This window comes from Scomber scombrus, chromosome 7 (assembly GCF_963691925.1).
Source record: "Scomber scombrus chromosome 7, fScoSco1.1, whole genome shotgun sequence".
NCBI lineage: Eukaryota > Metazoa > Chordata > Actinopteri > Scombriformes > Scombridae > Scomber > Scomber scombrus.
The window spans coordinates 9755978-9828066 of record NC_084976.1 but is presented as its reverse complement, the minus strand read 5'-3'; the positions used below and the strand labels follow the sequence as shown (position 1 = coordinate 9828066).

At 39.3% G+C, this 72089-nt stretch overlaps 2 protein-coding genes across 4 annotated transcripts in view; one reads left to right on the top strand and one right to left on the bottom strand.

Moving 5' to 3' along the window:
- Positions 1-20823, bottom strand: part of ulk4 (unc-51 like kinase 4) — a 75089-nt gene extending 54266 nt beyond the window's left edge. The window contains exons 1-18 of the mRNA XM_062422430.1: positions 20686-20823; positions 20268-20367; positions 19777-19916; positions 19523-19685; positions 19022-19123; positions 18635-18718; positions 18347-18422; positions 17568-17717; positions 16376-16701; positions 14828-14897; positions 14485-14551; positions 13843-13935; positions 13526-13586; positions 13176-13387; positions 12489-12535; positions 11857-11935; positions 6532-6639; positions 933-1016 (exon numbers count right to left, since the gene is read on the bottom strand). Of these exons, the coding sequence (XP_062278414.1) occupies positions 933-1016; positions 6532-6639; positions 11857-11935; positions 12489-12535; positions 13176-13387; positions 13526-13586; positions 13843-13935; positions 14485-14551; positions 14828-14897; positions 16376-16701; positions 17568-17717; positions 18347-18422; positions 18635-18718; positions 19022-19123; positions 19523-19685; positions 19777-19916; positions 20268-20367; positions 20686-20823 (2100 nt within the window). The remainder of the gene's footprint in view (positions 1-932; positions 1017-6531; positions 6640-11856; positions 11936-12488; positions 12536-13175; positions 13388-13525; positions 13587-13842; positions 13936-14484; positions 14552-14827; positions 14898-16375; positions 16702-17567; positions 17718-18346; positions 18423-18634; positions 18719-19021; positions 19124-19522; positions 19686-19776; positions 19917-20267; positions 20368-20685) is intronic.
- A 13026-nt stretch (positions 20824-33849) lies between these two features.
- On the top strand, positions 33850-70237 carry trak1a (trafficking protein, kinesin binding 1a). Of its 3 annotated transcripts, none has more exons than XM_062421983.1 (16): positions 33850-34039; positions 42580-42774; positions 55114-55190; positions 55954-56070; positions 56618-56718; positions 56989-57097; positions 57520-57598; positions 57815-57945; positions 58067-58141; positions 58584-58721; positions 58878-58954; positions 59056-59295; positions 59598-59926; positions 62472-62945; positions 64521-64623; positions 66259-70237. In XM_062421983.1, the coding sequence occupies exons 3-16, from the start codon at positions 55140-55142 to the stop codon at positions 67319-67321; spliced, it is 3087 nt and encodes a 1028-aa protein (XP_062277967.1). In that variant the 5' UTR covers positions 33850-34039; positions 42580-42774; positions 55114-55139; the 3' UTR covers positions 67322-70237. The 3 variants fall into 3 exon arrangements, with proteins under 3 accessions (XP_062277967.1, XP_062277968.1, XP_062277969.1); XM_062421984.1 differs by lacking the exon at positions 33850-34039 and adding an exon at positions 39186-39366; XM_062421985.1 differs by lacking the exon at positions 33850-34039 and adding an exon at positions 40208-40267.
- Positions 70238-72089: the final 1852 nt, after the last annotated feature.

Here is a 72089-nt window from a genome sequence, read left to right as displayed (position 1 = left end):
CCTATAATATCTTATTATGTGATAGCACATAGTCAAAAGTAAAACATAAAAAGGCATCTCTAATTGTCAGTAGCATGGTGTCAACTTAAATAAATTACTTGTATATTTTACATAACATACTTAAGGACATGGCTTTATCATTGGAGACATGTGTGCTTTTGTTACACTATTAAATCAACCAAAGTCATAATTCATCTTGTCTCCTTTTTTTGTGGAAGACGAAAATATAAGGGGAAGCATAATAATAGAAAAGTAGATTAGACAGAGCAGATAAAAATTAAGTAAAAAAGAAAACAAGAATGCTAGCCAAAAAAAGCAAAGATCTACCTATATTTCTGCCTGTGCCATCTACTGTACGTGTGTGTCTGGAGGGTCCTAATTGCTGCTGAGGTCAGGCTGCTGAGAAGTAAAGGGTTGTGTTTGATGCAGGTAAGAGTGTGTGCGTGTGAGTGTGTGTGTGTGCGTGACTGCTATGCATGCCCTTGACTTGCAGCTGGCAAACAACGCTTTAGGCCCCCACAGCTGCCTCATCATTACTGTTCACAGGGATCCCCTGCCTCTCTCTCTCTCTCTCTCTCTCTCTCTCTCTCTCTCTCTCTCTCTCTCTCTCTCTCTCTCTCTCTCTCTCTCTCTCTCTCTCTCTCTCTCTCTCTCTCTCTCTCTCTCTCTCTCTCTCTCTCTCTCTCTCTCTCTCTCTCTCTCTCTCTCTCTCTCTCTCTCTCTCTCTCTCTCTCTCTCTCACACACACACACACACACACACACACACACACACACACACACACACACACACACACACACACACACACACACACACACACACACACACACACACACACACACACACACACACACAGTGAGAGAGACTTAGTCACAGCTACACAGGCACAGACACAAAAACAGACACACGCAGACATACACAGAGACACTCACCCCTTCCCGCAGGCTCCTCATTAAGCCAGTGTAGGCGGCAGCGGGAACGAACCACAGTCCCTCTGGGGAGCCTCTCTTCTCCTCCTGATAGAGAGGCATAGAAAGACAGGGAGAAAGGGTGAGAGGAGAGAGGAGAGATGAGGAAGGGGTACGGATGGGGGCGGGGGCAGTGGAGGAGTAGAGTGGGAGTCAGAGAAAGGCAAAGAGATAATGTGGAGAAGATAAAAGTAGTGAGGAGTGAGGAAAAGGGCAAGAAAGGGCCAAGTCAGGGAGGGGAGAGGGGAGCATAGGAGCCATGACATCTTGATTATTTAGATACCACGTCTTTAAATGAACATGCCTCAATAACGATTATAATCCAGCTTCGAAATATTGATTTTACAGAGAAATATAGTATGTTCACTTGCTCATGTATGTTTTCTTTGATTTTGCTCATTTGTGTAGTCACAATCACTTTTTACACAATAAAAAAGTAGGAATGTATACCTTACTTATGAAATAAAAACACATCATATTCTAATATCGACCTCTTTTACATTACAGGTTGTTGTCTCATCATAGCAGGAAAACACAGGTGTAAATAATACAGTAGCATTAATGATGGCTTCGTCCAATAAGGTGTAATGGTTTAACAGCAACTAATGAGCATTTTCACCAATAACTCCTGACTACAATCAATCAATCAATCAATCAATCAATCAATCAATCAATCTTTTAGTCAATGAAATGTCAGAAAATACTGAAACCTGCACATCAAAATTTCATACTTAAAAGATGAAATGGTTTAATACCCAAAAACATGCAATTTACCATCATATGAAACAGAGAAAAGCAGCAAAATAACCACATATGTAGAAACTGGAACCACAGAAAGCTTGGCATTAAGTATATGTACTATAAACTATACACACTATATACATGTGTTGTCACCATTTTGCTTCTACCATTATTGTTTGACATTCAACAAAATTATGATTATTTTGACCAATATTTCTGTCTTTCATGCAACAATGCACTGTTCATTGCTACTGTGCTAGGCTCTAGGCTATACCTAACCTTGAGGAAAAAGACAGCACTGGAGGCTATAGCTAATCGTTGTCATTGACTGTTGTTGCAGAAGAAAAGGGGAGCCAAGCAAATGATTTTACCTGGGGACACTTGAAGGGCCTTTCCCCATTACTTGAACTATTTTACCTGCCATTAAACAGGAAAACCGGGTGCACTGAGTTTACATCCTGTGTTTAGGATTTTCATTAGCAGTGGTTGTGATCAATTTATCAGCTCCTACAGCCGATGCAGGTTACAGAAATTAATTATTATTATATATTACTGTATTCAGTGGAGGGTGTAGACATCATATGGTGTAAATTATACATCAATCTGCTATTTTAGAAAACTTTTTTTACAGTCTGATAACTTTTTTATTTCTACCTCAAAATCATCAAAAAAACTACACCATCTATCAAAAAACAAGATCCAATAAAAGTTGAAGTTTGTGTAGTGTTTGTTAAGGTTTTAAGTTATCTCAATCTAACCTTGAGAATACAGGCAGAAATGCAGCTGATCATTGACACAGACCAGAAAACCCACCAGACAGCCAACCTGCCGGTCTACCAGGGGACTCTTAAAAGACTCAGCACAGATCAAATAACAACTGGGTTTTTAGTGCCATCAATAACTTGACTGGCCCTGCTAGAGAAACAGAAATTCTCAAGTCAAAACTGGAATAAAGGATAGGCTGGGCACAGAAGCCTACACAGCACTAAAAGTTGTGCCAATCATTGTCATTGACCGAAAAAAAAAAAAAAAACAGCTGGAGAGTTACTAACCTCTAACTAATCACTACCATCCTTAAGCATCAGACACCTCTCTCTTAACAACAAAGCTAGTACCAAAGATAAACATGAACTGACTAGATAGAAAATTGAACAAAACTGAAAACTAAGAGGGCACGAAAGGAAGACCAATGGTTAAAAAGTAAAAGCTGCCAATGTGTTTGGTGAACAGTGATGGTTTTGGAGTTCAAGTAAAACGAGTATAATCAACCAACTCCTACATACAGCACCAGTCAAAAGTTTGGTCAGACCTTCCCACTTGAATGAGAAAGTGTGTCCAACTTTTGACTGGTACTGTACATTCAAACCAACACTAAGGGAAAGTACAAAGATGAGAACAGAAAAAAGCTAAAACATCAAAAACACACAGGAACATAAAGAAACGGTAAAAGGAAAAAGGTACTGATGTACGTAGCTGACCTCAGATCCACAGGGAGTCTACTCCAGAGACTTTCAGACCATAAGTACAGATCAGCTTCAACTCACTTTAGATCTGTGCAGCAGAGAGTCTGTACAACCAAGGGGTCTTCTATAGACATACTTTGGCAGCATATCAACAGTCAGGGGCAAGTCCATAAAAATATTTATAAACAAGTACAATTATCTTTTACTATCAATGCTAAAACTAACAGGAGGCACAGATAAAATGAGTTAATTTAAAATTCAGGGAGCAACTTTCTGTACAAGTTATTATTTTACTAAAGACTTTTGGACAGACCTTGGAGCAAAACATTACAGTTGTTGAGTTATAAAAGCATGCAGTTGTTTCTCTTTATCAGGGAGAAAAAGGAAAGGCCAGCTTTCAGATGTTCTTCAAATGAAAAAAAACGCTTGTGTCCCTAATTTATATATGAGGTAATAATAACCTTCATTTTTTGTCTGCCTTGCAACATACCATGGCAATGTGGTCAACTGTGAGACCAATAGGAAGACATTATGTGAGTATATCCATCTATAGATCAACTGATATATCAATATATTGATAGATAGACATACATACACTCGATGGTCACTTTATCAGGTACACCAGTTCAACTGCTCATTAACACAAATATATAAACAGCCAATCACATGGCAGCAACTCGATGCATTTACGCATGTAGACATGGTCAAGATCAGGGGTGTCAAACTCAAATTCACAGTGGGCCAAAATTTTAAATTGAACAAAGCCGCGGGCCAAGGTTGAACAAATGAACCTTTTAATATGGAATCAAACAAGTTTTGATTTTACAATGAATATTGAACAAGCAAGGCTTATATAACTTAAAAGTGCAGGCGTGCAAAATCAAGTTGATAATAACACTAATAATACTAATAGTAACAATAATAGTAATAATAGTAATAATAATAATAATAAAACATATCAATGGCATATTAAATAAAATTTAAATAAAAATTGAATGCCTCCTTTCTGTTTGCAGCCTTCTGAGGTAAATGTCAAAAATTACCAGGTGATCTAAGTGACTTTGAACATGGGATGGTTGTTTGTTCCGGACTGCGGTTTGAGTATTTAAAAAACTGCTGATCTACTTGGATGTTCACACACAACCATCTCTAGGGTTTACAGAGAATGGTCCAAAAAAGAAAAAATATCCAGTGAGCTTCAGTTCTCTGGGTGGAAACTCCTAGTTGATGGCAAAGGTCAGAGGAGAATGGATAGATTGGTTTGAGATGTCAGAAAGGCAACAATAACTCAAATTAACACTTGTTACAACCAAAGTATTCAAAAGAGAATCTATGAAGGTGCAAAACATGGAACTTTAAAGCAGATGGGCTACAGTAGCATAAGACCACACTGAAGACTGGAAAAACTACGCCTGGTCTGATTAGTCTCAATTTCTGCTGCAATATGCAGATGGTAGGGACAGAATTTGGCATAAACAACATGAAAGCATGGACCCATCCTGCCTTGTTAAATGGTTCAGGCTGCTGGTGGTGGTGTAATGGTGTGGGGGATATTTTCTTGCCACAATTTGGGCATCTTAGTACCAACAGAGCATGGATTAAACACCACAGCCAACCTGAGTATTGTTGTTGACCATGTCCATCCCTTTATGACCACAATGTACCCATATTGTAATGGGCTCACCAAATCACAATCCAATAGTGCACCTTTCGGATCTGCATGATGCCATCATGTCAATATGAACCAAAATCTCTGAGAATTGTTTTAGCACCTTGTCAAATCTATGTCAGAAAGAAGACTTTACATATATACATATACACATATATAGGTGCTGGCAAATGTGATGTATGGCATGCAAGATTTTAAAACATGTCCAGCTAAATTTTAATGCCGCAAACAAGTTTTATTTTTACTATCTGACAAAGATTTTCTCTCTAAATTTGTCCTTGAGTGGGCAGCTTTGAGGTGCTGTTCAACACCTAACAATGACCTCTGTGGGAGGTGCAGGAATCAGTTAATCACTGCATTACTACTTGTTAAGAAAACAATGGCACCTATGGAAAAACACACACTCATCCAGGAGCTGAAAAGTCAGTTTATTAACGGTTTCTAAAGGACAGTGCTGAGATTCTCTATGGCTTGAAGAGTGTAATAAGTGTAATCAGGCGGGCTGATTGATTTTTGAAGGTTATCCATCAGCCATGTAAATAAAAACCTTACACTTAATCAACTTGCGTGACTAGACTGAGGTTAACCAGAAATAAATTAGAATCACCTTTTTGAATGAAGTCAAATAGGGCCTCCTTCACTCTTTCTCTTGTAATTTTCAGGGCTGGAGTCAATTTGCTTTCAATTCAGGTAGTTGGCAAGTAAATTTAAACTCACACTCATTACCTAATGACAGCACCCAGTTTCATTAATGTCACCCAAAGATTGGTCTTTTTCACTTAAGTAAAAAGAAAACGTCCTTTGATCTTTCTTATATCTAGCATTAGTATTATGCTCAATTTATGTTGACTCCTTAATTCAAAGGACAGCACTCATTCCACATTAATTACTTAAGAAATAGTTAAGAAAAGATTTGGGGGAAAAAGAAACTTTTCTCTGAAAGACAATATTTACTATCCAAATTTTAAAAGCCATCTGTTGGGGGCACCCTGATAGTCCTCCAGACTCATTATATGGAAATGTTTTGGGTCAGGCTATACAAATGTGGACAGGCATCTTTACCACACATTTCCAACCACTTTTCACATAAAAATTCAATCCAATGTTATAACATGAAATGGAATCAAAGACACAAATAAAAAACAAAATGTTTAAACCATGACCTCAAAAACATGTTAAAGGAGAACTCCAGTGATTTTGTATTGCAATTCCATAGTGTTGGAGAACTTGCAGGAAATAACATCACACCAATTCAACAGTGGCTAAGATATCCCACTTATGGTCTCTAATATGGTTCCAAAAGTCACTAAATTTTACACTTTCCATTATGGGACACATTAGCACCTTTCGTTGGACTCACGTCTTTAAAAACAATGCACCCCTACACTGTATCACAGGGTGCGTTTAAAAAATGTGTTGCCTCTAAGCCGAAGCTGAGATAACTGGGAGTTGTGTCAGAGTTGAACTACTTCTTGTTAGTTAAATGTAGTAATTGCAATAGGCTTAGTGGATTTCTTTGTTGTTTTAACATCCGTTTCCCTGAATCTTTCTTTCTCATTCCAGCTTCTGTCAGTCAGGTGGATGTTCACATGAGACAGTGCTCTAAGATGTGTATCATGTAACTCAAGTTATCTGCAGTATCTCCATCCTATCTGTCTCATGAATTTGGCTTCTGTCATGCAGACTCTACCTGAGAAGCAATAAGGTAGAGGAACTCCCCAAGTGGTGGCAGCAGGAACTGCTTTACTTTGCTGTTCCTCAGGTTATCTCTCAACAGGTCTGTTAGTGACGACACTGCCTAAAAAAGAAGAAAAAACAGAAAAAGGACAGAGATAGTTATATTAACATTTGTATTTGATTGGTGCAAAATAAAAACATATCTGATTACTGGATAGTTTCATTTAAATGTGCAAATAAACAACTTCTCAGATGCCCATTCTGATTTCTTGGTGATGCTCTGCCAGCCCTGATACTTCAGTCATCCTTCCTCTTTGCCTGGTTCTGAAAATGCTTAAATCTTGAATAACTACTGATGATTATAAACTGGTAAAGGATGTTCTGTCTACAGAAAATCTACTCTATTCTAGTTTGGTTGTATATGTACAAAAATGAGAGAAACTAAGGAGAGGTAAGGGTAAAAGCAGAAAGAATACAGAATGAGGAGGAATGGATAGAGCGAGAGAAAGAGAACTAATCAATATTGAGAAGGAACAGGAAGAGGGAACACACAATACAGTAACAGAGGAAGAATGAAGGAAAGAAAAATTAAGAGAAGAGAAATAGGGCAACAGAGGATGAGAAAGAGGGAGAAGAGGAGAGCAAGAAAGAAAGATATGAGCTGGGCAGCAACTGAAAACTATCAAACTACACACACACACACACACACGCACACACACACAAACACACTGTGTACACACATATGCATGTATACACATACACATGGATATATATATATAAATGCACACACATAACTAGGTACACAAATTCATGCAATCATACGTACTTGTAAGAAATGCACACAACACTTAACAACACAGAGTTAAGTATATGCAAAGACAGCCTTGCTGGCTGGCTGCTTCCTGGCATTAGCATTACTGCCAGCTTCCCCCTCTGTGATCTGATGCAAGTTCTGCCTCACTCCTCTATCGGTCTCTCTTCTCCCCTTTTTTTTTTAAATTTTTCTCCATTTTGTCTCTCCTCTTTCTATTGTTTTTCTCTACACTTCTTTTCTCTTTGTGTTGTACTTTGTGTTGCCCAAAACATATGTATCATATAATTTATCTCACTCTTTTTTTCCCCACACTCTCTTGCTTTCATTCTGTCACCTTGTGTCATGTTGGAGGGTGCGAAGTGGTAAAAATCTATTTGTCATGTTCTCACACCATATTTCCCCTTTCCCAAGAGAATTATTCTACCCTTTCATTTTTGCCCAAGTACCATGGTGTAATCTCATGCTGTGCATGATATGGAATCAGTCTGCCACTGAAATACTGAGTTTCGCCCGTATACATTGAGACAAGAACAAAAGCCCATATGTTTGGTTACTTACCTAGCAATCCTTTAGTTTACCAAAATCAAATTGAGTTATATATAAAGTACAAACTCACACCATGTTGTGTGAGTATTAACCAAGTACATTAATGGGACATGTGCAATGAAAAAAATGTTCTTGTTTTCAACTCCCTTCGGAGCTATACCCACTAATAACATGCTGTAAATGGCTGAGTGGGGAGTTGAGATTCTGGGGTGTGTTTGAAACTGGTCACGCAGCTGCTCTCAGGCAGAGGGTGCTGAAAGGCACTGCTGTGCAACAAGCCAGAGCGGAAAAGCAAACACAACACACACAATTTTCCCCCAGAACACATCATTATCTCAGCATCAACATTCCCTTAGATCAAATGACACACATGAATGCACACACAGAAAACATAAACATATGCACTAACTTAACATGCATAAACAGCACTCATAGTAGTAGGGACAAAAAAAAGACTCCACAACACAACATATAGAAGATTTGCACATACGCACACAAATAAGGGCAAATACAAATAGTGCACGTAAACAGTTACTGTGTCCACACTTGGGACAGCCAGATATGTAAAGAAAGAGTATAGAGAACTGATTGGTGGATTAGTGGTCCCATATAGAATGAACTGCACATGACTTTACAGCTAAGATTAGGCTTGTTTCTGCTGAGGTGAGAGAGGAGACTTATTAAGTAGTATATTAAGCAGTACTGTAGTCGGTTGAGGTACCCATCTTATCTTCAAAAGCCCAGCTTCCCACCCAAATTTGATAAACTTCCTAAATTTGCATGCTAAATCTTTACTGAGATAACCCTTGGACATTTTACAAAATCCTCTGAGGTGTCCAATGGTTGACATACTGTCACATGGCAAAATAAGACAACAAACGCAGTGATTTAGATAGACAAAGTAAATGTAGGAACCAAACAATTAATTTCAGAGATGTTCGACATAGATTAGTCCAGGCTCTGAAACATCTTCATCCATAGGGCAGGTAATCTGAGGGGAATTTTTTATTTTTAATCATCACTGAAATAATTAAAATCAAAGGATATATCCACGAATTAATACTACTATATTATTTATTTGTTTTCAGATATTTAAACAAACTGGTTCAAACTCTCTGGTTCAAAATCTCATCTTTTCCTTGCAAGACAAATTCACAAATCCTTAGACTAGTGTCTTCTTGGAGCCATTGCCCTCTGAGTGGGTCCCAGCACTTTATGTGCGTTCCTAAATATGTATGTGTTTATGTGTGCAGCTTTATGTGTGTTCCTGTGAGCTTTTAGAATGTATTAAGACTCCATATCCCCATGAAACACCCTGTATAGTGGAAGCTGTACCGGCTAAACTGCTGTAAAAGCCACAGAAAACTTTATAAGTGATGATAAGTGAAGGGGAAAATGATATCTTGTTGGGTTTGAAAGCACAGCTTTCCTAAGTTGAATAAGAAAAGCAGGAAGCTTGTGTTAGTAACATTAACCCAGACAATTTTATTCTCATTTAATTCTATTTGAGGAGAGACAGAGACAGACTGGAGAGAGAAAAGAGAAAGCAGCAGGACAGATAGAAAGGAGAGTTAGATAGAAAGAGAGAAACACACAAACAGGCATGTCTGTGTGTACGCATGTGCACGTGTGTGTTTGGAAGGGGGATCTAAGCATATAGCAGTTACCATAGTAACTAAAGCCCAGCCCTGTCACTACAATCAGCAGGACTGCAGCAGGAGAACCCCTGCTGAGACAACACACACACACACACACATATGAAAGTGCGTGCTGTTTTATTGGTCATCTGTTAACATCACTATAGCATAAGAACACACTGAAGCACAGAACAATTGCATGCACACACACAAATGATGGGGAAACAGAACATCACAAAAACTACATACACAGGAACCCTGCTGAGTGCACACAGAAACGTGTCTCAAAAATAGCCCATGCACACACATACACGTACACACACGGAACCCCTGCTGTGTCTGTAGATGGACACACACATGGTCATAGCCAGACAGACACACACACACAGACGCCTACATGCACATGCACATGCACGCGCGCGCGCGCACACACACACACACACACACACACACACACACACACACACACACACACACACACACACACACACACACACACACACACACACACACAGTCATACAGCTTTGTCCTTTTCTTAACAATTTGTCATCCTATGGTAGCTGCAGGGAGGTAAAAAGGGTAGCGGGAAAAAAATGTTCCGCCATTTGTCTTTAACAACAAGCGCACCAGAAAAAAAAAAACACTGCTATGCCACAGTCGGCCATTTTGTAATTTGCTGTGACGACTTAGCGGCAGTAAGTGGAAAAATAGAGAAGAAAAAGACAGACCAGGAGCGGATGTGGGATCAGAACTACTTTAACAGAAATTGAATTCATTCAGAAAACACGGATGTGATCGGTAAGACTAACAGACAAAGAAGACTAGAGACAAGGTAGAAAAGCAGAGAACAGAAAAAAAGGTTAAAGTGTTTAGTTCTGTTCAGGATGAAAGGATCGAATAAGGAAAAGAGGCTCCAGATCTCACCTCCATACAAAACTGCTTTTATGTTGAATTAGTTCAGCACCCCTCTGTTTTGACATTTGTGGGGTGTGTGTGTGTGTGTGTGTGTGTGTGTGTGTGTGTGTGTGTGTGTGTGTGTGTGTGTGTGTGTGTGTGTGGTGTGTGTGTGTGTGTGTGTTGAGTGGGGCACAGTAAGTATCTGTATTATCCATGCATGTATCTATCTCTGTGTATTTGTCCATAGCACAAGTGTGTCCTATTACTATACAGTACTTTCTTTACTATAATTGTGGCTATTACAGTGATGTACTGTAGCGAAGTACCATATTATAATTTGCATTATAACCACAACAATGAAAGTGATGATAATTCTATTTCTATCATATCGCAAACAATTATGTATAGTTATGTATAAAAGCAACAAATCTGTAAAAGATTTATAACTACCTACATGCTTACCAGTAGCATTACAATTACTTAGAGTTGTCATACTTGCATTATCAGTTAAAGTGGAACCCCCTAAATCATTTACTGTGCAATTTTTGGTAACAAACAGCATGCTGTGATAACCAATTTTACAAAACTTTGATATAAAATAAACACTTAGGAGACTGTATATGCAAGAAACAACTGAAAGCCAGTAAAATCTCTCTCTTTGCGTGCATGTGGTGAGTGATTGTGGGAGACAGAGAGAATGTATTTCTGAGGCTAATGAAATGAGTTGTAGTATTCTAGGTTTTTAATGCCACCTGCTGGTACACACTGGGGCTATAAAGTTTGTTCTTGAAAACAATTCCCATCCACATGTTGTTTTAGGACAGATTTTCCCCTTGTTGGACCTCAGTTTTAACTATTGGTGATGTTCCACTAAACAAAACAAACACAGACATAACCTCCAAACAGAAATGACACATCTATAAAAATGATTTTAAAAAAACATAAATGTGCACAGCAACATCAGGCATGACTTACTGTAAGTAAAGGCAACTATATAAACTGTATGCAGTGATGTGCTCATTGTACTTATGTTTTATGTATGTTTCTATAGGTAAAATGAGTATGTCTTCAAACCTTCTGTAATATACATACGGTGGGCTGGTATGTACTGCCACCCAACAGTGAAAACAGGTACTGCAGGCCTAAGGTCCTTACAATGTTTTGCAAAAGTTTGGGTCTTCATCTGTTTGATTGTTTGTTATTGAACATGTTGAACAAAAACAACAACAGATTTTAAGTGATTTCTGATTATGCTTTCTCTATAGTATCAGTGTTGCTCCTCGAACCATGGAAGGCTGAATGAACAGTGATATACTGTAACTACAGTCTAAATAAAATGTAACACTCTAGCTTGCAGAGGAGACAGTGTGGAACTGAAATTATATAACAGCACTGTTAGGGTTAGGGTTAGGGTGTCAGGGTGTGTCTGTGTGTGTTTTATACCTCAGAGACAGAGCTGTCCCCTCCGAGTTCAGTACAGTGCAGAGCCAGTAGACCCATCACTCGGACAGCCTTGCTTCGCCTGAAACATTATTTTTTATTTAATAAAAAGTGTTGATTTTCTGTTTACATATTAACACAGAACTATCAAAAAAAGGATTCAGTCACCATAATTTACAAATGCAAATACTCCTGATGGTGAGGAACAATGTAGTGTATACGTAGGAAAAGAAGAATATGAATTTCAAGTGTATGTCTGAAGTCCTTGACCTCCAAACAAAAACACCCACTTATAGCTTACACCGGTCATGCTATGTGTCAGTAACTTTGAAACGCAGATGTTGAAGAACAATAAAAGAAAAGTATAAGAGCAAGAAGGAAAGAGAGGAAAGAGAGTGAGCAAGGGCACATTCTTATACTATAAGTATAGATTCCTCCAAATCCTTGTCTTCCCCTGATGTGTGTTACTTTAGAACAACCAACTGCTACAATAACCTATAGTGACATCCACCAATGACTAATTTAGTTTCTATTATTTCTTCATGTTCAACATTAACATTTCTGCAACTTCCTTGACACTTTGAAGTCATACTCCCTGGTTTATGGGGGAAATTATATATACATAATTTACTTACACATCCCAGTTAGGAGCTTGCCGTAATTGCAGGGTCAATACTGAAAGCTGAGGGGAGATTAGAGAGATAGATACAGAGAAGAGAGGAAAACAACATTAGAGATCTAATCTGTAAGAAATGAGGACAAATGAAAGCATGGGTGTGAGTCCATATTTGAAATCAGCTTGACCAATGTTTGTAGACCAGTCAATGGCATTGTTTAGGTCTGGTGGATTAATAAAATATAGGCAGGTTATATGAACAAAGCTATGATCACACCACAATATCTGACTGTCTTAAAATATACTTCAGTACTGAAAATCAAAAAAATAGTGTCCATTTTTATGTGTTTTATTACAACTAAATAAAAAATATATATACCCATTATCAGGTATTTCATCAGATGACAGAGAAGTCGTTTTTATTATCCCTCGAATAATTCTATGGGACCATGTCCTTGTCACTGCACTATTGATTCCTACCTGACTAATGACTAGCTGGGAGCAATTGCAAGAACCTCCCGCATGTTACATCTTCCACTTTCACCTGTCAGCAAAGAGCTAGCAGAGAGCTCAAAGGGATCTAAATTATCCCCAGGACAACTGATGTATTAGCAGTGACAAACAATTTGGAAAATGGAAAAGCAAAAATGTCATAACTTGCAACAATATTACAACAGGAATGATAAGTAAATACAAGTTTTCCTACCAGTGCTGAGTTAATTAGCCTGTTAGCAATGTCTTTATGTCCAACAACACAGCAGAGGTAGCACAGCAGGTTGAGTCTGGAGCGAGTAGCTGTAGAGGGAACAATGGAGGATGAGGGAAGAGGAGCAGATGTGTTCTGTTCTTCAAGAGATGAACAGAGCTGCTGAAGGAAGACTCTCCACTCTTCATCACTCAAGGACTGCAGTTTCTCAGCTGAGGAAGAGGAGAGGAAGTCAGCCTCAAGATAGACTGAAACCAGTGCCCATACACTGAGGTCTTCTGTTATTTGTGTAAACACCATCAAAAAGTCCACACTTGATGCTAACTTGAAAAACAAATGAACCACAGTACCTGAATGTGCTGGTACACAAAGAGTTTTAGGATCAAATCGCACAGGAGGACTCTTAAGAATCTGGTAAATACAAAAAGAAGATCGCACTGTAAACCTTTGCATGAGCTGAGCTTCATATCACCATTATCATACAGCTGTTTTATCTTTCCCTGCTACTGTAGTCAGTAGTCTGTAACTGTATGAGGAAGATATATTAAACATTTTATAGACGCAAACAGGTAAACACTGAAAAGGAAGGCAAAGCTCCCCAAGGATAGCTATGAAAACACCTGGAAATCTGACTTAGCATGTGTCCAATAATATTGCATGTATGTACCTTGGGGTTGTCCATGACTGGAGAGACAGTCAGGTCAAAGTCAGTGTGGAGAAGAGCTTTCACACAGGATGTGATGTCAGTACCAATGCTGGCCTAGGAGGAGGGGGAAAAAAGAGAAAGGAGGAGAGCAGCTGAGTCCACTAACCAAGCACAAGCAAGTCACTGCTTTCAGAGGGGTGAAAAAGTATTTACACACCAGCAGATGGAGGGAGAGAATAACTGAGGGAATAGCTGAAACTGACATTTATTTATAGTTGTTGTTGTACAGAACAATCAGTTCTATAAGAAACTCTCATAAAAGATGACACCATCCACTGTTTTGTGGTTAACTGGAACATTTCCTGTTCCTGCTTGTGTTGCACCACAGGAAGTCAGGTTTTGTCCCACACAAGCAAATTGCCCCTCTTGAAGAAGATAAATGTGACACTGCAACCCTGCCTGAACTGACTATTAAGACCTGTGCAAGACTAAGACCAGCAACTTGGGATAAAAAACAGCAGTGCTGTGATTGGATCAATGTACACCGATTAGGTACAAGCTGCCAGTTTGTCAGTTACCCGTTTTATTATACTTTTAATGGCATGAATATACCCTTTCTGCTGTTTACATGGTGCTGCAAATTATAGGTATGGGGGGAGTTACCTGAGGAGCAGGGGTGTGGTTTGAAAACTCTGACACACTGCAGCTCCTTCTTGAAGTGGCACAGGAGCTAGAAGATCAAAAGGAAAAGAATAATAAACTTATAGCTGTTTGTGGCTTACTGCCTGGATATATATGTAGCTACATATATATATATATATATATACACATAGTTTAAATGGTAGCGGTTGAGAGGTTGAGGTAAGAGGTCGGATTCCCACTGGGGCGACTTCTTCTTAAACTACACACCATGTAGTAAACACCTTGTGTAGAGTGTTTTTATACATGAGTGTCTAAGAAAACACTATTTTGGACAGAGTATCAACACACAGCCTGAAGTTAATACCTGAGCAGAAAAATTGCTTCAGTGTTGTCCTCATCCACGCCACTCTTTGGCCTGAGCTCTGATACATTATCTGGAGGAAAGAAGTACACATGATACTAAATCAGATTTTCTGTTGTTCATTATGACACAAATGTCTGTAACACATGCATAGTAAAAGCCACACAGGTGGGATGAGATCTGCACAATAGGAACTATGGCAAACAGTGAAAAATCCAAATGTTTGCAGCTGAGGGGTAACTGATAGGATAGACCTACACTTATCCAGAAAACCACAGATTACTACAGCCAAGTTCATACAACCGATATGGTAAAACAAGTAAATAATAAAAAGGTGATAAAAATGTCCCCTTTCTTTATTTAGGAAAAGTTTGCTAATCGTGCCTCGTGTGCCTGTCCTTCCAACAATATCAAGTTAAACATTCTCAGTCCTGCTGCTGAGAAAAAGCCTTGCTCATGGGTATAATAAATACAATTGACAAAGTATAACACAGCATATACTCATGAATATTAGTGGTAAACTGGTATGCCCTTGCTTTCAAGAAGAAACTCAGTAAATCATAGATTCCATCAATAGCCACCTTTTACGTCAAATGTATTAGGATATCCAAAATGTCCTCTTAAATATTTAACAATTTCAACAGATTTATGGAAAATTTCACTGGAGTTTATATTTACATCTTAGATTCAATTTGATGTTCTTACTTTTTTAGGAAAATGCATTTCCAACACTTTACATAAATCATAGCTTAACTTAAAGCACAGACAACTCTGAAAATCCTGGTTTAAAGCAAATGCCCTCAAACCATTGACAATGGTTGACATTGGCAATGTTTTCTGTGTATGTTATCATTAGTTGAATGAGTGTATTGTATATTGTTTTGATTAATGTGCTGTATCATTTTTGCTATGTCAGATCCACCATCTTGAACCCTCCCCTGCACAACCCCATCCGCATAGGGATCACAATGGGTTGTATTGTGTTATCCTCACTTTTACTTTTACATAAGCACCCTGCCAATGCCCTGGCAGACCTCATGTTATTAAATTGAATTTGTCAAATAAAAATCAATCACTTCGATTACTTTCATTAACTTTCAGCACACACAATTCAACACAAAATTTCCATTCTTGTTAACAACAGACAAATATATCTAAGGACTTATACCTGAGGTTTTCCATATGTCCTCTGTGTCAGCTACCCTTACTGTGACTCATTTTGGAGGCTGGGTGGTGCATGTATCTTCGCCACAATAGCATACCGTAAGCAGGTATTAATTAACAGAGGTTTAACTCAAAAATTCCGATTAACTACCTTTCATTTTAACCCCTGCAAACAAATGTGTATGTGCATATTCATATACTCATACAAACACACACACACACACACACACACACACACACACACAATGAGGTTTACATACATATACAGAATCCAGTTTAACCAGCCTGCTATGGCTATGTGTGAAAGGCTATGGCTCTCTTGTCATGTCTAACTTAAAAAAAAACCTCATAAACATAATCAAACACAGACATCAGGAAACGTGTTACCTAGTTTGAGTGACTTATTGGGCTGCAGCATGTGGCACGCCTGCTGTGCCCCAGTTAGCTTGAGGTCTTCTGTATTTGCCTCTCCCTCTCCTCTTCTCTCCTTTCCCAGCTCCCTATCTGAGCCCTGACTGTTCCTCAATGCTCCATGGGATGTGAGTCTGTCTACTTGTTGGTTATTGATCCTGCTGTCTGGTCGGTCAGTTGTTGTCTGTGATGAAATACATTTCTTCGAAACTTTATGGGCTGGCTGGGTGTTGGCTAATTTGTTGTGGGGGAGTTTGTCACCTTGTCTTTCTGAAGGAAGAGGGTTCATGATCCCTGTTTGTCTGTAGATGTTAAAACAAAACACAAATTAAATGCAGAAAAAAATGCAGCATATGCACCGTTTTGAATCAAATTCATGGTAATTCTGCAGCATGTTTATTGTGCTATTGAATTGAATACATAATAAATAATGATTGAATAATGTGGATTAAAAGAGTCTAGACTGGGTTTGGACAGCACTTTGGCCATGTTTACACCCTGCATTAACGAAAGTCTTGGGTGAGCCAATCACAAGTGTACAGTACTTAATACAAGTGTAAACGGCCACAAAGACGCATTGTGATTCGATCACTCAAAACACTTGTGGAGGTGTCCTGGGATAAAATTGACCTTTTGTGGTGTAAATGCTAACGCGTCCTAATGTGTCCCCAGCAAGGACGTAATGGGAAAACATGTCATCATTGCAGGAAATGGCAGTTGTTTTGGTAAAAGCGTACCAGCAGTTGAAAAAATGGAGAGAAGCACAAATGTATGCGGATGTGTAATCTGAACAGTTGAAAAGCCTGTACATGTATATTCGTTTTTTGAAACATTTTATTAACTCTTGACTAAAAAATCTAGCAATACTCAGACATGATAACTCTGCACAGGGTCATTTGACCTTCTAGCAGAAGTCACATAGGCAGAAACAAAATCTGAGCATAAGTGGTCATCTTGAGATGCATAATAGAAATAGGTGTGAACGGTAATGTGTCTCGGCTGTCTACTCGCATGTTAATGTCAGGTGTGAACAGGGCCTTTGATTTTTATAGAATGTCCGCTGTTAATCTGTGTATTACTACTCTTTCAAAGAGCAAATCCAAATGCAGTGAAGTGGCTGCAACAACATGTCTGTAGAATATAAGCAAGAGAAATTATATCAACACACCTTGCACTAGCTGAAACAACTCCCTCTCTGTCATTTTTTTCCTCTGTTCTCACTTCTTCATCATTATTTTCATCTTCTTCCTCCAAGTTCTTGTCCTCCTTTAGAGCTTGTGTCCAGAAAGGGTGGTCCAGTAACTCTGGCCAATCCATCCTAAAGAAAAAGAAAAAAAAAACACTAAACTAAATATTAGGAAACAGTAATGGCACTAATCTCAGCATGCAATAAAATATAACAGTTCCATGAAAACCACCTGAGAATCAAGTCAGAGAACCCTTAAGTTTCAAAGTTTCCACGTACATCAGAAACTGTAAAACATCACTTGGTCTGTTGTAAGTTTCATCTTGAAACATCTGTGCCTGTACTTCTGTACTTTATACTGGGTTTTCCCTCAGTGTGGCACACACTGGAACCAAGATACATACCATCATGACAATACTAAAACTGCAAACTCCATGGTGAACATGTATCAGATGGAAAATGTAATTAACTAATCGGTTCTTTATATGACAGAGTGGGTATGCTCTTGTGAATCAGGCAAAACATTATAAGAATCTAATGAAATTAAAAATGAAATGAATCATTGTATGAATCATGTATCAGAGACTGTTTTTTATTATAATCAATGCACCTAAACTGTAAAAAAAAAAAATCAAACTATAAGGTACCTGAAGATTCTCCACCCTACTAAATTTTATGGTGATAGTATCAACTGCAGTAGTGGAATAGTGAGTGTAAATGTTGTGGACCTGTGCCTGTGATGCCACAGTATGGGGGCTTACCTCTTATTGGGTTTTTTGTTGAGTAAGCCTTTCAGAAGATTTTGGAAATCCTCACTGGGAGGACAGGCTTGAAACACTGCAACAAACAACACAGTAGATCTCAACTAAATACATAAAATAACTTTAAAAACAACACCAAATTATACAAACATTCCCTCAACAAGAAAACAATAAGCTATTGTACAAATTAAATTCCAAACTGAAGCCAAATATGAAACACAAGTTAATTCAATTATGGCCAAACTAACAAAAATGTTGTGAACTGTGCGTCCATGTGTGTGGATGTACCGGTCTGTCTGGGCAGTGGTGGTTCCTGATGTAAAATAATCTCACTGAGTTCAGTGTAGCTTTCAGAGTAGAATGGAGGTTTACCTGGAGAATAAAAACACTTTAGGTTGAGTTTCATATCACAATACGGTGTAGTATAATATAGTAAATAAAGTTTCAGTCAAGGTTAAGGTCATATATATTTTAGTTAAAAAACATTTGTTTATCATTTCTAATACTACTAATACTACAACTACTACAATGGTTACTACTGGGAGCCTACATAGTAATAAAGGTAAATGGGGAAAAGGGAAAAAATCACTATTAAATGAATTCATACTCTTGCATACTTTGTCTCATTCAGTGAGTGCATGTATCTGTGTGTGTGTATGCATATGAGTACAGTACCAGTGTACATGTAGTAGAGTATACAACCCAGAGCCCAGAGATCAGAACTCATATTGGTTTCTGATCCCTGCAAAACCTCTGGAGCACTGTAAGTTGGTGAGCCTGAAAATACACATACACATAGTTAGCAGGAAAGACGAAAATAGTACCACAAACAAAATATGTTTCATTAGGAAATGGATTGAGTTTTAGCCAAACTACATTTTATTAGTTTAGTAATCATGGCCATTACTTGGTATATTGTGAGGACTAATCAAATCATGGCTATGTTGTTACCATTTTCAAATTACTGGTGGCAAGTGGATTTATTTAGATTATTAAAGTTCCCATACACTTCTTCCTCAGGGTATAATGTTTTCAGCACATAGCATCCAGCATATATAACATGTGCCCCAAATCAACAAGATTCTCTTCAATTTGTAAATTTTAGACATTCTCCTGGCTAATCAACCTGTTAGCTTCCCTTTCAATCAACAATGCATTAAAATTCAGTCATCTGACCGTGTAATCTTTTCCTCATGTGGTCCAAATACTCCTTGTTGTCTCCTTCCCCTGTCTCTTTAGATGTAGTGAGCAAGGTAAAGAAATCCTCCAGTGTCTCTCCCTCTACTTTGGACTGACAGAAGTTACCAAACTTCAAAATGCCACTACCATCCAGTAGGATCTATGGGACACATACACACTGTATTCATATGGTAAAAATAATATTGATATTATACTGTTGGTCCAACATACACATGAACAGAGGTGCAAACCTTAGCGGGGGTCAAGTCCGAGAAAATTATTCCTAATTCATGGATGTGTTTCAGTCCTTGGACTAAGTCCCATCCAAACCTCCTCACCACATCTTCTGACAGACATCCATCCTGACCAATCACAGACTCTAGAGAACCACCTAACACAAAGAGAGATGAACAAGGAGAAAAGACAGACAAAAAAAATATATAGAGCAAGACTTTTTAGATCTGATTCAAAGTACAGGACCATTTCATTGCACAGATGCCATTTTAAAAATAATACATAAAAAAGCCAGTTTACCATCTATACTAGAAAGTGGGTATCTGTGATGACTACCATAAATGAAAATAAGATGTTATTTTGTGGAACCAAAGGGTGCCAATCAGTTTTAGGTTACCATGAGATGTATTTGTCACTTTCCATCTACTGATGGCTGAAAAAAGGAAGTAAGTGATGACATCTAATGGTACATGGCTGCTGATCAGAAGTATGCGTAACAAATACTGACCTGTACAGAGCTCCACTACCAACCAGAGGTGGTTACTGGTCTCATACCACTCACAGAAGGATACAATGTTTGGATGATCCAGATCATGGCAGAGACGGACCTAACAGGGAAACAAGTGTGCTATTTATTGCAAGGCTCAAAAGCTAAATCTAAAAAATAAAAATAAAAACATGCAGTTAACATGCAGTATCCTTGCGACGTCTGGCAAACAACTGTGCACTGAGATATGTGAAAATCTTTGTGAAAGTCTTGTTTCTACTGATGGTAACACATGTAGGTAAGCCAATATTAGTCACTATGTAGGTCCATACACTTTAAACCACTCTTATATTAAAATGAACTTTCAGGCCTCTATATGAAAATAAAGATCTAACTGATTTGATAATCATTTTTAATTTAGTTTAAAGCACTATCGTACATGGTTAGTGATCTCAGGCCTTTTGGCTTTGTCAGCGCAGATGATGGCTACATAATTGAGATTGCCCTTCCTTCTTCCTTTATAGACAACTGAACTGCTGCCTGCTCCCAGCTCCTCATACAGGATGAAGTTCTCCATCTAATGTGGAAAAGAACAAGAAGGCAAGATATTATAATCTTTAGGTATTGTAAGAAAATTAAAAGAAAAGATGATTATATTTTAGGGGCAGAACAATGTCATAAATAAAAACAAATATACAGGATTTTATGAGCATAGTAATGATATTCACGTGGGTAGATGGCACATTATATTTTGAAATGAACAGTTACTAATTATAGACAATACAACAAATATTAACTGAAACCTATTTGAGTTTGTTGTTTGACGTTATCTTGATTGGCTTACATCACTCCTTAAAAGTATAACAAAGCTGTACACTTTATTTGGCAATTTGGGCCAAATATACGGTATTATAGGCTACTGTATAATATAATAGTAAAACACAATACACTCTGCATTGTGTTTTACAAATAAGATACTCGTTTTGTTCAGTTTCCCCTTTGCGAAACGTACATTTGGTATAGTTACCTGTTACGTTAAAAAAAACAAAAAAAACAAGCTGATTTCAATTAGAGTTAATTATCTGTGAATTACAACTGTTTAACTCTGACGACCTGATTGGAGAGAAAAAGCAGCCATACAAAAAGCTCTAACTTTTAGTCAGCTAAATACACCTCTAAAATGGAACATAATTATATAAATGTTGCACATATTAAAATAAATATTTAACTTCTAGGTAAACATTATTAATGAAAAGGTGACTTTTAACAGGTAACGGTTGGTCTATTTAACACAGGTCTAGCTACTAACGTCAATTCAAAAGTTCGCTTTTAACACGACAGAAGTTCACTGCAACAGCTCAAAAGTTACTAAATTATATAAAAACCGAACGCGACAATACACACGGCTATAAATAAGTAACTATTGATGGCGTACTTGCAATTGCTCACACTTACTGTCAACCTACCTGACAACTTATCTGTTCAACAACCCGCTGTTTGTTACCGGAAGTGTGACGGGCCGCTTAATTCCAACTGCACGAGGGAATTCAAAAACTTTCATGATAAAATTAAGCACACACTAATTTGTCGGCAAAGATAGTACATCTGTTCACACCTGTGCATTTAAACCCGTTTTAAAAATGTTACAACAACACACATGATTCTAGCCCAACATATTTATTGAATTGTAGAGGGGTTTTTGAGGGGTTTGACCGGGCCACCTCCAAATGGTTCGTTCCTTCGTTGCTAGGATACAGGAGCGAACACAACAGAGAGCGCTCTGTGGCGTGTGATACAGCAACAATCAGCATTAGACTGTATGGGGTTTAACTAATATCACACAAATTTACTCCACTAGCCTCACAACTTACAAAGTATAGTGAGTGTGCGAAGACATGCAGACAGCTTTACTGGTGACGGGCAATTTGTTTTTGTTAGTTGTTTCAATTGGGCCAGCTAAACAAACAAAATGAATGACTGATTTCAACAATATTGAAGGACCAGGGCATTTAAACAAATGTCTGACCTCATTTAAAAAAAAAAATAATAATAATAATAATCGCTGCCAGGTAAACCATAATGTGGATATTGGTGATTTTGATTTAAGATGTTTTGTATGTATGTTGTTGGGCTTGTGACTGTTGCTTATGTGGCAGGTTAATGCATCATTTTCCAAACATTGATAAAAAAATCTCATTTTATTTGCATTTTAGAGGCTCTTGGACTTTATTTCTCCTTCAAAATGTAGTTATATTCATACCAGTTAGGCATACTATTAGCCTATTTCCACCTTTTGCACTGCAAACAATGTTCAACTGACAACAGCACAACACATTAATGCACCTTTCTCTATTCTGAACTGCTGCTAAACTGTTGTGATTTTAATGTGTTTTTGATACAGATTTGTGTGTCTGAAATATTTGTTTGGTTTTTATTTTAGGTGTGATCATTTTAGTACCTATATTTATTAATATATTTTAATGCACTGACAGGAGCTGGTAAGAAACACTATTTTGTTTCACTCTGTGCATACAAACACTGAAAGGACGATAAAATGAAACTTGTATATGATTCCTAAAAAGTTTTTTTTTTTTTTTTTTTTTTTTTTTTAAGTTTCAGAAAACATAAGTAACGGAGTTATATAGAAAATACACATATTTCCATTTTGTACTGCTCACTGTTGTCTCTATCTCTATTTGCCTTGTCGCGCACACACACACACACACACACACACACACACACACACACACACACACACACACACACACACACACACACAGAGAGAGAGAGAGAGAGAGAGAGAGAGAGAGAGAGAGAGAGAGAGAGAGAGAGAGAGAGAGAGAGAGAGAGAGAGAGATGATGTCATTCATTGAATGTGACCCGCAGGACACAAGGTACTCGTGACGTCACCCCTGAATAGCTTTTATGCAGCTGTGAGACATATTGTAGTGTTGACGTCGGATTTTATTTAATTTTTTTCATTTCATAATAACTTTTAACGTGTTTTTGACCTTTTTGTGACCAAAGCAGTTCATAATTGGCACAGATTTAGGAGTATCATCATGTTTCCTGTGAGCACTAGGTGGCCATTATTCAACAATAAGTAATCTAATTAAAATCGGCACACAGTCATATACAAATACGAAAAATGCAAAACTAATCAAGTTTAAAACAAAAGATAAATAAAGTTAATTTCAGGTTTAAGAACACTATTAAAGTGCATACAGATAAAGAGATGAATAACAGTATCGAGGAAATCCTCAAAGCGTTTTACACTGTATAAATGATGAGCTCCACAGCCTGTAAAGACTCAACGATGTTGAGAGTGAAGTTTCCTGTTAACGCGTTTCTTTCTACAAAATAAAAGCAAACATTACGTTCAGTTAAAATGTGTTCCACATTTACTGCTTACAACATCAGCGAGGGAAACTGGTCTGTTGGAATGACCCTTAAAACATTATGCGACATCAAGATATTATGATATTCAAAATCTAAGACGATAGATAGTCTCATATCACAATATCATTATAATATTGATCTATTATCCAGGTCTATGTATCAAGAATGTGTTTTATTTTTTGAGCAAATTACATGAATAAATTAATATATTTCCTTCAGGAGCATATCCACAGTCGTCCATAGGGTTTGTTGTCATTTAGTGTCTTTTGCTTTTTTTCCAGTGTGGTGGATTGCAATACAACATTGACACTGGCTGACACAGAGGATGTCAGGATTTAAAGTGGAAACTGAAAAATATTTGTGTAGTATGTTTTTCAGTTTGAAATCATTCTTTGTCCATATTTCCTTAATGCTCAACATACTACCCTGTCATCCAGTATTAGTTTCAAATCAACAAGGTCAGTTAATTACTAGTATAGAATTGAAAAATTGAAATTTTACCGAAATCGCAATATGGCCTACTGGAATTTTCAATTGAAAGAAGGCACAATATTTGTTCAAGTTCAAATGTTGTGCTGCAGTGATGTACTGGCCTGCACATCATACTTTACAGACTTAAAGACTTAATATTCATAAGTATGTTTTAATAAGTGTATAATCACCTGAAAAGTTTCCCGGCCAATTTCATACTTGTGTATGATACTGGGGTTATTATGTCAGATGAATAAGTTTTCTGTTCTTCGTGTTTCCTGGTGTGCAAGTAAGAAGGTTTTGGCTGAAATTTCAGCATAAACTGACGTCAGATAATTTGACTTAAAATGTAAAAGAAAGCAGTTTATTTTGAAAACATCCAGAGCGGAAATACGGACATGTTTTTTTGCCTTGACTCCACACCGCAGCTTTTGTTGAGCCGCCCTGTAAAAGAAGCCAAAAAAGGTTCCTGAAGTTTTTGTGAGCAGTCACAGGGCTGCCTTTGGGTTACATTTTAATTTCCAGAGTCTCCTGTACACTTTGCGTGATTATTTCCCGTCACTACTCTTCCTGTGCCCGGTCTGCTCATCAAACTAGTTGTAAGGCTACACCGGCAGATAGCTAACGTTAACGTTACCAGTGAAAAGAGTCGCTCGGAGTGGACTGCTGAGTACTACCAAGCTAATTTTAGTCGCCCAAAAAGAGAAAAAAACGGCATAAACTGTCTCTCGGAGGAGGTCTGCGCTATTTTCAAAAGCGGTAAGAAATATTTTGTGAGTTTGTAAAAGCTCTGAGATTTAAAGTTAGACGATGATAAGCCTGATACAGAAGCAGGTGCAGAGTGCCACACGGTTTGGTTACTCTTTAACGGGAAAGGGTTGTTCATGATAGGAGCAGGTTTAGCTTAAACTTTCACACACTGTACGTAACTTTGCTTCACATGTCATTCTTCAACTATTTCCAACAGCTTTCTACTATTACTGACTCACACAGGAAAGCCCTCAGAGTTAGTTACAGCGGCTTGTGGGCACCTTTTTAATAAGATTTATCTCAGATTTTAAGTAGTCTTAATCCAATCACAGCAAACGTGCCCTCACTCTGTTAAATTGGCCTGAGGATATCTGGTGATCAATCCGCTCAGTCCCCATAAACAGACGGACAGATTATCACAGCCACCTCTCTGGGATTGTGAACCAACCCATGTCAAGCGATTAGATTATTATTACTCCTCTTTTCAGCCAATTGGATCGTATATCTATCATAATTTGTCCTCAGTATTTTCAAATTGTTGTAAACCAAGGTGTATGGTGGTCCTGAGGTGCAAAACACAGCATTATTTCAGGAAACACAACAACATTTTGTAAACACCTGATGTCAGGTAAAAGCCAACAACCCCCCCTCAGCATGTTGAATAAGCAAATGTTTTGTTTTCTGAAATGTTGTGTTTTGCACCTCTGGGCCACCGTAATTGTGCCCATCATAGCATTATAAAGGTAAAAACAATCAGATCAAATTAGCTCAAGCTCTACACATAGTGATGTATTAATATTTTCCACACCTCTACATGCGCTACATCTGTTTTTTATTAAGTGCAGTGACGATGTCAACGAAGCCTTGAAAGGTTATTTAGACTTTTAGTTTATCTCAGCTACAGCACTGAGGAGGAGGGCTTCTTTGCCAGTCCTGAGAGGCTAAATAAGGTCCCAGGAAGTTTTGCCAATAGCACATGATCCTTGGAACGTCTGCACACTGTCTAACTGCTCAGAAGCACAGCACATCTCACTGTTACCACAGCGTCTGCCAAGAAAGTTCATACAACCAGGAGCTGGACCTAAACCCACAGTTGGAAAGTCAGAGGGACAGAGTGACCGACAGATGGGCCGAGGGGGGTTGTAGCTCTTATCTGACCTCTCTGTCTGTCTGTCTCTCTCTCTCTCTCTCTCTCTCTCTCTCTCCCTACACACACACACACACACACACACACACACACACTTAGCACGTCAGTAATCATGGCCATACCTATTGTCTAATTTGTAACACACAAAAATGAGTCTCCTCCTCAACCACTCAACAAAACATGTTCTTTTTTTTGTGATATTTGTCAAAATAGCAGCAGAAATATTCACATTTTCATCAATGGTGAATAAGTGACAACAGTGTGTGGTATTTCCTAACTCTGCCAGCACACACACTTTCATGTAGGCGCGCTAGATGACCTTGTCTGCTAGAAGGAAAAGCTTTGAAAGGCAAGAAAAAGTCAAAGGTTGCTTTTATGAATTATGCCCTCGCAGTCACTTCTAAGACATTTTACGGCCCGCTATCACTGAGAAGGGACTTTACGGATGCTTGGCTAGCTGAGTTACATAATCATTTTTTCAAAATCACCAAAATATGAGTTGAAAAGATAGTTAACACAATATTAACTGCAAGAAGAAAGAGTGAGCGTGTGTGTATTATCAGAGTTTAACAGTGATAGGTTTTATCATTGGGTTGCCTTTCGGATTGTCTGTAGCTGTTTTGGCTGATCCTGACTTTACACTATGACTGGACTATGTTGGCACATTGATATTGATTCCACTAATAAGAACATCGACACTAAAAATAGTCGGTGACTTTGACTTTGTCTTTAAGATTTTTGCCTCTGTTGCATATTTAAAACTACAAGCGGAACATATAAATACATTCCAAACAAAATCTCAAAGGTATGCCTTTTTTACATGATCTGTTTTAGCCAGTAAAGGTGGTGTGACTGTTGTAACTGGTGAGATAGTTAATGTAAAATAACAAAAAGTGATGAAGCGCCAATGCCTGTTTAAAGTAACACAGCTGGAGGTACTAGTGAATCTTGCACGTTCATATTCTGACTATTATAACACTCTTCACCCAAGAAGTGTTCAACTGTGTCATTACATGTAGGGGATTCATTTTAGAAAGGATGTCTCAACTTCCACTGACTTGATCATGTGACTTGTTGGTCTTTTAAATCCAAAAACAGCTTCCTCCTTCTCATCTCTGCTCGACTTCTCTCTTCCTCTTTGTCTTTCCTTTTTGTGAAGGCAGTTGAGACTGAGTGAGTGTGTCTGTGAGTAACGGTATCAGATCTCCTTTGACTACATCATAGTCTGTAAGAATATAAAAGGCTTTTTTTCTGTGTGGATTGAAGGGTTTGTACAAGGAAAGGCTAAAAAGAAATAACGAAGAAGGAAAAAGATGGAGTAATGTGCATCCAAAGACAGAAGATATTTACTCCTTTACTCCTGTTCCTTTTGTCTAAGTCCTGTTTCACTTACAGTGGAAATAAGCAGTATAAACATATTTATGATTTTCTGACTTGTAAACAGTGTTTGACTTTTCTGGAAGCTCCAATATATCTGACTTGGGACTTAATAAGAAGGAAGTCCCTGAAAACTCTGGATTTGGTGTTGCATTGCTGTTATATCTTGTTGGCATGAGCTCTCATAGGTTGTTAACATCCCAACTTGATAGGAGAGACCAAGTCCATTTTCCTGTTATTTTTATACTGCTGTGATGTCGGATGTCTATTTTGAACATGGTCAAAGTTCCAAAACTTCAGGCTCCATTTGCTGTGTTACCTCTATTTCCTCCTCATTTTGACACCAGCTTGTTTGTGCATGCCCACAAACATATCAAAATATTTACATAGGACCCCAGATTATTAATACCCCCTTTAACCCATACTAGATATTTAAAGTTGAACTAGACAAGCTGACTTTGGCTTAGTGTTCTTTGTATGAGATCTGCCAGTGATCGGGTTCTTAAAGTTTGTATTGTAGGAAGCAGTTTAGTTGTATTAGTGATGCCTGTCTCCACTTATAACAGCTGATTAGAAAGAGAGAGAGATGTCAATCAAGCTCAGTGTGTACACGCCCACACAGTCTTGAGAGGAAGTCTAATTAGTGAAAGTGAAAGCACCTGTGGAGGGCTGCTGGGGGTATAAAGGACATTTAATACACAGCTTCTTTTTTTTTTCTTAACATTGCATCCTCACTGTAGAAAATACAAGTGAAGACCAACAATTTGATTTGTGTTTTATTTAGAATAAAATGTCATGGGGGGGCTTGGGTGCTGTTGTGTGTTAAGGGGCCCACTGCAGGCTGCACAGAATAGTGTTTATAGTGGAGTTTGGAGACAGTTAATGTTAACTGAATGCTCACGCTTGAGGGGAGAAGCAGCATGCATCTTTCCTCTAAGCTGTTTGTCTTTACTTCACTTGTCTGTCTTTGTTTTTGACTCTCTATGAGCGGTGGGACAAAACAATAATAACAGAGTTCAAAGTATTCTACAGCACCATTTCTAAAAACAATAGTTATGTAAAAACCATGAAAAAATAAAAGTACCAGAAGCATTAATATATTATTCATTTAAATTCTATTAAAATCCATCTTGGTTTGATAAACAAATGTTTGAAATAAGGCAATATATTCTTATTTTATTAAATCTTACTAGAACACTTGTTAAAATAGATGTATTTTACTCAAATTGTGTATTTATCAAAACATGTGAAGTGAGTTATAGTGAAATATACTTTTATCATCTCTGTTTCACCAATATAATTGAATGAGTTCAATCTCTTATACATCTAATTTTTGCTCCTGAGTAGAAATTCAGGTAGTTAATGGTTGTATCTCTAGTTAAAAAAGAGGATATTGAAATATTGATCACATCCATTGATCATAAAGTGGCTGACAGGAACAGCTGCAGCCTGGACTCAACTTCATTTACAGCCTCAAACAAACATTTTACAAAAAGTGGAATTTCCATTGAATCGAAAGGTTAAAAACCACAAAAACAGTTTTGTTGTCTCACGTTAACAGGTACTGTAAGTTATGCTATATGTTATCAGATACTACATTTTGGCTTAATATCCACAGATGACCCTCTTATCAGTATACTGGCTTATTCAGGTGCAACAACTGTGACTCCAGCTTTCTCCACAGAGGTCACAGCTTTCAGAGGATCTACATAAAGAAAGAGGATGATTAATGTGGTGGAAAGACACTTGTGCACTTCCCCAATAATCCATTCAGTCTGAATCACTTAAATCATCCACATTCAGCCCAGTTTATCTTTGAAATTGTCCAAATGACTAAAATTTCAATTCAGTTTTAGTGCAAAGAATTCAGTGTCACATTTATACTATTTCATAGTTTGATCAAATTATCCTGCTGATGACGTCTTTGTGGAAGGCTTATTGGTGCACATGGCACAAGGTTTGGTACTGTTTCAAATGGAAGATGGTGGACTGAATTGAAGATTGGAGTCACTTGATAAAGAATAGTTAGTAAAAATGTAATCTGATCAAGCCAAAGGGAAATTTAAGAGAAATTTGATCCCAGGCCGAACCAATGAGGTCAGGTTGTGACCAATAAAAAAAATAAAATAAAAGAGTCAAAACTCATTGTAACATTTGTACCAGAAACAGTCTCCCCCCATTCATGTGGATGAGACGGTGTGTCCACACCGGTACTATACATGGCTACTGTGTAACTGAGCCAGCTCTGTACACAGGATAATGTTGACAGTGCAGTTTTCTGCAGCAACCAGTGTTAACCTACTCTCCTGATTCATGTTGGTGTGTAAATAATGGTGATGGTGATATGAAGGAAGTACATGAATAATGAATGAGCAGGATTATGAAACCTATCCATCTGTCATATAAGTCTTAGACCTGTTTTTAAGGAAAGAAGCAGCGTTCCTGTAGTGTGTCTTTTAAGATGATTTGAACTTCCTAACCTTTGTCAAGCGTCATCCCCCCTGAGTGCTTCATGACAAAGAACATTCAAAGGAAACTGTTTAGGGCATACACAACGTTTCCTCTGTTAGAGCAGCTGCCTATAGCCAGCCAGTCAGGGCATGTGAGTGCGTTCTCCTGCTCACAGACAGATGACCACTGGAAATGGTTATCCATCCGCCTGTCATCCTATGTTTCCATTAGCAACAACACACACAGACACATATATTCAAGTGCTCTACATTATCAGCTGTTAAAAGTAAGGAAATCCCCTCTAGCAAGGACAAACCTCAGTACTCAGCTGCTGCTAAGAGGATGCATGCATTGTGAATGGATGTATTGACTGTCATAGTACCCAATGGCTCACAGCTGAGGCTTTAAAGCATTTAAGCAAACTGGCTAAAAACACAGGCTGACACTAAGGTGCAGAGATACTGTGTATGTGCCCAACCTTAGTCTGAGTGTAGCCCCTGTAAAGTCTAATATCTTGCAGTTCTTTGGGAGTTGTGTGTAGGCCTTTTTAATCAAAATTTGATAGATTGTGGGCGTAATAACAAACAAACGTTGGTCACTAAACTAGCAGCTTTATTCAAGTTCGGCCTTTTCCATGTTGTAAGAATTGGCTTTTGTAAAACAGCCAATGAAAATCAGTCAACTCAAGGTTAATCATAGTCCTGGATATTAGAGTCAATAAGATTAGCTGAGCAGTTCTACTGAAAAAATACCTGAAAGGACAGATCTGAGCACCAAAACATGACATTTAAAAAAAATAAAAATTATAATGTCAATTCTTCCTTTACACTTTTCTTTACAATAATACTCTTATAAACACCATTATATTGTTAAATTGACCACTTTCCTCAGTAGATTTCATCAGCACTGTAGCACAGAGCATCAAACATACTGCGTTGATTATTGCTGTAGGGTTGTCACTCTTTGAGAGAGAGAGAGAGAGAGAGAGAGAGAGAGAGAGAGAGAGAGAGAGAGAGAGAGAGAGAGAGAGAGAGAGAGAGAGAGAGAGAGGAGAGAGAGAGAGGAGAGAGGAGAGAGAGAGAGAGAGAGAGGAGAGAGAAGAGAGAGAGAGGAGAGAGAGAGAGAGAGAGAGAGAGAGAGAGAGAGAGAGAGAGAGAGAGAGAGAGAGAGAGAGAGGAGGAGGAGAGAGAGAGAGAGAGGATCCTTAAATTCACACATCCTGTATTTGTGGTTGGGTGTGTGGGTTGTACTGTGTCGCTTTTTGCAGAGGTCTGACAGTGCAACACATTTCAGCATTCATACATTCAAGTTTTTGCATGATGTTATGAAGATGTGATTTTAGTAGGGCTAAAATAAAATATATTTTTTTTAAATGTACAATAAAATATTGTTTGAAAATACATTTAAAAATGGATCTTGGTCTGTTTCAGATGCCGGGTATGTGTTGTGTCTGCGGTCTTAGATGATGACACTTATGATCTAAAGGTCTTTAGGAGATTAAGTTGCAGCAGCAAAACACTCAGTCCCCTGGCTGGACTCAGTCTTCAGTTAACCTTAGCTGTGGATGGAAAGAGTTGTTAGTGTTGTTACTGACAGAAGTCTGGGTGGTGCAGCTCTGTTTCCTGATGAGCTGACAATAAATATTTGTGGTTTGTGTTGTAATGGAAGCACAGTAATGAGGTACTGATTGACAGATCACTTTGAGAAATCATGTGTGACGCTCTTTTCCTAGACTCTGGGTGAAGGATGGATACACATTGTCTTGACACTCACTGACATATTGTATTTTTTGCAGTCTATAGGAACAACTGCGACTGCGCCTTGTGATTACTATCCTTATGATTTGATCCATTAATTATTTATGATTTATTTTGAATTATTTGTCTATAAAAATGAAAAAAAAACAATGATAAATTTCCATCACAAGAAGTAAAGAGTCCTAAAATCATATTTATGATTCCTGTAGGAATTATTTCTTTACATTTACCTTGGAGGTAGAATAGATTCAGTATCAGCAGGAAGAGGATGCTTTCCAGTACAGGGACTTGTACCCAGGTGTTTAGCTTGCCTACCCTCTCGCCAAACGTAGTTTTGGATGGGTATAACCTCTGCGTCCCATCACAGTTGAAAATACATTAGCCACACTATCCTGGACTACAAGTGTCGGGTTTTTGGCTGAGAAACAAACAAGTGAAAATCTGGACAAATAATGTGTCACTGCATGGAAAATCTTCTTTTTTTTTTTTTTTTCTTTATAATTGTAGCATCAAGAAAATAAGCTGAAAGAAAGTGGAAAACCACACCTTGTCCCCAAGAGAGAAACTTTGTTCTTGTGCTCCATCAGCCCATTGAAATGTTCCACTTCCTCTAAATTCAACCCAGCCCTGTTCTTCTGAGCCCCGGCTATACAGGGTAGCAATGTTATGGCCATTACATAATAGATCCTGCTACTGTTGAACTTTCACTTGGAAATGCAGGAATGTTTAGTCAATAACAGCTGTGATATGGATAAAAGTCTGAATCTGCAGACAGTCACAACAAGCTGCATTTCAGGGGTGTTGTCATTTACAGTCAGGCTTCTCCAGTCCGGTACCAGCTCTTGAAATGTTGCTGCTCATCATCGGAAATATGCAACACCGAGGTTCTGACTTACAGTATAAAAGAATCATGTCATGCAGACCACCATATGTTTTGCATGGACTGTATGTTTTGTTGTCATTAGCAACAGTGTTTGGGCATTTGGATGTGTTGTACTCCTTTTTAATAATGGAAACTGTGTGACCTAAATTCTGCTTCCCGCAGTTGCACCAGGAATCTGACTCAGTATGTCCAAGAAAGGCCTGGTTGGGAAAAGAGAGATGGTACAGTAAGAATTAGGAGAAATGAAAAGAAAAAGGCAGTTGTGAAACGGAAGGTGTGGTACAAAAAAAACACAGCTGTATTTTTAATAATGATAGAGCGGGACTGGAGGTGTACATAACAAGCAGCAAATCTGTGTGTGTTTTGAAGAGTTGACTATTTATAGAAGCCTCTTGAGTGATATGATTTTGTTGTTCTTTTGTTCGCCTTTTTTTAGCTCCTGAGCCAAGCTGCTTATGTCATTAATACTGCAACTTATTAATTGTTCTTTTACTGGATGGCTTAATATGGGATGTCCTGCTACTGCTCCTAAATCTCTTTACTCTCTGGATTCTCTTAATATGGCTTTTTTTACAGTCAACGTTTTACACTATCAGTACAATCTTTACTGCCCTTTAATCGTCACGTTTAATCAATCTTCTGCCTCCAAATGATGTTCACGTGCTTTATGGTGCTCTATCTACTTGCTTCTTATTGCATCCTCTTTGTGCTATTACATTACATTTAAAAATAAAGAGTTTATTAGCGGCACCTGATGTCTACAAAACCAAACGGCTGAGAGAACACCATCAAAACATCCTAAATGTTGACCATCCAATCCATTACCACCATTATCCACCATTATTTCCCCCCAAAAAAATGACAGGGCCATTTTTATGTGGACTGTATTAGATTATACACAAAATAAAGTGATGAGGCAGTGTAAAGTGAAGTCATGTCTATAATTATCTACGCTTATGAACCAGCCATCATGTAGATGAGTGTCACACTTTGTCTATGAATACTATTGCTCGACTCACTGGGAGTGATGAAAAAGAGGGAGGGGTTTCTCACTTAAAATGTGTTTTCTGTATATTTGTATCATACACATTCAGAATCATACTGTATGTAGGTATGCATATTTTAATATATGGTGGTTTATATGTGTTCTTCCTCTCCTTTCTCTTCCAGGTGTGCTGTAAATAACCTCTGGACATTCTCTGCTATTGAGACGTCCTGATCGCTTGAGTCCGCTACAGTCCAATAATGCACCCCAGACAAATCTAGTTTGACTTTACTCCGTGCCCGTGTCGGTAGGTCCAGGTTTTGTCCATGGCTGGTCCTGCCTTAAATCAGTAACCGCTCAGTGCCAAGCTGGACCCGAAGACTCCACCTCCCCACACCTGGTCCTGCTCCTCTGCCCCGCCCCCTAAACAGCTGTCTGATCATATAGATCAGCTCCACGACCCAGGGCTCCAATTGGCCATCAAGGAGGAGGAGGAGTATGTCAGTGAGGCAAGTCTGCCGGCTGCACTCCAGGAGTTTACGGCCACCTACAGAGATGCAGAGACTATTACTGGTAATATAGCACGCACACGTTAATAACAAAATGTACTGAGATCTATCTGGCAGTGTTTAATCAGCGTTAAATGCATATAAATATATATTCAACTGTCAAAAATGCTCTTCATTTTGCTGTATTACTGTATTATATAGCAATAGAGGCCTGCAGTCTGAAATGGTTTGGGAATAAGCAAAGAGGAACATTGCAGTTTGAAGAAGACGTACTGTGAGAAACTGTCCCTCTCTCTGTGACCCTTTTCTAATGTCACATCCTGTCAGTAAAGCAGCTCCAGGGGACATCAGCTCTGTAGCCAGCATGTGAAAGAGAGAAGAGCTCCCAGTGGACAGTCTCTGTCAAGTATCTCACTCACCCCCCCCTTCTCTTTTTTTCCCTTTGTTATCACCCCTTCATGCATCTCTCCCATGGAGCAGAGGGACACTAATGTCTTGTCTCCAGTGGTCAGAGTTTAGTTTATGCTATGCCCCATCTCCTTTCTTTTCACAGTCTGGATGAGCCTATGTGAGCCAAATATGAGTCAAATAACATAACATATGAATGGATATTGATTCTAAATATTCTTTTGCAGTGATAAACATACAGAAGTCAACCCTAGAAACCTAAAAAAATGATTGACAGCAGCACAGGGCTGGAGTCTGCCATAGAGGCTTGGACCGCAGACAGTGCACTTCTACAATGTAACCTCCAAAGAAGACTCTTCAATGCAATGCAATAGTGCTAAGCCCCTATTTTATAAGGAGCTTAGGACCCTGAGGAACAGGAAAGACTTGGCCCATAGAGAGGAAAAGTGAACTGAATACAGCCTGGCCAAGAGCCATTTCAGCAAGGCCATAAGAGTTGCCAAGCACTTATACAGCACCAGACTAAATAGTCAGTCCAGCAGTGATTAAGACTATGGGAGTTGCCTATACACACATGCTAAAGGAAAAGGTCCTCCCAAGCACATACCTTCCCACCCTTTACCATGACCTCAGTTCCTGTCATTATCTTAAACAGCCAGGTCTCCTCATCCTCTACTCAGTAACAGCCAGGAAGCAATACGTAAAGATATGAGCAGTTTCTCATTGAGTTTCTCACCATAAACACTCAACTAGAGAAAACGCACACAACAGCAATAGAACCACTGAACCACCATGGAGATCTATCAGCTGTGGACAGAATTTGCTAGCACATTTTTTTGTGATATGTCTGGTACTCATATATCCTGTGATGGACTGTTCAAGCATCTCTTTAAATACAGTTATATGTAACAGTAGAGCGTGTGAATAAATGAGCAGGATTAGATTTCCTCTGTGATTTAAAAAAAAAAAAAAAAAAAATTTAATCCACTAACATCAGTGAAGTTGAGGACAGCCATATTGAAGATTTACACAGATGGTACTTTTGAATAGTTGATCACTTCACTATAGTCAGGGTGGCAGAACCTCATCTTAATACACTTCTTACACTTCTGCAGCCTTTTCTCCATAACAATTTAGGTAAAGCCTGACTTTACACTCCAGAGCTTTCTATGATACGTTTTCTTATTTCAGCTTCATTTTCAGCACTTTGACACTTTGAGTTTTATTCAGGTGAAGTAGTTGCTGAATGTTTGTCCACTGAATCTCCTTTTAGATTTGCAGATTCCTCGTTGCTAAGGGGTCACTTGTTCAGTTTACACCTACCTGGAAGCCCCTACACCTGCAGTAAATCCCTGGACTGGGAGGGGGCCTTAACTTTATCATGGATATTTCCTTTCGCATGCTGCTAAGGAACCCTGCATTGTGCAGTCAACTACAGTAGCCTTGCACAGCTCATTTGAAGCCTATAATATATAAAACAATAAAAACAATGAATCCTTGATTCCAACCGGTGTTATTGGCCACACAGACTCATGCTTGTCCTTACAAGAAACTGACTTGTTACATGTTGGTGCAACAACCCCCATAGTGCAACACTTAGGAGTGCAACACTTGTGTTTTGTAAATCGATATGGTGAAATGACATGCTGGTAATACCTACTGTCATCTGTTTGTCTCAAGAACAGGACAGTTGAGGAGGTGCTGCCATCTACTGGCATTTTAGAATTACTATAACAAACCTAACTTGCCATTCAAAATGAAGTACATATTATGTTACATTTAAGCATTTTACTTCTTGTCTCTATATGTTTTTTCTGTATCTGTCTTTCACTCTCTCCATCTATCTGCCTAGAGAAGCAAAGTTTGTGTGTGTGTGTGTTTAATTTCACTAAGTCCAGTGGATGAATGAGCACAAAGAGCTGAATAGAGCAGCTCATTGCCATGGAGCAGTTCCTGGGCGTGAGGTTAATTCTCCGTGGTTACCAGCCAGCGGTGATGCAAAGTGTTGAGTAACAGCGAAATTCTGGGATGCTTGGTGAGTAGAGAGTGAGATCGGGGAACAAGCCAGCAGACAGAAAGGAGACAGAGCAACAAAAAAAAAAAAAAAGACAGCGGACAGAGAGCTTGAGTGAGACTGAAGCAACGTTATGCAAGTGGACGAACAGAGTAGAATCCAAACTGCTGAGTTTGCTGCCTGACTCTAATTCAATCATGGCGTGCAAGAACATCCATTGTGCTGTAATGTTTGGATGAGGGCTTGGTTCGTGCTCACTGTTTGCATTATCACACACGCACACGTACTCACACACACAATAGAGAAGAAAGCCAAGTGACATGGGGTTGAAACCGTGCTGACCTGCTGGTGCTTCTATAAAGTGTAGCAGTGAACTATTGCAGCCAGTCAGTCAGTGCATTCAACTTAATTGGAGGAAGAGTGGTCGCTTTGTAGGATTCTGACTGAGGTTCATCACTCAAATGTAACCAAAACACATAAACTTACAGTGTTGCCATAGATACAGTGTTTCTGTACATGAACAGTCTGAATCATTAAAAGAGGAACAGTAAAGAGACTGGCTGGCTGCTTTCGTGACTGCAGTATGATAATCTTGACATGGTTTAACAGTCTTTTGAGTCTGAATATAATGTATTGACAACACTGGTGCTTGTGACAAATTTAACCTGATTCTTCTTTAGTCTAAATTAGGATCTAGAAGCCGCTTGTTTTCTCTTTGTTATCTGGGTTTGTTTTTCAAGTGGCAGTGCGGTAACGTTGGATGTTTACCTACTGATATGGCCACATGTCCTGTCATGTCCAAACAACCTCACTACAGTATTTTGGTTGTTTGTTGCTCTTTTGACAGTCTTTTACTGACAACTTGAAAAACTATGATGGTTTGAAGTATTTCATGTGATCTTCCAACAAAGATATTTCACTCATTTACTCTCTTTGTGTATTGTTAGACAAAAAAGTATCACTCTTTACTTACTGGTATCTATGCAACAACATTATGGAGCATTGAAACGTCTGCAGGGAAATGTCTAACAGATCCAACTAATCAACTTATTTGTGTAATCCGAAGCTGATATTTAGATTGGTATCTCTGTCAGGGGTCCAATGGTCAAACTCTCTCTACTCCCTCTCTACATGTACTTACCTCTTGGAGCATGTGCCAATAGATTCAAGATGCAGAGTCCAGGCCAAAGTTTAGGCTGAGTGTCAGTTGACCAAAGAGCAAAGTTGTGCTTAGTTGGTGAGTTTTGTAACGTAGGAAGAAACGATGTGAAGAGACATATATTGTGCAACAGAATGCCAAGCAAATTGTATGACATTGGTCTCAGTTTTCTGATTGTGTTGATCAAAATTTACTGGTATACTGGTAATGATACTTTTAATACAACAGTAACACTTCGGTGAAGGCACGTACACAAACCTACACACACACACACACACAGACACAGCAACCCAGTGACATTTGAACACCTTGATGATCGTGTAGGCTGCCAGTGATATTTGACCACGTTGACGTACTCTCCTGTATTTCATGTACGAACCCTCTGCCACCAGCGGCAGCTTTCAAATGCAGCCCAGGCCAATTCTGGACAGGCCTGTGCTGGAGCTGCATGACAAAAGCATTGCAGTGTTTGATAGACGAGGCTACAATAGGGAAACTAAGTGTAAGTGGATTATACTTTTTAACTGAAAAAAGGTAGACAGTCTAGAAAGCAGTATGCACCTGCTCCTTTACAAAAAAGTAAAAATTACAATGTATAATACTGTTTTATAATACACATTAAATCTGTTTCAATAGATAAATGTGTTTGTAGATGAAAGGGGCACATGGAAGATAATGTCCTCTCACCAAGAATCCACCAAGTGACTGAATTTGGAAAATTTAGAGTATGGCTGATTTTTGTGCTCTACTATGATCACATCCCAGTTTTCCATAGTTTCTCAGTCAGATTGTTTTTCTGGATTGTTTTCTTTGAGTTTCTAAAATAAAACCATTCGATCATTTGTTACTGTTTCTGTATGTCTAAACTACTTGCTAAATACCCAAACCACTCAGGTTTAATTAAAAACTGACTAGTGTAGCAGGACAAATTTGAACACGTGAATAAATCAGGTGCCATTCTGTGCCACACACGCTGGGATCTGCAGGATTACACTGGAAAGTACACTGTGATATTTTTGGCAGTTTCTCGGGTGCAGATCAGCTCACGTCATACAGGCCATGATTATGGCTTTAAAAGGACTAAATCTGTTTCCTAACCTGTTGCACAGTGTTTCACACTTGCATATTCTCTCTCTTCGCCACAGTGTTAAGTTACACTTCCTATGGCTCAGTCTGTCTTCATCACCTCAGGATATACAAATGAAACTTTTAATGTCTCTCCTTCTGGATAGGAAAGTTTAAAAAGAAAATACCACAAAATGTCTTTTATCAGGTCTGTGTCTCTGTGTATGGGTTTAATATGAGGAACTGTCTGCTGGGTGTCTAGAAAGTCAAACAGTAAAAACAGCAGGAACAGCTTCAGGCCTGCTGTTAGCTGTAGTGTGTTTATATTTGAGCAGGATAGGAAGAAAGAGAGGGAGTGCAGTTAGTACAGCTAGTAGGAAGGGAGGGAGGGAGCGAGGGAGCAAGCGTGGGGCGGTCCATGTGGATACCATCATTGGCATGTCAGGCATGACGAACCAGTTTGGCTCGGGTCTCTCCTCTTCACTCCTCCCTCCCCTCTTTTCCTCTCTGTCTCTTTCGCCCAGCGCCGTCCTCTAACTTTCAAGACCCTCTCCTTCTCCCTCTCCCCCTCTCTCTCTCGTTCTCTCGCTCTCTCTCGTGCTTCCTGTCTCTCACCCTCCCAACACTCTTTCCCTCTCTCTTCTCTGTGTTATTTCTTGCGACCTTGCCTTCTCCCGGACCAGTGGAAAATGTAATTGGCGGAGGGCAGAAGGGGCTGATAGTTGTCGGGCTTCGGGCACCATGAGTGAGTACGCTGTCCTTCTGCCAGTTTTTAGCGAGGTTTCTGATGAGTCCGGCATCTGGATAGAGTTTCTCTCATTGTCTGTATCTCCGTGTCTTCTCTTTCCTTTTGTTTGTTTTGTTTATTTCTGTCAGTGAGTCACTCAGCTGCTTCATCTCTTTGAAGACTTGAACAGTTGAGAAAGCCTCAGGGATTTGCTGTTACAAGTTTAAAAATATTTGTATTGCCAAGATTAAGTCTAGTTTTTTTTTTTTTTTTTTTTTAAACGGCTCAAACATTACACTGGGAATTGTCTGCAACAGTCAAAGCATTCTATAAAGGTTAAAGCCTGAATTGAGTTGAATTTATCTTAGAAAGGTCAACTTGGCTCTTAAACTTTACAGGAGGGGCAGCCATGTTGGACATAAGAGGTGCAACATTAACATGGATTAATAGTGGTTTGATTCTGTTTAGAAATGTTTTAGAAAAGTCATGTCCGTGGGATTCTATAGTCTTACACCGACACCCATGTGTGGTGGAATTGAATCCAGCCTGTAGGATTGTATGCCCTTCTCTTTTCACTAACCTAATTTAGATCCCAGTTCAGTGATACCACAGTTCACTGCACTACACATGCAGTGCCTGTGCTGGTGTGGGTCCGTTTGTAGAAGACACTTGTTTGAACATTGGCACTTCTGCATGATCTGGATTCTTCTTCATTGTTTACTAAAATAACGTCAATGGCTCTGTGTTGTCGTCCATGATTAGCAGTGTGTCCCTAGCCTTCAGAGCAACCTGGTATTGATTTTTTTTGCTGTGTGTCTGTCAGTCACACATGTTTATTGCTCGGACTGACAGCGTGACAGTGGACTATTCTTACATTTGAACTTGAACTCTCTTCCCCTGGTGGCTGCTGCTAATGTTGGTACTGTATGACCCTGCAGGTTCTTTGTTCCAGCAGTCTATATTTATATTTGAAGTTCGGCTTATAATTACATTTGAACTTGGACCTTCTTTTTGGTTATATCAGCTTTTCCTATTAATCCCAAACATAAAAGTTAAAAGCTTTCAGGTGCTCCTATTTAATAGATTAATGCTGCTGTTAATAAAGATGATCTATAGTTGCTGGTTATTGGTGTTCTGTTTTAAATACCAGAAAGCTGAAACATAGAAAACGCCATCCGCAGCAGTGTGTCAAGAAATCTTCACAAGTCAACAGTGCTCTGTTTACTTTGCACTTTGAACAGTCACGGGAAATGTTTTTTTGTCGTTGACAGCATTTTCCACTTGAGAAACCTGAATAAAACCTTTTGTAAGTGAACACAAATACTCTCATGCAAAGTACTTCTGTTGATTTGACAGAAAGAGATAATTTTAAACCTGAAAAAAAGATTGTCTTCATCAGACACAACACATACACACACTTTTTGGTGTCTCCATTGACCTTTTGTCAGAACACAGCACAGAATGCTTGTGCTATTATTATCCTCCTCCACATCCTATCAGAACTCATCATTGGGGGTTAGGGCACATTAGCCATATTTAATATCAATACTGGGAGGGGAGATTTAGTCATTCTGAGCAGCAGGATCAGGTTTGCTCAAGTCTTGTGTTCATTTAAGAGAGCTCACCTTCAGAACGTTGACATTAAATTTTACATAGCTTCAGGCTTTAAAGAGACATTTAAAAAAAATTTTTTTTTTAAAGAGTCAATGGTTTTGGATTTGACATTGGAGTAGTGTACAAAATGCACAATTGATTCCATACTTATTACAAAATTGAGGTATATCAAATACAATGTAGACATAATGACAAAAAGAAAGCTTACCAGAGCTGTTGGTTTTCTGCCATACCAGCTGAGCGTTTATGTAAAAGAGAGACTGTGAGTCATCATCACACTGCTAAATGGTGGCAAAACTAAGAAATACAGTACTAAGAAACAGTAAAAAGTCCCATTTCGAATACAAGTGGAATTGGTTGGTCTTGTAATTCAGTGTTGAATCTTCATTGGCTGTGCTTGCTGAATGATTCCCCAGCTGCTGTGTGTGTGTGTGTCTGTGTGTGTGTGTGTGTCCCTTTTTCAGCACAGTCAGTCATTCAGTCTGGATTAGCAAACTGTGAGAGACAGCATTGTTCGAGACACATGGACAGAGGGAGACAGACAGCAGAGAGCAACACAGCCAGAAATAGAGAGAAACAAAGGACATTATTTTTTAACTGTACGTTTATTCTCATTTATTCTGTGTACATGCTCATTCTGTCAATCCAAGAGCTTCTTTATTTCACATTTTTGTAATAGAAAAATAATTAAAAATCTGAATTTGCTGTCTGAACAGAGAGAATATACTCTTAAGAGTCCTAAAAGGGTGCTCTTTTAATAGCACACTAAACAGATTTGTGAACAGAGAGGCACATAGCTGAATGCTTAGGTAAGATTATTTAGTTTTTCCACAGCAGCACAAAAATGTAGCTCTGGTTGACTCATTGGTTTTTAGCAGAAGGCTGCTGTAGACTTTGTTGAGGAGAGTTTGTCGACCGGTTTGGCTGACATGTCAAAGATTTTCGTCATGTGATATATAAATGATTGCATTTCTTTTATTTATTTATTTTACCCAACAGGAAATTGTGATAAATACTGACTCTCTATCAGCAGTCTACATAAATATTAGAGAAATAAATACAAAGGAATCTTCCCTAAAACAATCTGACGCCATACAAGCTACATCAGTTTCCTCACATGTATACAAGAGACAAAGGCATGTGCTGTCAGGTTTGCATTGCTGTTTCATTACTATCCCTTGGGTTTTGATTTTTGAGTCAAGTATGAGTCAACTTGGTCTATCTAATATGAGCAGAGCTGCACAGTTCAGCCCCACTCCAAATAAGATTTGATTTAATTAACTGACAATGCAGATTGACTGAAATGACCCGAGGCTTCATTTTTGAGAGCTACAGAGCAGATTCATGAAGTGGTGGGTTAGTTCCTCAATTGACCACTAGAGGGCGGACTATCCCTTCAGTTTTAACAGACTGCAAACATCTTATTGAGTTACTTTTCAAATAAAGAGAGGTTGTCCAGTCTATAATATTAAAAAATACCCAGAACTGACACAGTGTCATGACCAGACTTCTGTCCCTGCTAAAGACTGTTTATGTATCAATTATGTTTGTATTACGTTTACTTATTAATGTTATTGCCTATAAAAAAAAACACAATCTCTCTTTGTGTCTGTGTAGATGTGTGTAACAGTACTGATTTGCCGGAGCTTGAGATTATCAGCCTTTTGGAGGAGCAGCTGCCAGTCTACAAGCTGAGGGCAGACACCATCTTCGGCTACGACCAAGATGATTGGCTGCACACGCCACTGGTGGAGCCTGACTCTGCCCTCGACCTGACTACTGAGCAGATAGAGGAGACCCTCAAATACTTCTGTAAGTTGATCAGTATAGTATTCAATTTTCTTCTAAATGTGATGGTGATGATTGTTGACTTTTTGATTTTTAAATTTTTTTTTATAAAGTGCTATTCTTTTTAAAGCAATCTCTTTCTGTCTACTCTCCAAATCTGTGCTCAATTGTTTTATGAGCCAACATCATTTGTAACACGCCCCCCTTCTCAATTATTATCGTCTCCCAATTGAAGAGCCATTATTTCCTCATGGTAGACATCAATATGTTAAGAGTGTTAACATCAATCCTATGTCAAAAACTAAGGATAGAAAATTAGGTTTCTAAAGTTAACCTTCAGAAGCTTTAATCAGAGAGTAACAATGAGGATTAAAGGCTGAGATTTAAACAGTATACTGACCTTCAGAGATGAGGAAAAAGTCTGGTCACAGCAGCTGGTCATGGTTGCCACAACAAACACGGGTCTATCTCGCTCTCTCTGTTGCTTGATGTTGTGCTCTTTCTTGCACTCAGTTTTTATATGCACGTGTCAGCGCTCGTCTTATCAGACTAAGTGCTGCCTCGTACTTGTCATGTCTGCCAGCTGTATAACACAAACACACACACACACACACACACACACACACACACACCCATATAATAAATAAACACACGTGCATACACTGCACACGGCAAACCAAGGGAACATAAAGTAGATTTACCATCAATTATTCAGTTATTGGTTCAATTATTCAGTTATTGGTTCACGAATAGTGACTCAGGGTTAAAAAAAATTGTTTCTAAAAATAATTCAAGCACCTCTATAAATAACCTGTACTGAGAAGTGTAACTTCACCTCGTTGCCCCATGCAGACATGGTCACATTGGCCTTGACATTTGTGTGAGAGCCGTCCAGGCTAACAGGGTACGACAAGGTCACATTACATAAGACATATTATGAGATGTTCAGCAGGAGGTGTTTTGCTAAACAGTCCACATTGTTTTTTTTCCCTTTTATAATGGAATTAATTTGCCATATACAGTACAGTCCTCCCACCCATTCCTCCTCCTCCTACTCCTCCTCCTCAACCCTATTGGAGTCATGTTGCTCCTCATTATTGCCTCAAACAGATGGCTGGGTATCGACAGCCAAGGGGCCATGGTGTATGAGTGCTAAAGGGTCATATTGGTTTCATTCTGGCAGAGAAAATATGTTTCATATACATCTTTACCATGAGCTTCATTTGGTTTTGGGGATTTTTTGTTTAAGAACAGAGTAATATGCACAACATACTGTAGTGGTTCATTCATTATGTATGCAACCTGCTACATGAGGCTGATATGTTCAAGGAGATGATGACATGGAGGCAACTGACCAATAGGGAGCAACTGCATGTTGTGATGACATCACACCCACATGTCTCAGCAGTCAGAGTATAACAGAGGAGACGGGGTGTCTGGTGGACAGACATTAGATCTGTCATGTACATGGTGATAAAGATGATCAACCATGTGAAAGGGTTTTTTTGTGCAATTGACATAGATGAAGTCTTTCTTTTAAAATGTGTTTTTATATACTTTTGTGAAAAAAACATATTGCCTTGTCATGGGTTATTTTATTTTGCATTTAGATATGCATACACACACATGCTATTGTTTTCAAGGCTAGTATTTTATAATTGTTTGGGTGTAGCAACTGTGAGCATTTACTTGTATTTGTATAATAGTGATATTTATCATGGAGTTATCCATGTAGTGACCACTGTGTTTCTGTACAATAACACACCTATCAACTGTAACTGAATCTGTAACTGGAGGCTGATGTAACATCACTATAGACAGTTATATGACCTTTCTGGTTCTTTAAGCATCAAACTGTGTGAAAGTTGCTTTATTAGCAGGATTCAGTTTTTCACACATCATCATAAACATGTGTTGTTAAAGCAAACTTGCTCTCTGTAAGCACCGGTTTTGACAGTTTGAAGGTAGCCTGTTAGCTAGTCCTGGTCGTCTTTTAGCTCCATCCTGCTAATATCAGAATATACAGAGTTCTACGTTCCATAACATGCATTGCTTCAGTCTCGTTCTGCTCTTTCAAGCTGGTTGACATTGGATTTTGTTCCTATTGTCATTGAAATGAACCTTATTTGCATTCTTTTTTTTCTACCATGATGACACATCAGCTTTTTGCCTCCCATACACTGTGCTTCTTTCATCACTCCACAGCTAAAATAACCAATCCCCGCACACCCATTGTGTTCATTCAGTTATCCACGTCACCTCTGCCAACGCTACACTCTCCTGCTTTTACATGCTGCTCATCCTCAGGCCTTGGAGTCTGAGCCTGGTACTATAGCAACCACACAGAAGGACAAAGTAGAGGAGAGGAGGGGGGAGATGCTGACATACAAATGGAGGGCGGGAGCGAGCAGCTGATACTGCTCCCTCTGATTGGCTGTGAACACTCTCAAGCTCTGCCCACCCTACTGTGTCATGGTTCTCATCATTTCTGCTGCAAAACCCGTGACTGCTGCTGCTGCTGCTGCTGCTGCTGCTCGCTTTCAGTCTCTGTATCTCTCTATTTATTGAGTCATTGTGAGAGATGCGGTGGTCCATGTGGAGAACCAGAGCTGTCATTGAGCAAGGAATGTTACAAAAGAGAAGACGACTTTCGTAATATGGCCTTGTGAAGACGAAACTCGGGCAGAGGACAGAGCGGCAGGAGCAGAGGAAGATTGATCAGAAGATATAAACGGATGGGGGCATGAGAGGACAGGAGCTGACATGTTTGCTGAAGGTTTGGAGTGACTGAGTGGAAAACTGAAAGATCAAAAGACAGAGACAGCACAGATTGAGGGAAAATTGCCAATCTCAGCTGGTACATATTGCTGAAACTGTAAAGATCTAAACAATGGACAAAAGGGAAATAAAGTGACCATGTTCTTACACTAATTACAACTGATGACGCAAGTAACCGTTCCCGGAGATGACATGCAGAAATGTCACCTGCTCCACAACAAATATGGAGCATAATATACTGACGGTTTGCCGCTAATGAGTGTGGAACAAAAAGGACATACGATGATACTGGACAGACTCTCGCCAACAATAAAAACTGTGTGCCAGCTGGTAACTGCTAAGCATGCTGGGATAGCAGAAGTGGGCACCGACTGATTGACCAACGGACACTATCCGTGGCTTCAAGACCCTAGTTGAAAGCTGGTAATCTCTGAGCATGCTGGGACATTGGATTTGCCAGAGATGTTACAGCTAAGAATGCTGGGATATCAGAAACAATACAGCTGTGTGTCAGAGTGGTGAGGATGAAGAGACGAGGCCAGAGATTTGTCAAGGCAGACTACTATGAACTGGACTGGTACTATGAAGAGTGTACTGATGGTAAGACCATTTCATGCAATGGTATGTAGTTGAATGGTCCGCTCAAACTACCAACTGGACTGGTGCAGGTGATAAGAGATGGATTTTATAAAAACTACACTACTTTTTGTTGGGTAGTTGATGAGACTAAAGTACTTTACTAAAGTAAAGCACTACCAGCTGGCCTGCTATTACATGCGATCGACACTACATGGATTTCAATGTAAGCTGTCATTGAGGTTGTGTCATATATACTGTATATGATTATGCAATCACGGTTGTAGTGAAACAGTACAGTACCAAAACAAGACAAGAACTGTCTATAAACTACAGTAGCACAATGAGAGAACAGTTTGTTGCAAGTTAATCAGATTTCGATGTATGTATGATGTAACTGTGCAAGAAACAGACAAATAAATGATTCGCTTTAAGGACGGTGCCACTGTGCTGTTACACTGTTTGATAACCACTGGCTAGGTTTTGTAACATGTCCTCTGATGACAGATGGACAGACAGAGGTTAGAGTGAAGAGAGGTAGTTTCTGGATTAAAGCGGATCAATCTATATTCAACAACATAATAGAATAAAAGTGGATTTAAAGACAGGGCAAACAGCCATGTTAAAGGTGTAGCTACAGCAAACAGCGGCTGCTGGATACAGTAGGGGTTGTAACAGGTGCTGTGTGGCTTCTAAATAAGGGCAGAGGAGTAGCTTATATGACTAACTGTGGGTGTACTGTAAGTGTTGAACGTGGGACTGGAGATTGTTGTGTTTCCTCTTGTCGGAATCTTTTGATAGTTTGATCTAGTTTGTTATTACAGTCGGGAAACAGGGAGGCTAGACAAGCTCATATGCCAACCTGGAGAGATTTACAGTTGTGACAGGGAGCAAAAACTCAATTTAGGTAGGCAGGTAGATCATCTGAATGAAAAAATAACTGAGCTAAAGGAAGCTATTTCAGCCAAGAGAAAGTTAAAGCTGTGAAATAATTTCCATATCAGGCCATTTGCAATATTCTTAACATATAAATAACTGTTTTTAAGGATTTGGAACTGGCAAAAAAACACAAATGTTAAGGTCATGGCAATCAAAAAGAAACTGAGCTGTAAAATTGCCCATTTACTTTTATGTATATATTATAGAATTCGGTGCAGTGATGTCCATTTATGTAATGTACCCCAGTTTGTGTTATTGTCTTGCAGTAGCTACAGTATGTAACCTGTGTGGTAATGATTCTACAGACTGATCCAAACACACAGCCCTGACATGTGGTGGATTCATGGTCATGTGATATTACAGCAGAGGTTGGTTTATTGCCAGCCTTTTGGCACTGCCTCTGGCTCTTTCTTCCTCTCTCTGGGCATCTTTCAACCCGTGTCTGTGTCTCTCCTCTCTTGTCTTGTAAAGACAGTTACTTATGGCGGTGACATTTATGTGCTATTTCATTCATTTCGTTCAATACAGCCGTAATTACTTTCCATTTGTCTGAAAACGGGTACATTTTTGTGGAAGCAGTGATCTGTTGGTTATACACACTACTATGCATGTGTGTCAGGGATGCTCAGTGTTACATAAGTTGGAGGCAGCGCAGCACCTCCTTCAATGTGAGCTGTGCAGCTTAAACGACTGCAATGTTATTCAGCTGTGGCAGCTCGCCCAGATTTGATTCCCAGTCTTTGTTGATTTGACTTTTTGGAGACAAACACTCCCTTGAAGGCATTTACAGAAGATTTTACAACTGTGCTCGATGCCGAAATGATCAAATAACAGATGACAAGGAGTGTACGGTTTCTTTGATAAATCTTCCTGCACAGTATGGAAGCAGACATAGAAAGCAGCTCGTTTGGCCTTATTCTGAGATATACAAGGGAGGGATGTGGAAGTGGGTTGGCTTATATTTAGCCCAATGATTTGTATGTCGCTTTTAGCCACTCCTGTCGATCGCAGCCTGCCAGATATTATGTAGCACTTTTTGAAGCCTTCAAATCAAATGACTGGGTAGATAGAGGACAGAGGATAAAGGACTTTGGCTGAGAAAGAAGGAGAATTCCAGTAGAGATGTGACAGTTGTCTGGTACAAAAGATGTGCTTTTGAGCTCTGCTTCCACTCATTAGAACTGTCAAATATGACATCGCCACATGATGTCAGTGTTTAAGTTTTAACCTGATTTTACTGATAGAAACCACTGCAAACCAATTGTGTTTATTTCAGATACCAGCTTTCAAAATATCCATGGATGAAAATAATTCAGTTATCACTGAAAAATAAATATAAAGTCTAATAAATGTTGAAAGTTGGTTCAAATATCAGTAGGAAATAACTTGTTGTGTTTTAGAAAAGTATTCAAATTAATCAGCAGGTAGGACAAAAAGTAATTCCCATCCTGTCGCTGTTTTGTTGGTAATGTAGCATCAAAGGAGACAATGACAAGTGACTGTAATAATGCAATATGAAACAATACCAAAAGTCTTCTAGTGTGATTTATACAGGTCATTTGCTCAAGTGTTTGTGTACTAATTCCATGTTCAATTTTGTAATTTTCCTTGAAACTTAACTCTTGAAAATAGACTATTGAAGTGAAAGTGGAGAGGATGGGGAGGTGGTGGGTGTATTAGAGAGGGTGGGGAGGAGAACAAACAGTTGGAGTGTAAAGAGTGAATGTGACCAGAAAAGCAATGGGAGAGCTCAGGAGCACTGAGTGGCGTTTGTGCTGGACTCTTTTGTTGCCTGCACTATTGCATTCACAGGACTATTGAGTGAAGTTACTCAAGCGTGCTGGACGGTACTGAGCTGCCATCAGTTTCTAGACCAATTACAGTAATTATAACAGTTGAGCAGTCAGTAATGAGCAGAAATCTGGACTGCTTTGATGTGGCACATCTTACGAGTCTTACTAGCTCAGCTCAGATAAACATCTAACCTGCCCACTGACATGCTTTATATACTGTACAGTTACTCTATTCGTCTTTTATTAATTTAAAAAAATATGGAAAGTGTGAAGGTATATTATGGAAATACTGGCTTTATGTTTTAAAAAAACAAACACTTGATACTAAATACTACTTTTTATATATGCTAGTCATTAGCAATCTTGTTTTCATGCATCACCTTTAGCAACATTTACATGGACGTGCATCCAGGCCGGCCAATTACTGTATTTTATGGCAAAGCAATATCAGTAGACATTCTGTTGATGCCTAACCGCAGGGCGTCAAATGAACCCTGTCAGTGATGTAATAGAGGTCACAATGAGGTGGTTACCTTAATGGTAAATGATCAAGCCATAAAGAAGTCTATCAAAAGATCCGTTGACTAACTAGGAATAATAAACTACTTGCCTCAGTATCTATAAAACTTCCTTTTCACTGTCCATACTTTTTAGATTTGCCATTAAGGAAACAACTGCTAGAGATGGCTTAGAAATTTGGCATTGGACTTTTTGTGTCTATCCTCCAGAAACACATATTTGAACATGATGCACAGTCTGGTGAACCGGAACCAGTTTGGTATTTAGTTGACTCATTTGAAATGTGTTTTCAAAGTGTTTTTTTATGGTCTTGTAAAATCAGACCACTTGATTGCAATACACTGATCTTGTTACCTATTTAATTGATTTTGTGAAGTACTTTCTTCTTATAGAAAGTTTCAGCAAGCATGTCTGCAGTTTAGGAAAGAGGCAGGTTTAATGGGTGAAATCCCTTTGCTATCATATAGCTCCTGTTCCACCCACTTCATGGAGAGTGCAAGCAGTCACGTTTTTATGTAGTCAATTATTCAAGTAATTATTCAAAGATGTACAACAGTCTCAAAGCCCTGCCTCTGTAACTGCTTCTGGTCCAGAAATAGTTCCTGCTGGAGCTCTGTTTCATGTCTTTCCAGCCCTCAGTGTTTTAGATCTAACTCAGATTCAGGCAAAAGTAATAGTCTGCTTTTCATTACATTTACGTTAAGGGAGAGAGAGGATGTTTACATTCTTTAGATGTTTGTCCATTATCTTCACTTTACAGTACAGAGCTTATTAAACTGGGGTTTGAAAATCCCTTTATTCATTTGCTCAAATGCCTCCCTCCGGCCCACAGTAAGCTGATATGTCAGGGATCTCACTCGATGCTACAGTCAACAGGTTAAATGTGCAAAAACATCTACCTGTGTAGATTTCACTGTGCCTGGCCCCACCCTGGAAACAGGTGCATGTGTGTTGTTGTTTGCTCTGCCCTTTTGTCACCATAGAAGGCTGAACAGGACTGTACCATGTTACTTTCACCAGAGGGGGGGTTAGGTTAGGACTGACTGAAGAAACAGGTCACTCTCAGTTTGATTTCATTCCTGTAGGTCTCAGTCTGAACTATTTCAAGCCTTTGAACACTTGAAAGGAGTTGAAAGGTTGAGAATTATAGGGATAAAGATTAATATTACAGACCATTTTAAATGCTCTCATCTGTTGTATTAAGTCTATTTTAACCCACTTTTATGGCCTTAAAGCTGATGGTGGAAAGTGTGTCTGTGTCTTTGTGTCTGTGTTATGTGTGTGTGTGTGTGTGTGTGTGTGTGTGTGTGTGTGTGTGTGTGTGTGTGTGTGTGTGTGTGTGTGTGTGTGTGTGTGTGTGTGTGTGTGTGTGTGTGTGTGTGTGTGTGTGTGTGTGTGTGTGTGTGTGTGTGTGTGTGCGCCTGTCTGCCCCTAATTTGTGTTAAAATAGAGTAGGCCATTCACTGCCCAGTCACAGAGGAGAGGGGGAGGAGTCGGGTTATCTGGGTGTCTCAGTTGCCACAGAACAAATGATACACAGACTTTAAGAGACTCACCCAGCAGACGTTACTTTTTACTTGATAGATTTACACACACAGACTTTGCCCGTTGTATCCAATGGAGTGTTTAGAGAGACCTGCTCTGTACAGTTCATCTCCTCTTTGGAAGAAACACTTTGTTGGATGTGTACTTTCACATCTAGGCACACACAGATTAGGTATTGATTCATAGATTAAAACAGCTACACACACCTACAAAGGCAGGTACAGTAGGAGCAATGGCGTTGTACCTGCAGGTTTTACAGTTTAGCAGTTAGCCTCAGGGCAGGAGTGGAGGATGGCGCTGCTTACAGCTGCTGGTTCTGAGGATGGACCGGTGTACTCGAACCAGTCGGAGGAAGACGAGGAATATGTTTGTCTGCCGAATCAAGGAAGCACAGAGCAGGAGGAGGAAGAAGAAGAAGAAGAAGGAGGAGGTGAAGAGGAGGAGGAGGAATATGTATGTCTTGCCAGTGATGGAACTACAGATCAGCAGGATGAGGAGGAGATGGATGAAGAGCAACAAGTTTTGTGGGAAGGTAGTCTGCAGTCATCTTTGCAATCAAGGGTTGTCACTAGGCTCTGTTGTAGTGTGGTTCTTCTGTCTTAATTTGTTCTCTAGTGATGTGAATTTATTAAAAGTTGCTTTGAAATGGCATCTTGTCTCCCGTGGCTTGTTCCTGCAGGAGCAGTCCTTCATATTACTGTTGTATCTAATCCCAACACAGCGTGGTTGATCTGCCTGCTGGGTTAACATGTTCAAATATGGGCTTGGCTCTTCACCCCGGCTGTCACTTCATTGTGTATTCAGTTCCATCATTCTGCAGTTGAATCATTTGTTTAAAAATGCACAAATATTCTCAGTTGATATTTCTCTTGTTGGCTTGTTTTTTTTTTTATCACTCTGGGTTTTATTTCAGGGATGAGGGACCATCCTGAATTTTTTCACAGATATGATTAGACAGATGGATGACAGAGAGACGAAGGTTGATGATGAGGTAGAAGAACACATAATATGACGATGATGTGTAAATAGACTAAAGGTACAGTGCCATGCCTGAACAAGGGATTCTTCCTCAGTGGACAGTAAAGTGTGATAAAATGAGGCTTTACCACAAAATAGAAGTGAAACGAAGAGAAATGTGTCAGCATTTGTATTTACAATAATATTTTCTTTTCTTAAGCTCAGCGCGTTATTATCAGGTTTTACTGTGGCATAAACAGGCTTTTTTATGGATGTAATTAAGACCTTAGTCCAACAAGGAAATTGGAGGCTTACTCAATGATATGAACTTCCATTACAGTTCAGCAGGGCTTTGGAGCATTGATTTTAATACTATTCGCTCCTTTGTATCTGTCGTCTTGGCGTTTGTTTGTTGTTCTTGAACCTGTATGTTGTCTGTTGCCCAGTAGCAGCCAGGATTATTAGGCCGCCTGTAACTCCAGACTTCTGGCTCCATCAGGCCCCCTGCTGCAGAGCAGACAGGAGCAGTCTGCTAATGGCTTCATATTAAGATTTAATCACATTACAACCCAGAATTTGGAGTCACCACTTCAGAAATATCTTCTGCGGGGTTTTTTTTAACTAAGATTTAGCCTAATCATTTGACTTCTGTCTCTCCTTTAACCTCTATCTGACATAGAAAAGAAAGAAATGGAGGCAGAGCAGGTGAATCTCTTGGTCCTGATCACCTTCCAATATTAGGTTATATATTAAGTTTTATGGGACCCAGATTACAGTGGCTTTCATTAACCTGCGTCTGTGCCTTTGTGTTCACCACCCATTTATGACCCAAGTGGATTAATAAATCAGTATAACATTTACATGGTTCCCTGGTCTCATAAAAAAAAAAAAAAAGCAGGAAATACCCATATTTTTTAAGTCAAATCGACACAAATTAGACTCAGGGACCTTTACATTCTGTAGTGCTTACAACATTCTTTAACCCTTAGACCCTCCATCCTAACAAGGCAACACTTCCCCTAAAAAACTTAATTGTGCAGATTTGCTTGAAATTAGTGTTAAAAAGTACTGTTAAAAGTGTCAGTCAGCCAAGTTTCACTAAACATGTTATTCCTTGTCATGTTTCAACAACCGTGCCTCCCTCTGAACCTTAATGCTATATTTACATAGTGCTGAGAGAAGTGATCCTAATTGTCATTGCTTAGGCTCTGTAAGTTAAAAAACTTGAATTAGTTAAGTCCTAATTGACCTTAATTGTCTGACTTGGGTGGAGTGTTACAATACTTATAAATCATTTCCATATCTAAGTTCTTCAAAAGGCAAAATATGTACATGTACAGGGCACGGCAGGTAAACAGGCTCCTCCTTGTATTATCAGGTATACAATCTCCTCATTACAGGCCAGATAACATTGCAATGATGCAGTTTTTACGTGCGAGTGTGCACATACAGTGTTTCCTGTTGACCATAATGCTGATTGTTCCCTTAGTGACTCTTCGCCTTAACAACTCACCCAGGAGAGACTGCACTGTTATTTGTGTGGGTGTGGGTTTGTGAATATTTGGCGTTTTCAAGATCACGATTGCATGTCTGCGTGTGTATGTTACGTAATTCAAGTGGGAATGAAGACCTGTATGATTTTAACTTTTGAACTTTGACTAGTTTGTTTTCAAGTAGAATCTCTATAGCACAGCACTTAAACAACACTGTTTTATCACAAAAGGTGAATGTGAAGCCGATCCATGTCATGCTGGCTCTTTCAACCTTACCCTGGTAGAAACGAGCACCATATTTAGTCAAATGCATGACATTACATATCCTATTCAGCTAAAACAGAACCAGCTGATGCCCTGTGTCAATGTCTATATGGGGATATGGAAATATATTGTTTGCATTGACTAACTCTGTTTTGCATCCTGGGAGGCCTCTGAGCCTGAAATTATGTTTGTCCCCCTTTTTTTTTCTCTCTCTCTCTCAGTGAAACCTAAAATAGTTCAATTGTTCTGTGTTGTAAGTGGGTGTATCATATTATGCCGCTGTGCCTCCTACCGCTACATGACACATTATGATGTGTTTGGTATTACACCTGCAGACAGTGTGATATCACACACTTCCTCTCTCCAGCTGACCAAGATGTTCTAATAATAAATATCCTCATACCTTGAAATATTCCAAACTAGTTATTTTTTATGTGTGAATGTAGCCTCAGAAAAACAAAATTGCAGAGATTTTTTTTAAAATAAACCAAAGACCACCACAAAAGTCAATGCTGGATACCAGTTATTCTCAAGAAGCCGACAAAATAAAGGTGTTATTTTTGACTTTACACTGATAGTCAGAGCTCTGTGTGAGGAGGAACTTGTGATGATACACCAGCAATAGCAGTTAGCAGTTAGAAGGCGTGGCCCCTCTGTATCTGTGTTCATTAACTTATCTTTTCTGAATCACTGGGTCGGTTGATAAATAGAGGTGCTTTGTGTGGGTCAGTGTTAAGGTGTGTGTGAGTGTAATATGTAGGTGTGTGCAGTACTTCTTAGGAATATAATATGATTCATGAACTTGGAACAAGAAAAGAGTGAAGAGGAAAGAAGATAGCAGAAGGAACAGTTGAGCATTATTTATACGTCAATCACGTTACGTAGAATATGAAATCTGACACGTAGCACTGTTGTGTGGTACAAACACTGAACATCTCATAATACAGAGTTAGGAGATCTGAATCTTTTTATGCAGGTTCATATTTAAGATCTCATGCTCATATTAATCTTACATTATACAATTGAACTAATTTATTCACATGAGAACTATAAAATATGAAAACTGTGGAAGAAATGATCAATAATATCAAATTTCTTTCTTGTCCTTTTCATATTCCATTAGATGTTTTTACTGTTGATATGAATAAAGTCATTTTTATTTTCATCATTGAAAACCCAATAACAATACAGTCCTTGAACACCAGACAGAAGAAAATAAGTAATAATTGACTAATAATAAAAGATAAAATAAAACAATTAAATGAATAATAGAATACAGTAATTATTTGATATGCTACATTATAAGACTTAAAATTAAATTAAAAAAACATTATCAACATATCAGTCAGCCTAGGTCAAAAACTCAAACCAAAGTGGGGTTGATAAAGTGAATTGACTTTTAACAGGATGATCTGTAGTACAATCGTGGAGTGTTAAATACTGTAAAGAAGATTTTATATCGACACTTAAATTTCTTCTTTGTCTTTCTCTCTGTGCAGTGCTGTGTGCGGACAGAGTGGGCCAGATGACAAAGACCTACAGCGACATTGACGCTGTCACCCGACTGCTTGAAGAGGTGAAAGAATAAATTGCAGAATACAGTAAATATAGACTGTGAGGTAGCCTACTTTTGGTCAAATGTTATGCAGTCTGATAGTCTAAACACAGGATCCTTTATGAGGCTCATCACAAAGGAGGTTTGATAGAACTACATCATAAAACCTGTTTCCAGGTCCTGATATTCAAATCAAAATGATCCACATCAGCTGCTCAGCGGCCAACAGAACTCAGCTGGCTTTTTGTGCATAAATTAAACTGAGATAATAGGATGGTGTTGTTATTAAACAGCCAGCCATCCGACTACTGACTAAACATGGCATTCAGACATTTCCTACCATCAACAAACTATTCAGAGTTTTTAAACACTAAGCTGAATGTAGTAGCCAGTCATATTGTTGATTGAGTTGCTGAATAACAGCAGTGTCTGGTAGTCATTTGAACAGGTTCTTAATGAGCTTTTGATTACAGGTCAGATGTGGGAGTTTTCTGCTCCAGTGGGTTCACACTGGAGATTTGTGCTGTTGTCAGCACTACAAGGATTAAGTGTCCTTTTCAAACTTAGAATAATAGTTGTTGCTCAGAAAGGTGTGGACATTGTGTTCTCCTCATTTCCCTCCTAGTTGGGATATTTAATATATACTAGCAGTTGAGTTTTTTAAACGTGTATGTCCTTCACATACCATACCATACCATTCCTAGAGGACAAGTAAGCACTCCGTTGATGAAATTGCCATGTGTTTTCAACTAATATGCTGTATGAAAACTTTGTCTCGGTGCAGAAAGAGCGTGACTTGGAATTAGCAGCCCGCATCGGACAGTCACTGCTGAAGAAGAACAAAACACTGAGCGAGAGGAACGAACTGCTGGAGGAGCAAGTAGAGCACATACGAGAGGAGGTACACTGTCTGTGTGTGTGTGTGTGTGTGTGTGTGTGTGTGTGTGTGTGTGTGTGTGTGTGTGTGTGTGTGTGTGTGTGTGTGTGTGTGTGTGTGTGTGTGTGTGTGTGTGTGTGTGTGTGTGTGTGTGTGTGTGTGTGTGTGTGTGTGTGTGTGTGTGTGTGTGTGTGTGTGTCCGTCTGTCCGTGTACACTTTCTTGATGGAAGTGGTCAAAAATGACAGAGCATTTTAGTAATGTATATAACTATTAATTATATACATTATTAAAGCACCATATTGGTGGCTTAGACCATCTCCTTAAACCATTACAGACCATTGTCATGATTCAAAAATATGTATTTACCTGCAACATGTATGTATTTATGCAGTACTATAATAAAATGAATGGAACCTAAGATATTAAATCAAACTGAAGTCATTGTTTACACTTAAAAACTGTTGGCACATGTGTAAAATAGATTCTCAATAGATAATGTTTTAACACATGAAAAATGATTGTTATTGTCTCTCTGGTATTTTCTCTCTTTACTCTATTTTCACATGTAGGTATCTCAGCTGCGTCATGACCTGTCCATGAAAGATGAGCTGTTACAGTTCTATACCAGTGCTGCCGAGGAGAGTGAGGGGGAGTCTACCACCTCCACACCGTAAGTCTCCTTTCATTTCCCCCTCCCCTTTAATCGCATCTTTTCTTGTCTCTTTCTTAATAAGATGTTATGCAATGCAGTTACGTAACATAATTCATATCTAAAACAAACAAAAACCAACCAAAATACCCCCGGCCCTATTAATCTTTCATAAACAGTGCAAGCCTTGAGAGCCTGTCCCAATCATTTTAGAGAGCTGCTGATAAAATCTCATGAACTGTTGGAACTGACCGAGCGATTCTCATGTGCCTCACGTGTGTCTGTTTACAGTGTGCGTACCAGTGAAATCAATGTATCAACTCCAACATTTTTCCCCTTGGACTCCTTGCAGAAGAAACTCAAAGATCTTGAGGAAGAAAACAAATCGCTGCGATCTGAGGTACACACTATCACATGATCTCCCACAAACACAATATTTTTTATAAATGTTTAACATGTTTCATAATAACTTTGATTCAATTCATTTTCTAAGTGAATCAATGTGTTGCATGTATTAGTTAAAGTAACATGGTATGTGAATACTATTTCCAAAAATTGTAAAACTCATGTAATAACAAGCATGTCAGTTCATCACAATGTAATTTTAGTTTAGTCACAAATGCCAAATGATACACAACTGGAGTCTCATAAGCACTCTGTCTGTTTAATTTAGTTTCCTGGCAGAAATACAGTTTGCTTTCATTAAAAAAGACTTAGTGTCTGACCTTCTGGTTTTAAGGAGAAGTTATTTGTCAGGCTGACTAATAATGTCTACATTGCGTGGTATTGATCAGTATTGTCCATTTAATTTTTCCTCTCTAGGCCAGTCATTTGGAGACGGAAACTATTTCCTATGAGGAGAAAGAGCAGCAGTTGGTCAATGACTGTGTCAAAGAACTACGTGAGTATTTAACAGACTGTTATTATATATTATGATATACTGTTATTATTAATCAATTCATACAAATCTACTCTTGTGGAATCCCAGAATAAAAATGCAGAGCTAGAAATGAGCATAATAAGTCCCCTTTAAAATGATGTCTTCACTCTCTAAAGGCAGTGAAACAGCTTTTCTGGCAGGTTGTCAGTGTTTCTCCAACCCCTGTCATGTTCCCAGGTGATGCCAACCTACAGATGTCCACTCTGGCTGAAGAGCTGGCGAGGAAGACTGAAGATGCCTCAAGACAGCAGGAGGAGATCACGCACCTCCTCTCCCAGATAGTAGATCTCCAGAAAAAGGCCAAGCTGGTATGTGAAGAAGACATTAGTCATTTATATTTTCCTCTTTTACGCATGTTCTGTCTTCAATGTAGCTGAGACTGATTATCTTAGGTACAGTCTTTTTCATATATGTTTGGGTCACTTGCAGTATGCTGTGGAGAATGAAGAGCTGACTCAGCACTTGGGAGCAGCCAAAGACGCCCAGCGACAACTCACTGCTGAGGTAAGGCGTTCTACAACCCATTGACCGTGGCCTCATTATTACACTTTCTGCAGTGATAGCCTGCACAAAGGAATATTAATGGTCCAGGACACAATGCTAGAGAGCCGGCGGACATGCTTACTGCAATAGCAGAATTTTGGAGAGTTGTAGCCTACCTACAATATCAATATAACCTGACAGTCTTCTGCATTTGTGACAGAGAGCAGTCTTTATAGCGCTACATGTGACATCTATTAAACTTTAAAAGCGTATTTTAGACCTTCATATAACCACACCTTCACATTTGCTGGACTTTGGATTTAGAGTCAAGACCTTTTATAGTGATTAGATGCATTTACAATTATGGATACAATTATGGATAATAATAACCACCAGTACCATAAATGAATCTTTGGAATGAATGCTTTATTTTTCTAAAATTCCTTCTTTTCTCCTCCACCAGTTGCGGGAGCTACAAGATAAATATGCAGAGTGCATGGAAATGCTCCATGAGGCTCAAGAAGAACTGAAGAACCTCAGAAATAAAAATCTACCGCCTAACACACAGAGGCGTTTCCATTCCCTGGGATTGTTCCCAATGGTGAGTAAGAGATTAGAGGAGAAAAGCAAGGAGTCAAAGTCATGGAGAGTGGGGGTTATCACCATAGATAGCCACAGTAAATGTTACAGATGTTTACATAAATCAGCAGCTACCATGTTATTGGTTGTATTTATTAATTTTCGTCTCATTATGTAGGACTCATTAGCAGCAGAAATAGAGGGCACCATGAGGAAGGAACTTCAGATGGATGATCCAGATGTAGAGGAGCAAAGGTATACACAATTAGAAACCTGTCGCACCATAAAATATAATCAATGTATTTAGCAGAACTTTCATTTAAGCCAGATATTTGTGGGATCTCATTTTCATCCAGACTGCAACCAAAGCGAGTGTTCCAGACAGTGAAAAACCTAAATCTGATGCGTCAGCAGCGTTCATCGCTGGCTCCCTCCCCTTTCAACATCCCAGGCTCCAATCAGACATCATGCTTCACCTCAGGGCGCTCCAGCAGGGTCGGCACGCCACGCTCCAACTCCATGTATGGCAGCGAGACAGGAAGTGGGATTATCCTGGACAACAGGACTAGCAGTATCCTGGAGACTCCAGACGATGGGTACAGACAGTTTGAGTTCTGGCAAAACATATGTTTCAGTTTTATAATTGATCTGATTGTCAGCTGTTCAGTTCTGTCTTTGTTGTCTTACTCTTGTCATAAGTAACAGTTGTTTTCTGTTTGTAGTAACCTTTGTTAGTATTAATCTGTGATGTGTTATGTAATGTTGGTTTTCTGTTGGACTGGAGTCAATAGGCACAGAGAGGACATTTTTAGATTCCAGTCATTAGCTGTGAATTTTTATTATTATCAGGGCTGAACAGCTTTAAAAATGCTTCACTTACAATGTGCCCTCTCTCCAGGTCTGAGGACTCTAACAAGCGTCCCCCTGGCACCCCAGGGACCCCAGGCAGCAGGGACCTGGAGGCAGCCCTGCGGCGCCTGTCTCTCCGCCGCGATAACTACCTCTCAGAAAAACGCTTCTTTGAGGTGGAGAGGGAGAGAAAGCTGGCTTACCTGGCCAAAGAGGAGGAAAAAGAAGGCGAAGAAGGTAGTGGAGGCACAGGGACGCCAACGGAGAGCCTTCTGTCACTGTGCTCGCATCCCTCCCTTGGGAGCGTCTGGTCAGGATACTCGTTTACACCGAGATCCTACTTGCCGGAGAAGCTTCAGATTGTAAAGCCGCTAGAAGGTGATTATTCCTCTCAGACTGACAAGTCCTCTAATCCTCCACATAATCAGAAAGAGAAACAAAATAAGATAGATAATGAGATTTTCCAGAAACCCCAAAAGAATCAAAACCAACCAAATCCCAATTCACACTTTATACATGCTCCTGAAAGTTACACTCAGATTTGTCAAAATCAATCACAGAACCAAAGCCAAAGCATTCGCAATCAGCAACAGAATCAATATGTGATTTTTCACCAGCGCCCTCAGCCAAAAATCTTTTTAAGTGCCTCAGGTGATCCCATGACTCTGCAGAGGAGCCTCAATCTCATGGAAATGAGCAGGCTGCAGAGCTCACAGCTTCACCTAAGAACTCCACTTGCTTTAGTCACAAGTCTGCTGGAGGTGTTAGAACAACAGGAAGACAGTTTGAATCTCCAGCACTCTTTTTATTTTAGACACACACAGCCACGCTGCTGGTTTGAAATCTAGAGTAGAAGACAGCCTACTGGCCAGGTAACAGCTCTGCTGGTTTGAATCGTATTTTGTCAGAAAGCCATTTGCACACTTGAGAAATTCGACAGGTATGAAAATGTTTGTCATACCAGGAATATATATTGCATAAAATACTTTCATGTGAGTTTAGTGGCTGTGGGATAAAACATTTTTTTATGAGAACATTGCACGTTCCCTGGTGCATTAACTTCAAATACGTTACAATAGATGAGCACTTTACACTGCATGTGCAATAAGTGAGTCAGCATGTGGTATATTAAATGGCACTTACTGTATTTTTCATTATTGAAAAAAATATTTTATTGCTTGCGTCTTTTAATAGAGGATCTTTCTCCTACAATTGTTTATTTTCATACTGCCTGAAATGTTTGCAGAGTGAGTTCATATATTTCCCATCAGATTTTTTGACAAAATACCACTAAAACCATACTGTATACCACAATTACACACCCAGCAACTACCTAAAATGTTTTTGTTAAATTATTCACAGCATTCATCTCTTTTAAAATTGTATTCAATTGAAAGGAGAAAAAAAGTATTTCATGTTTTGTGGCACCACCTAGTGTTCAAACTCAGTTACACCACTTCCAAAGTAATACTGGTAAGCAACAGTACTAACATGTCTGTGTATGTATCTAAACATCCGATAATGTTTAGGTTCTAGATAATGTACCTAAAGTTAATGGCAGGAAAATGAAGAAGGCAAAAACATGCACTTATCAAAAGATTAAAATATCCCTTTGTCTTTAAGTGAATTAGAGAACAAGTATATGGTAATGTTAAATTTAAGTCTAATGATGGTTGGTAAAGAATTGAGAGATTATATGCATGACACTGTTTTGGTTATAAATACATCAGTATAGGTGCAAGATGGTAGATTTGTGCCTTACTTTATGCCGTCCACCCCTTTCACTCCTCTTTTGTTTTGCCTTTTTTCTTCATTTCCCTTTTGTCTTTGTGCTCTCTGTTCAACCTTACTGTTTCCTTTGTTGATAATTTCTTGAATAAAATCTTACTAATTTTCTCACCTTCTTTTTCTCTCATTCTTTTTGTGTTAGCCTCATGAGTTTGTGTACTGGCATCTCTGAAAAGACTTCCATGCACCATACGAGAAAACAACCATTCATTGGACTTGAAATTAGACTACTTTATTAGGCACAAGGACACTTTAGTAGCATTCAGTATAATGACATTGCCCTCAGTGACATTGTCATTCACTGCCACGCTGTGTGAGTGTGTAAGAGATAGTGAGTCCTTTTGTACTGCATGAAGACATATTGGCTGTGTCTAAGAATATACCTTTGCCTGTCCGCCTGTGTCTATGTACCTATATGTATGTGTGACATCGAAGGTGTGAATGTTTATGTCCAGACGTCGTCCCCTCAGTGGTGTGTGTGCATGTATCTCTGGTAATAGCTTGCCTGTGTATGTTTGTACATATAATGTCTGCCGGTAAACAGCTGAAGTATATTTGGATCTATTACACACATAGAAATGACATTTACTGAAGAGATACTTTTCAATATGTATACATACAGTATGTTATGGTGCTCTTTCTTTTTTCTTTTGCAGTTTGTTACGATCACAAATTTAAATCCAATAGCAGTTAACTGAGACATCATCTTATGAAGCTGATGTGATTCAGGTTGGGTGGTGGCAGGATTAAGACTGTGTTGCATGCAATTGGCCTCCTTTTCTCAAATATGTATAAATACATTTGAATAAGTCTTTTTAAAAATATTACATTTAGTATTAATGGTTGATTAATTGTCCTTTTACCACTAAAACAATCACACTTCTGGCTTGATATTTAAAGTTTCAATAATCACTTTCACCAGTTTCCATAGTTATAACCAAACACTGGGCCCTTTTAGTCACATTGAAAATGCATTTTAAGAGCATGTGGTTTGACATTTTTGGTGCTTACTTTTACTGTTCTAAATGATGAAAACAGGTAAGAGGGCAGCATAAATTTAGTAGGGTGTATTTGTGGCAGAGAGCAGCTTAGCATGGATTTAGATAACATCCATTTTTCCCTGTTTTTTTTCCAGGCTCTGCCACGCTCCATGCATGGCAACAGCTGGCTCAACCCCATATGGGTGCTCTGTTGGATCATCGGCCCGGTGTGGTCACGAAGGGCTTCCGCACTTTAGCACACGAGCATGAACAGGACGACAGCTGGCAAATGGACCAACCAGAGGAGGACGAAGTCTCATGTGACTCATTTGCCTGCTCGTCACTAGAGAGCTTGGCTCTCTTTGATCTTCCGCGCTCTACCTCTTCTCCCTCCGTCTGCCGCAACAAAAATGGCAACGCTGACGACAGCAGCCAACCAGAAACACTGCACGGAGAAACGTGCGGGATTGGAGAGGCAATTCAAGGAAAAGACGGACATGCTGCAAACGTGCCCCTTCCCTCCTCAAGCCCACCCCTCTCTTCTTCTCTGCCGTCTTCTGAGATGAACGGGCACGTGGACCTCAAGGAGCTCCAGGCCTTACAGGCCAGCGCACTGGACCGCATGCCTGGTGAGGGAGCTTCTTAGCTGGGGTCACAGCACTACATTCACCCTCCCCACCCTCACTTTCAACCCTGGAGTATGGGGGTAGAGGGGATGGGAGGGAGGTGAAAAGGAATGGTGGGAGGGGGAGGGTTTGGGGAAGGCATTCACTGGACAGCTCACAACCCCAATGTGACGTCTCCTCCCACACGATCACGTTCATGTGTACACACCCGCAACCCCACCCACCCCACCAGCAAGCCCCTGTGCGTGCAGCCATCGAACCCCATCAAAACAGAGTACTTGTTTTTTTGTTCTTTAATTTACTTCCTTCTTAGCTCATACTTTCTCTCACTGCCACACTTTGCTTTTAATTCAACCCATCACATTTATTTTTCAATCTTTCATGAAGCCTATCCTCTTCAGCAAATCTTCCGAAGCCTACAACTTTGGGTGTCTTTCACCTTTAATCTCAATCTCTCACAGTGATGACCTGCAGCAAAGATTATTTTCATGTTTTGCTGTAATCAATATACATTGAATTCAGAAATATTTCTTTAACTTAGTTGGCACTATTAGTGTTTATTTATTTCTTCTAGCAGTCAACACTCAGAAACACATGCATGCAGGAATATCATGGCTTAGGTCCAGTATGTGGACACGTAAGTGTATATCGGGTGTTATTAGAGCAGCTGTCCAGGTCACATAAACACATGACACCCGTGGCTGGTTAATATTGGAGTTGACCCAGCAGTGTTGGTGTAGGGTCACCTTCATACACATGTACACAGTACTTTTCCTTGGTGAAAGTATTGTGTACGTGTTTTTTCCCCAAACCTAGGAATGCTGAAACTGAAAAACTGAGTGATTACTCATCTTTCCCCCGATTTTGTGAAGAAAATAAAAAGCAATAGCTCAGACTGTCGCTGTATTTAAAAAAGAATACTACTGACAGTTACTTCCAGTTTCACCGCTCTGCTATTCTACCTCACTGCTGTACTTTTTCCCTGTTTGTGAATCATCATTCAGTCTACTCACTCAGTACAACACATATTATATGGGACATCATGTCAGATACATTTGAGTGTGATAGCCCTCATTTTCCCTCTGGTCTTAATGTCTTTTAATATCTGCAATATGTAGGCCACATGTATAGAAATAAGTAATTTTGCCTTCAGTAAGAATAAAGATAATTTAAAGAATCACTGTGAAAGGTAAATAATTATAACACAAAGTTTCAAGCTACACATTCAGTTAACTTTTCATATTAATCCTAAAGTAAAAAACCTCAAATTTACTCTAATCCATTTTCATTACTGTAGAGAATTTGATGAAGTTCTTTCAAAATGTTCATGAAAAATGCTGCTGGCAAACTTACCTAAATCAGGGGGTGTACAGTGCACATCCCATCATCATTTCAGTATCAGAAATTGGGGTGCTGGTGTGTGGGTGCCTTTGCTTTGGGCTTAAACTCTGATTATGGGCCACTTTTCTCCTGTTTGTTGTCAGTGTTCTTAAAGTGTTGTTTGGTACCATTTGTCTGAATACTGACCAACCTATCCCTCTATTCTACTCCCCTTCTTTCCCCGGTCCTCTCCTCTAGTTAATTTCCCAGGGAAGTGTATGTCAAACACTAGCTCAACATACACCTTCACCACCTGCAGGATTCTGCACCCTTCGGATCAGCTGACCTCTGTGTCCCCAAGGTAAACCAGATCTCAATTACCTGAAATAACTTAATAATGTCTTGTCTATAGCTTGTATTATACTGTCTGATTGATCTTTGACAGAGTAGTGATCTGTTGTGAGTCATTGTTCTACTCTGTATTACATATTTCCTAAATAGCACAATAAATAGAAAATGCTGAATCTACCATAAATAGGAAAAAAATACAAAAAAAGTGAATTAGATCCTACAGTAGTAACAGGAATGTTTGATAGTGTTACGTCATCATGACTTGAACTGAATCGCTTCAGTGTAAATCAAATAGCTGCTGCTGGATTTTAAAGCGGAAATGCTTTGATGCAGCAGTACCTGCCTGACTTTATACTCTCTACCGTATGTCCATCCCTGCTGTCTGATTGCCCTCGGCAGTTCATGTGATGAGGAAGAGGAAGGGGGGTTGTATCATATGGTTGTCATGGCCGGCGTTGAGCAGACCCATTGAGTGCACCCGCTGGGTTGCGCATGGGTGAGGCAATGCATGGGAGTGCATTCCTTAAGACTGGGTGTGAGTGTGAACCAAAATAACATCAGTTTGCTCTAACTTTGTTTCAAACTTAGAGGGCAGTGATGGGTGCACAGCTATTTGAGGCAAATATGGCAAAATAGAATTTCAGTATCAAAGCATAAAATGCTCTAGTATTTGCCTCAAGTGTTACCTGTCAATATGTCTCTAACTAACTTTTGACTCAATGAATGACTCAAAAATCGCCACCCTCCAGCTTTGTCTTGTTGAATGGAGCTGGTTCAGGTGACATTAAGTGAACTTTCTCTGGTGCTTTGGTCAGTGGTCATATACAAATAGTCTTAAATCAGGCTGGCCAACCCCCTACTAAGGTAACATGCCAATCAAGGCAGAATAGAGAGGAGAAATGGACTATGGAAATATGACGTACAAGTACAAGAAAACGGACTGATATATACAAAGAATATTCAACATGGAAAAAAAGAAAAGACTTTCAGTTTCAAAAATCTCAAGCAAGTGTAATTTTATACAATATACATCTCCTTGGTGTTTGTTAAATTTATGTATGTTTGTTTGTATGTGTCAAATAAAAAAGTAAGTTCAAAAAAAAAAATCAGGCTGGCCTTTGGCATCAGATGTTTTGAATTCCACACCTACTGCAAGCCATTCAACACTTTAAGAACTCTATTGGCACCACAGGCCAGCTTTGAATCAAGACAGGGGTTACAGTGTTAACACATTATCATCTGCCGCAACAGATAAAGGTCATGTGATGACATCTGAGCCAGCTCAATACTGAGTAATTGTGACACTCAGTTCTAATAATTAACTTACTGTGCGATACGATCTCTAGAGGGGTTCTCGATAACAAATAATGCAGTGAGTCTATGTTTCTTAGTAGACCTAGATAACGCCTAGACTGAACAGGAAAATGGATTAATTACTGCATGGTTGGTTTTTTTTGGTAAATACTGTCCTTTAAACATTGTAATACGTCTTGATTTTCAGTTAAAAAGCTACATATTGAGGCTTGATAACTAATGTCTACCTGTCTCTGTCCCTGCACCCATACTGTTTCTCATCACCTTGCACATCCAATGCCCCTGTTCCTCCTCCTCTTTCCTGTGCCTTCATCTTCCTCTCCATCTTCAGCCTGGCGTCGGCTTCTTGTCAGAGCAGCACTTGCATCAGCACTACTACCCCCACTTCCTCTCCTATACCCTTCTCTGCCCCGCATACGCCTTCCTACACTCCATGCTGCACCCCGCGCCGCCTCTCCCTCTCTCTTTCCCTGGCTGAGTCCTTCACCAATCTTAGAGACTCCACCAAGACCACCAGCACCTCTCTAGGACTCGTGCGTCTCCTGCTGGAGCATGGGATCTCGGCGTCAGTGTACAACCCGTGCAGCTGGGACCGAGGGTTGGACACCAGCAGTGCTTCCACCCCTGTAGCAGGCCCGCAGACACAGAGGCGCACCGACAGACCAGGGGAGACCTTAGAAAAACGGCTCAAGAAACGCCCGAACACCCTCACCCTCCAGCCCTCCACTCTGCCCGACTCCCCTCATTTCCGCTCCAAATCTGCCTCTTCCACCACCGCCTGCCCAGTTTTTCAATTCAGCCCCTCCAGTGACGACCCACCATTCTACGACACTTTCCTCGCCTCCAAGCCAGCACGTACCATCCTGAGGGAAGTGCTGGGGGAGGCAGAGAGGGAGCGAGGGTACCAGACAGATGATGAGAGCCAAACAGAGATGATGAACCTGAGACTTGTGGACAAACTGAAACGTTTCCGCACCCTCTTGCCTCATGCTGCTTCTGTTGCATCTGGGAGTACTCTATTAGCCCCCTTCAGCTCCACCGGATTGGGGAACAGTACACTAGGTGGGGGCCTTCCAGTTTTGAACGCAGGACTGAGGAGGAATCGAAGCTATCCCGCCATGGTAGGCGCTAGTATGGCTATGAAAGATCCAGGAGGGCCCCCAAGTACAGAGATACTCATTCCACATACAATGCAAGCCCCAGTCACAGTGCACACACAGGAATTAGGAAAATTGCAAACAACAAATCATACATTAGTCACACAGACCACACAGATGCCACAGACACTACATGCACTGGAAAAAGTGGCGCCACAGACGATAACAGAGAATCACGTCAGGCCAAACAACGGACCGCAGGATTCAGCAAGCAACAATGATGAAAATGGGACATAAATTGGAAATATTCAATAATAGACCCTATTACAACACATAAACTCACATCTCACAGTACCATACATGCCATTACTACACACACATTCAAGTGTATTTACAAAACCAAATACCCTACATAACTATATAGACATCCTTCAGTATGGAGTCTCTCCACAGAATACAACTACACCCTCAGACTCTACTTACTCTCTTTCCTAACATTTAACAGTCTAATCAATGTAAACTGAATGAACCAGTAGTGGCTGACACTGTTACACTGTGTTATAATCATATACTGTCAGATGAATGATGATGGAGTATGTTGCCTTCCTCAGTGTCCATTGTAACTGTATATTGTATGTGCAATATACTGTGTCATATATAGTATAATATTAAAGGCCCAATCTGGTGAAAGTTACTACAGTTTACTCTCCGTTTCCTTCTCAACCTGAACGAGTGCACTATTGAAAAAGGCAACGAATACAAGTTAAATGTACTGTACTGGCCCAAATACAAGATTGTTTTTATGCTAACTGTAAGAAAGTGCTGTATCATGGGCTGTTTGGAGCCTTAATGTTGCTAGGCTAGCTCATTTTTCTCATAGCAAAAATGAAGCCTCAGTAATTTGGCTGCTAGTCCTGGGCTAGCTGGACCAGCCTGTTTACCAGAGCATTTATTCAAAGGATGTGTAAATCACCAAAGAGCCGGTTAATGCTGATCCTCTTTTAGACTGTAAAATAGAAGCGATGAAATTGATTTCAATTTTAATTTTTTTTTCAAAATGTGATGAATTTGCCAATCTTGTATCATTAAAAGTGTCTATTTTTATTTTTTTTAATTTATTTTCATGGTTACGTATGCACTGAAGTTGAATGGAAATGATTACACAACATAAAGTACAGTGGCATTAGAGATTTTTTTCCACCAGCAAATCTTTTTTGTCTTTTTCTTTTCTCTCTGTATTAACGTAATCAGCATTTAAAAAAAGAAAAATCCAGATTGGGTCTTTAATGTGTTCCCCTCTCTCTGACTGAATGTTCTTCTGTGCCTAAAAAACTAACAACATACTGTACCGTATGTCATTGGAGTATGGGTTTGCATTTGTTTTTGTTTCTGTTATTTTAATATTTTAATTTTCCTCTTGTTAAATGGTATGCAGTAGAGAGAGAAGATGAGAATAAGCATGCAAACACAATTTATTTGCATCTGAAACATGCTTACTTCTGTCTGTTTTTGTCTCCTCCTTTGAGAATCCTCGGGGAACATGTAGCACTTACACAGTAACGCCGAGCAGGTCCGGCTATACAGACACCTGGTAAAACACTGTGACTACAGAGAGAGACGACACACAGACCTGCAGAGAACACCAAACCATCCGTTTCCCCACTTTTCTTCTGCAACACTGTCTTTTCATTGCTCATCAGTATAGGACAAGTTTGAGAAGGAGGACAAATGTAGCAATTTGAATCTATCGAGGCATGACTGACAAACATCCAAAATCCAAAAGAATACAAGCAGGAGCTGCAAGTTTGCCATCATAGTCACCTGTTACACCCTGAGCTGTCAATCAAAACCAAAGTTACACCCAAATAAAGAGTGGGTGGGACCACGAAGACACAGAATTGAAGCATGTCACAGATCACAGGTTCACTTTTTTTTTCCATCATATGCATTCATACTGTCCCCATAGAATTTGTTTTGCCAAAATCAAACGAGCTGTGGGTGGAAACTGTAAAGCAATATTAGGCAGTTTGAGACGTGTATGTTTCTGAATGTAACTGTAAAAAAAGAAGTGACTTGAGATATCCAAATGATGGTTTGAAGAGCAAGAGTCTGAGTTTTTATTTCTAACACAGTTTGTTGCTGAAGGAAAGTTTCAGTATCACTGACCTAGCTCTAGTGTCCAACCTCGGGAACACCCATCAGACCTTGATGAAGTTGGGTTTTCATGGGTGTCCCACCATTTCATCAACACATGATTGAAAGCCCTTTGTTTTTTGGCACTTTCTGATTCCTTACACACCATTTCAATCCCTTCCTTTAATTCAAGTCTCGAGGCTCTTAGGTTGGACATTAGAACTGGACCAGTGACTGCTTGTCTGACTGACTGACATTGAATGAATGGGTGAAGTGGCTGCCTCTGATGCTGGCACTGATCTTTTGAAATCCTTAATGATTAAGGAGTTAAACTAACAATGTTGTCATTGGGAGATTAATGATTATTAAATATATTTATTAAAATACTTGGATTATTAGCAGCACGCTAATAATGAATTATCTATCATTTGTGTTTAAGTGAAGGACTTTTGCTGATTTTATGTATATTTTGAAAGCTCACATTGACAGTTTGAATTATTTTTTATTGAACAGTTGCTATGGTTACATGATAAGCGTTTCTGTGGCACTTAGTAGAAGCATTTCCATTTAAAACAATGGTTACTGTTAGCTGTCAACAAGCTTATATTGATGATGCCCATTACTTCATGACAGTTGCACATTTTGGAGGGAAAAAGATAATCAAACAATAATTCACAGTATTTAATAATGATACCAAGTGCTAAGACTGAAGCGACAAGGAGCTGGTGTGTGTGTGTGTGTGTGTGTGTGGGCGTGCGTGTGTGTGTGTGCTTGTTTTTCTGTGTGTCATTGAATCATCTGAATGTAAGTTATTACAAACAGTTATCCTGCTGTAGGGCCATATATTTGTGTACAGTATGTTGATCAGTTTGTGTTAATCTCAGAATGGGAATTATTACATTGTAAATGTATGAAACACATATTCATGCCAATTTCATTTTTTAATAAACTGTAACAGTAGAAAAGAGACAGCTGCTTATATTGAGTAAAGAGGGAAAGACACTTTTCTGTTCAGGGACTGAATGTGTTCTGGTGTACAGAACAGATTGTACTGTCAATAAAACAAATACAGAATAAAGACTGACCTGTCTGCCTGTTTATGTGAGTAATAATGTGTGTAAGTGTACAGCAGCCGACTTGAAATCAGTTTTGACTAGATGGAAATATTTCACTGACTGTGTATTTCCAGTTGCTATAAACATCTGGAAATACTGTCTCTGCTTTCCCAAATACCCATAATATCACTTCTAGCAGCTTGGATGGGTGATGTGGTGGAAATAAGTATCACATTAATATTTTAATTTTCAGGCATATGCCACAATATGGCAAATGCATGCAAAATCACATAACTAAGTCCTTATGAATGAATCACAAAACTTAAATGTGTTCACTGAAATTCAAATAACTTAATTATGTCACACGATATAACCATATCACAATAACCCCACTGAAAGAGGATAAATAAACACTCTGTCCCTTTACTACACTGTCTTCCTGTCAGAGCTGGCATTCAATTATAGACTCGTGCAAACCTCCAGGGCAGGATGGGGAGCTGCTCCCTGCAATCCCCAAGCCATAATAAAATTCATTGGTCATATACACTGGCAACAACCACTGCTCCCCTCTGCCTCTGCTACTTCATTGTCTATTGGTTTTTTACAAAAGCAGGAACATATATCAAAGCTTAAAGGTCTACCACAGACCGTCACACCAGTCAACCACAGACACTTGCAGCTTTTTAAACTCAAAATTCCCACATTGCATCATTTTATTTGGAGTATGATCAAACAGGCTGTTATTGTTTGCAATCCCAGAAATATGAACTATTCAGAGGTAATCAGCACAATAGCTGAGAAGAGCTGCTTCATATTGTCTGCTTTGTGATACACATGCCTGCTAATTTGAGCCACAAAAGCGATGTAGCATTGTGCGTGCATGCACCTGGGGATGGATCCAAGAATTATTTAAAACTGAGCCCCCCATAATGACTTGCTTGTTGTCCTATCACCTATTATGTGATGTAATACAACAGCTATATTACAAGATGTCAAGTTTTTGTGAGGGTTTTCTCCTCTTAAACACAACCTGCATGACCAAACGTGTAAGTGTGTTCTGCATCCTGTACTTAAAGGATATCCATCATCTCTCATCATAATCTCCTTCCCCAATTTAATTCTATTGTAGCAAACATTGATATTTTAAGGTGATACAGTTTTAAGTTTCTCTGAATAACAGTACAAACTTCATAGTGCATGGAGTTACTTTTTCAATTACAGCTTTATTCCACTGGGAGGCAGTGTCTGTCAGCAAAAACAATGGACAGCTGGCGTAAACACTAGCCATGGCCAACTCTTCATCTTACTGGTTTGCTTTCTTTCCCAGGCTTAAGAAAGGCAACCAGTGTTGGTCTTGGCCTCAGAGTAAAGCCTAGCAGAGCTTTCTCTCCTACAGTCTGTCTCTCCCTCAACCTGTTTCAGTAAATACAATTAGATACAACATCTGATTGCACCACAGCTCTTTCTTGCCATAACTATTGTTAATGAAGCAGGGGAAATAAGTCATTTTGGGAGAAGGTTAATATTGGAAACACATATAATTTATGATTTACTAATGAAGGATTATGCCATCTTTCTTAATGACAGATTCCCTAACCAGAAGTTATAAAAGTAGAGAGACAGAGTGAGAGATGATAGAAACAAAACTCAGGTGATGGAAAGTAAGGAAGGAGGGTGGATGATGGAGATAGATGAAGATGAAAATGAAGAGAAGGGACAGATGGATAGGCGGCACAGGTTGGTTGTGAAACGGTTTTTGATGCTTGGTGGAGGACGAGCAGGTGTGTGTGGTCCCACGAGGGAAAATTTGCACATTCTGGAGAGTTGAGGACTGAGACGATGATGACAAGGAAGCTTATCTCCCTGGCACATCTCAC

Coding starts and splice junctions, on each gene's coding strand:
- trak1a (XM_062421984.1), top strand. Junction 56,071..56,617: donor TAGAGCACATACGAGAGGAG/GTACACTGTCTG, acceptor TTTCACATGTAG/GTATCTCAGCTGCGTCATGA. Junction 57,946..58,066: donor TCCAGAAAAAGGCCAAGCTG/GTATGTGAAGAA, acceptor GGTCACTTGCAG/TATGCTGTGGAGAATGAAGA.